We start from the raw sequence: 72,089 nt of genomic DNA, 5'->3' as shown, positions 1-72,089 counted from the left end.
TTACCCTTTCTTAAATATGCTATCACAGAGAGGCTACCAACATCACCGCTTGGCTTGGCCTTGGGCAGTGGTGGGTCAATTTTGGAGCTGGCTGGAACTGGCTCTGCCTGATGTAGGGGCAGCTTCTGGTGTCTTCTCACAGAGGCCACCCCTACAGACATCCCCTCCCCCCACACCCCCACTGTCAAAACCTCCCCATATAAACCCAATGTACAAATATTTTTCTACGCTACATTTAAATACCTTTCATTTACAAATATCTATGCATTTTTAATCTGTGCTGTTCATTTTTTCTTCTTTCTAGTAAGAGTTGAATATATCACTGTGGTGTTTTTCAGGACAGGAATGTAGATGTTAAGATCTGGTCCGTGTAAGAAAAAAAAACTGGTTATTGTTATTCCATAACAGCTGTTACAGATTTTTTAAAGTTACTTTTCTTTTTAGAAGAGTAGTTATCCTTAGTAAAATCATTTAGAACATGATTCTCATAAGTAATTGTAATGACATAGTGACCTTTTTCCAAAATAGGTACAGTCTTTGCTGTGGTCGATGACAACTTGAAAAATTGGTGTTTTAAGAAGCACAATTGCTTTCACTTGAATGGCATGTTGATAGTTTCAAACCTTTCTAATTATGAGCATGTCCTTTTTATACTGGAGACAGTTGAAGTTTAGCTGTAATTCATCAGTTAAGACAATGTTGGTACTTCTAACACAAAGGTATTTTGGGTAGGTGCTGCAAAATACATTGTTTAATGTGTGTATGTATGTGTGTTGATATATAGTTTTACTTGTAAAAAGCACTCTGAATTGCTCATACTGACATTGTTTTACTTGAGTTGTTTTTTTCCTTAGTTTACAATGGTATCAGCATCCTACTGAAGAAGATCTAAGACTTTTTGCAGGGAAACGTAGAAGCAAGAGCAAAAAGGATAGGTAAAAACTTGTTTTAAGTGGTCTTTTGGTTTTGTTTTTTAATTCATATAAGTAAGTACTTTACTGGCAAACCTCTGAATTTGTGTGAGTCTTAAACTTCTTGCATATAATTGGCCTGCTTGCTTTGATTACCACAGCTCTATACTGAACTGTGTTCTTTTGGCTTAACAGAGTGCTTAACATGCCCAATTTGTACAGAACTGGGTAATTCCCAGTCTTCAAAAGTCATCTGTGACATTGCTAGTTTGATGGCAAAAAAATTTTTAATGGATCTATTCAAAGACTGAGAATAGGAAATCTTATATACAACTGAAGCTCTTCAGCTTGAAGCAAGATGAGAAAGATTTGAGTATATTAGCTGAACGGAGGATTACTGTGAGCTGCCATTCTTATGCAGCTGTGAAAAGGGTAAATGGGTTCCTAGGATATATTGGGCGAGGTATTTTGTCATGGGCAATTAGAGAAGCCCTCCTGTTGAGTCATGAGGTTCAGAAAGGACCCCCTCACTTTCTAAACTACTCCTTAGAGAGGACCCTGCATGCAGGTGGATCCAATTCTAGACTGCAGACTTAGTCAACAGTTTATGTCTAAAGGATTGTATAGGTGTAATTGAGTCCTTACACAACTTTGTCCTGCAGGATTAAGGATGGTAAACCAAATATATTTATATAAGTATTATAAATAATTTATTCAAATTGATGGTGATAATGATCAGACTAAAAGATCTTAATCAGAAGTATTTACTATGCAGTATAGGTAGCTATAACTACTAGTGTAGTGCACTATTTATTGAAGCAATAATGAAACAATTATATTAAAGCTAGCAAAATAATGATGAAGTAGAGATTGATGTTACTTACCCATACCAACAACCATGGGCAAATCTCTTGCTCAGCCTAGAGGAGTAACTTTGAGGGGTGTCCCCACTCAAGGGAGGAATCCCCACACATACTCCAAGAAGGGATATGTTAGAAGGCCCTACTGTTAAAAGGTGGGACTGGGCTTTTATAGTTCAGGAAACATTGTTCTTCCTCAGAATATTTAACTTTGGGATTGATGAGTCAGGCTGGTCTCAGCATTCTTTGACACCGAAAGTAGCATGACCTCCCCCTTTTCCATCCAACACTTTTGCAAATAGGATATTGTTTGAGCTGTTTTACCCCCACATAGGCAGAGCATCCTGCTACATATTTCCAGTAGAGAGAGGGAAATGTTAATCCTGTTGCACAAGACCACCGATGTAGAACTTCATCTTGATTACTGTGTACAGTTCGGATTGCTCGTGTTCAAGAAAAATGAATTGACTCAAACGGGTGAAGAGAATGACTGCTAGGATGATCCAGGAAGCAGAAAGACTGTCCTACAAGAAGAGGCTAAAAAAAGAGCTTGCCTTGTTTAACCTAGCACAAAGAGTCCAAGAAGGATAGGATAGCTGTCTATCAACTTAAGCTGGAAACAGATTTCTTATCTTCAGCCATGAAGCTCTGGAACAGCCTCACCAGAAGTGTTATTGGGGCAAGAACAAAGACTGATCTTGAGGTGGTGGAGCTGGCTATGTTTATGCAAGATTTCTGAACTGAAAATGTTTAAAACAAATACCCAGTGACTTGCTTTTTGGTGAAATAGGTGGTTTCCTTTGGTCTTTTCTTTTTTATTATTATTCCAATATAAACTGCTCTCTTAAAATTGTAACTTTTGTGGTAATTCATAAACTGCACATATAACCTGTTCATCATAAAATCAAAGCTTTTTTTTTTCAATCTCTTACTTAAGCTATATGGGTAGCAACCTTATTTCCCAAACGATGGGCTAAAAAATTAAGCCTTTTCTTTAATATATAATTCTTCAATATTACATGTTTGTCACAATATTCTTTGATAGTCAGAAAATAATTTTATCCAAGTTTTCTGTAACAAATTGAAGCAAAATTGTTAATACTATTGCAATTCACAACTGTGCATTTAACCAGTGATAATTATTCATATTTAAATAACTTCAGTTACATAACTATAAGTTACATGTTTCACCAATATGAGCCTTCAACAGGAAAACACAGTTGCATTACCAAATAACATTTGCAGTTTACACTGAATGCCTTTCCTCAACCTTGGCAATCTTCTGCCACCCAAAGCATGCATATTCTCACTTTCACCAGGGCAATCATATCCTCTCTGCTGTGTGAAAGTATGGCATGATAATGCGTACTTACATATGAGCTTAAATTTTGTAATCTTGGAAAAATTTACTGTGAATCTTGGTAGAAAACAGTATCACAGATCACCTATTTGCATTGTCCTTTTCCACTCTTTAAACTTTTTCATGTAATGTTTCAAATGTGGTGCTATGTTTTTATGTCTACACAGTCAAATTCTGTTAATGTCATTTCATTACTATGATTGGGGTATTTGTCATAGTCTATAAATATCTAACCAAGAAAATATAGTTTTAATATATATGTAGTGGTTTGTAATAAGGTAAATTTTATTGACAGATGGATATGAAACTTCAAAGGGAATCAAGATGGTAATGTGGAGACTTAAATGCCGCTTTCTTTACTTTGCTAATATAACAATAACATGTATAATAACCTTAAGTTCCACTCAGTGGATATACCTCTCTTGTTCTCTGAAGAAGCTGCTTGTCAGGGCAGGCCCAAGACAAGAGACAGAGACATAAGATTCAAAGGGTCTTGCAGGCAGTAGCTTGGAGAAGCCAAGCTCTGCCTGCTAATCAATTTTATTAGCTCTCCTGATACCACAACAATGGCAGCTGAAGACTTAATATTTACAGATCGTCTCATTTGAACAGACATCTTTGTAACCCTGACACTATCTCCTGCCTTCACCCAGGGTGTGCCCCCACATCCTCCAGTGGACCAAACTTAGCAGGATAACAGGTGCCCAGGAACCTCTGGGTCATGACCCACCCAATCAATCAAATACTGCAAGGTACCCCAGAATATCCTGGAATCCAAAATAGCCCAGACACAATATTCTCTCTGGCCCTGGACCATAACTGGAGATGGTGGTAGAGATTGATGAGGTCTGATGACCACTGTGCCCTGCTGTCAGTGCATCATGACAGCGCTGAAGGACCTTACATGTGCAGTGGGTCGACAGGGATATACATTCCCTCATCACAATACAGACAACCATCCTTCTCCTGCGAATTCTGTGAAGTATCCCCTGCCCAAAACTAATGGCCAAAGGATCACCAGCCAAGTTCTGATGCACAGAACTAAGGTATTGGCTGGCATAGCAGCAAAAACATTTTGCAGAGAGAGAAGTGACAGGGTAGCAGATCTACCTCAGCATCTCCCGCTGAGGCTTCCTGACAGACCAGGGCATCTGCCCTGCCATTCTTTTTACCCAGCCTGAAGGTGACAATAAATGGAAACTGAGACCGAAAATTTGCCCAATAATTCAGCTGGGAGAGAAGCACTTCAGATTCCTAAAATATTCCAAATTTCAGTGGTCAGTCAGAACCAAAGGGGGTTCAGCAGGTCCCACAAGAAGGTGCCTCCATTCAGCACATGCCTCCACGAGGGCCAACCACTCTTCATCCCAGTCACTGTAATTCCTCTCTGTGGCAGTCGACTGGCAGGAGAAATAGGCATAAGGATGAAGCTGTCCATTCAGTGAATGACACTGAGAAAGTACTGCCCTGATGGCATGGACAGAAGCATCTGGCTCCATCACAAAGGGGTGACTGGTATCCAGGTGGGCCAAAACTGGGACCATCGTAAATGCCTGCTTCAAGTCATCAAAGGCCCCCTGAACCTTGAGTGTCCACTGAAAAGGGACACCCTTATGAGTCAATGCTCTGAGCAGAGCAACCTTTTGAGCAAAATTCCAAGTACAATGCCGATTAAAAATTAGCAAAGCCTAAAAATCACTGCACACCACACACCACCAGGGGAGACTGCCAACAAAGAAGTGTATCAGTCTTTTTCATGACTATGCTCATGCCCTCGGGGGCAATTGACTAACCGAGGAAGTCCATATGCTGTTGGAGGAAGGCATATTTCAGCTTCGCATAAAGGCAATGAAGCCAAAGCTGGGAGAGATCCTCTTGAAAGTGAACAACATGTTCCTCCCACATCCTCAAGTAAACTGTCATGAGTATGTACAATGACATAATTGTCCAACAAGTCACAGAAAACATTGGTGACAAAGCCCTGAAAGGTATCAGGGGCATTAGAGAGGCCAAAAGGTATCACACAATACTCAGAATGGCCATATGTGCAAACAAAGGCCCTTTTCCATTCGTTGCCCTGATGAACACAAAAAAGATTATAAGCCACTTTAGTAAACCAGCATGCCCCCTGTAAATGCTCCAACAACTCGGGAATGAGGGATGGGGGGATTGGCAATATTGATCCCTGATGCTCCACACGTGGCCTCAAGCTGCTTCTTTACAAAATTTATAGTGGCACCAAGGGAGGGAAGTGGAGTATTGAATAAAACTTCAGGTTAAACTGTCCTTAGTATGTCTTCAAGGTGTCAGGACAATTAATCCACTATGTCAGAGGTTTATGTCCAAAAAGGAGACAGAGGAGTCCTGTAACTTTATTTGAATAAAGGGAGAGACCATGGGGCACTCCCCTGGGGTCTCTCAAGTTGTTGGAGGACTGATTCAAAGGAATCTACTCCACAGTAAGGTACTGTAAAGTAAAGCACACCTTTATTGGCCTGGCCAGGGGAAGCATGCAGGGGTTTGCACCTCCATATGCATGCTCGCCATGTTCATCTTACAGAGGTTATTTATACATTTATGAATTCGGCATCCACCTTTTTTGTTCATTTATCTAAAAGTTACAGTCTTAAGAGGTTGGGGTCTTACATAACTTGTGGTTTCTTTATCTTAGGGTTACAAACATGCCAAGCTATTCTTATCTAATGCATTCATCACACACCTATTTTGCTAATACACACTTAATTTTACTATTACACACTTTGTTGCTATATTAGTTATACTTCATTTATAATTGTGTATTGATTATGTTCTTATTCTCTTATTACATTTTTCTACCCTTTGCGACAGTTCTTCTATTTGTCATTAAAACAGCAGTTAGCATGCATCTTCCTTCTTATCACTTAGCCCATAGGGGATAAGCCCTTGTTTTGCAGAAAAACAGTTAGCCAAACCCATTAGCTCACATTCCTTTCCCTTATCATCTTAGTCCACTGGGGTTTGTTTTTTTCAAGAGCAGTTAATGTTAGGCATAGCATCTCCTGTTCACTTATCATCGTAGCCCCTTCCAGGCCTAGGCTTCTTGTCTTGCAAAAGCAGTTGTGGTCGAGCATAGCAGCCAACACCTAACTTTTATTAATCTATACTTTATACTAAGGTGCTTATGTTAAAGGAGTCCTGTGTTTCAGGATGCAGCTGCCTTTTTATCCTAATTTCCTGGCTGCACTTCCCTCTCTCTTTCCACATTGGCTGAGGTACTTGAGAGGTATAGACTTCCCGAATCGCCTAATACAGATCCCCTTCTAATGTGCATCCCCCCCCCCTTCTTTTTATGTCTTTGTTCTTTTTCTCTAAGTCCAGGAATTTAGCACGGCCTTGGGTGAGCAACAGTCTGTGTCAATTAGTGGAATTCCTATGGAATTTATGGTTCTTCCCATTGCTTCTTTCACCTCTCAGTATCTGGATTTATCTACCAGCAGGCTCACAGTTTATAAAGACACCTCCCTCTCATTCCTTTCAAAGGCCACCATCTCTGGCTGTGACAGAGGACAGATATGGCCCGAAGGGAGAGGAGCATCTGGGAACATCTCGATGGAACAATCGTACACCCGATGGAGAGATGGGGTGGGTGGGGGTATGTGTTGAGGTGTCTGGTCGCTTTTGCTCAAAAAACATCCAAAAAGCCCCTACATTCTAGCGGCATCACCCCCAGCAGGCCAGCAGGTGACTCGGGCCAGTTGGCGCTGCTGACACAGGACATCCGGCTGGCACTAGGGCCTGCTTGGAGCCCTGGCCAGCAACCGCAGCCAGTGCGGGGACAAATCCCTGTACCCTGCTGGCTGCAGCAGAAGGGGATAGATAGCAGCACTCCCTGCACTTCACCTACAGGAAGGTCAATTCGTCTCTGTGCCCAACCGACCACCGGATTGTGCTGGACAAACCAAGGCTTGCCCAGGATGATTGGATAAAAGGGCATAGAGGGGACAGAAAAAGAAACAAACTCCGTGGGACAGCGGCCAGCAGGTTTTTCGTCAGTAGCAAATTTAGGGCAAGGGACATACCGGCACTCTATTGGCGTACGAGCCTTTTTTACAGACTCTGCAGAAATCATATTCTTACAAGAGCCGGAATCCACCAGGGCCTGGGCAGCGACTGCTCTGCAATCTGGGAGCCGAAGTGAGACAGACACTGGCACTGTGAGGAGCGGGGCACCTGGGCTAGCTTCATCTACGGCGGCGGCAACCTCCCTTCCCGCGCTGGCCGGAGCTGTTTCTCGACCCCACAATACTGGGCGTTGAAAAGGTCAATTCAGAAAACGGTGGAAAATCCCAACCATTCCCAGAGGTAGTCAAATTAACCTCTGCAGAGTCCTCAGCAGGGGGAGAGGGGGCCTGGGCAAACCCTGCCACGATTTGCAATGGGATCCACCTCGCCACGAGCAGCAGGGTGTAGGCGGGCAAGGCGGACTCGGGGAGGAGGCACTGTGGTCTGAGCTCCTGTCTTGGCCACACAGGCCCCCAGCACCACCAGCATGGCTTCTGCCCACCCCCCTCCCCCCCCCGCCAAGCAGGGAGGGTGCCGGGAGGGCGCCCGGTAGGGAGCGGGACCCGAAACCGGAGCGGAACCAGGCGAGCGCAAAAGCTGCTCCGCTTCAGAAGCTTGTGTGAGAAACGAAGCCCACTCCTCTTTTTGGGGTTTTATAAATTTAATAAGGGACAATAGGGGACAAAGGTCATTTAAGGCAAACAGACAGTGCTGGGTGCTTAGCTCATAGCCAGAGGCAAGCACACTTACACAAACTTCCCAGTTATATGATTTAATATCATGCATATTAATAAATTACAATGTATATGAATTTTTTTTTTTCTGAGAACTAATTTACAATTTTTTTAGAAGGGATTAACATAGTCCCTCCCCCAACCGGCCTTTTAGAGCATGCGTATTATGATTGTGGGGGTATTCGGGGGTCTCCTCGGATGAAGGCTCGCGTCTTCCTCATATCTTGAACTTTTCAACTTTGTCTTTGGAGCATGCACAGTTATGGTGTTCCTAGGTCTTTCTAGTTCCAACTGGTTTAAATTCTTTACTTTGTGATTTATTGGCTTCACTTTTGCCCACTTCTCATTAGTACATCCTGCTGCTTCCATTATCTAGCTATACTTGTCTATTTTTGAAATTATCCACCTGGCGTTTCCATTTATTTAAGTGTTAAGTGATTGGTTAACCATATACTAGCTATTACATTGTATAGAAGGTTATGGTTCAGATTATATAGGTATCTTATAACTCAAGCTATATTAGCATCTTGTAACTTTGACCCCAGTTATAATGTTAACTAGTTAATATCTGCATAGCGAAGTTATTCTTAACATGTTTGCACATAATATTTCCTAACATATTCTAATACATAATATTTCTTACATTTCACTACCTGCAAAAGCCAATGCTATAATAGCTGTTTATCACACTTGTTTAGTGGCAACCTGCAAAATCATCTGGTGCCAGCCTTCGGGCTACCTCTGTAGGAACATCGCCTGCCAGGCCATGAATATAGAGGGGTAACAAAAGGTGATCCCCCTTAATTCAACTCCGATGACATGCGCAGGAGATCCGCGGTGTACTCTGCCACACTCTGCCTCCTCTGGCGCAGACTGAGCAGGGGGTTAAAAAACCCAAACAGAACAAAAGAAAGCTGTCCTTTGTGTGATCACCAGGAAAAGCATTATCCCAATTAAAAAACATAATCTAACTTACTATTCTATATTATAAGACAAACTTTTATTTGTATGGTATTTCAAAGACTATTTAGTAGAACTAGAAAAGGCTAACAATGATGACCAGAAGTAAAGCTTCCACTTAAGGAGGAGTAGGCTAAGATTTACTAGTCCAGGAACTGATTGAGGGGCGGTTTTGCTAGAGGTATGTATCCGTGTCTTGGTTTGAAAGACAGGTGTCTGCTAAGGAAGGCAGAAGCCTCCCTTGGAATGGCAGATGCAACCCCCTTCCCTCCGAATTATTATAATTTTGAAACCAAGGGGCTTTTAGGCAAAGATGTGGGAAATAGGAATAACAGTTCTTTACTGTTATATATCTATATGTGTATAACCAGTCAAACAAACAACAATAACTATGGCAGTAACAGCAAACAATCACAAACCCAGTCCCAGCCTTCTCGGCTGTCAGGCCCTTTCCCCTCGGGTGCAGTTCCGCTCGCAGCCGGCAGGGGTGCTGGCGGCTCCCAGTGAGCAGGGCAGGTGCGCTGGTTCCCCAGCGGCTGCAGGGGGCGCTCCGGAGCGAGCTCGGGGAGCACGCAGCACCGGTGGCCTGGGATCCCGGGAAGGGATGGAACAAAGAAGCTTCACAAACCCCTGGGCAGGCGATCCTGGTGTCTGGCCGGATCCTCGGGAACAGCAGGCTGGAATGGCAGGCTGGAACGGCAGGGACAAGCACAAATCCCGGGTGGCAGACGCAATGTATCCAAACGGGGAACCCCCCAGAGGTCTGGGCAGGCAGGGTGAGCAGGGCTACAATGTAGCGAAGGCTCAAAGCAACGGCGAGGCAGGGTGGCCACGGCCCGGCTCCAAGCGGGGCAGGGAAGGCGGGCTTTGGGATCCCGGGGCTTCTTCAGCAGAAGGAAAAGCAGAGAGTAGGTTTAAGCATTTTTTTAATTGGGGACACAAATTGTGAAACTTGCTGCTACAAGATACTTTGAAGGCCAACGGATTTCAGATTGGTTTAGAAAGGTATTCAACAAATTCATGTCACTTATTAAAAATGATGGTTTCAGGGGTTGCAATCCCTGGCTCAGGTTATTCTCAAGTTGCTAAATGCTGGAAGCCAGGCAGGATTTAGCAGTGTGAGGATCAACCTTTGCTTGCCTTATTCTTTCCCTTTGTATAAGCAAGTAGCCACCTAGCCTGATAGGAGTAAATGGATCTTTGTGTGATTCTTTATGAAGCTTCTGTATATTGCTGTCATGCTGTGAAGGAGTGGTTAAAATCTGGAACAGAGCTTTGAACCCTGCCTCTGTATCACAGTGTACTTTGTTGCTTTGCCCAAAGAGAGCATGCAGGGTTATTACTTTTAAAATTGTAATTTAAATTCTAACTAATTAATACAGTGATACATTTTTGGGCTTATTTTCATAAGCAGGATGTGAATTGAAACAAGTTTCCTTTTAGATTAGAAAACTACCTTAAATTTGTCCTTGCCTGATGGCTAGTAGGACAGATCTTTCAAGGATCTAGGTTAGTCCAGCTCAGGTGACACACTTGCTAAGCACCCTATTGTGACCAAAGGACCCAATTCTATTTTGAAAATTTTATCTTTATTTTTTCCTAACCACTTTGATTATCTTCTGAGATCAATTATTTCTTGTTATTTCCAGTGAATGGTCAATAAATCAACACTCTCAAGTATGTCTTACTCATTTACTTACTTTCAATCCAAAGACTTTAACACTGCTCTCTTTTAGTCTACTGGCCTAGACCTCAACTGAAAATTCTCAAATTAGCTTTGATTTTCTCCAGTGTATTTCTATAACAGGGTGGATATGTTCTGCATTGTACCTGTAGTTGTATCAATAAACTGTTAAGGCTGGGGAGCCAATTGGAACACTTGTCACAAAAATTCCTTAACTGGCCCATGCCAACTGAGGAGAGAGGCTAGGATGCAAAGTATAGAATTATAAGAGTAAATATTTATTCATGCACATGAAGTGTCCCGGCCAAATTGGGGCACCCCGAATGTGGTTTTACACGGGGTTCTTAGACCCTTCAAGCATTCAGGTAGAACACGATTTGACTAATCACTAACACCCACACTACTGATTACTAATCATAGGAAAGCTTTGCAAAGCAACTATATTTCTGCACTGTTCTTGCTGCTTGTCTATTGATCCAGATATCCCTGGAGTCAGTCTTGCTATAGTTACTTATCTATGATGCCAGACAACTCTGGGAGGGTTTCAAAGACACGTCAGAGGGGCTAGGATGCACTGGTGTTATCTCGGTTGTCCAGGGGTATCCTTTATCCTTCATGAGACAGCTCTGAGCTTCCAAGAAGCAAAGTCCTTATTTCCAGGGCTGAGCTGTCCTTCAGTTTGTTTTACTTGAGCATGAACAATACCAAAGTCTCCAGTAAAATTCCACTACCTTATTACAGCACAGTGTATAATGTGATCTAATATATATATATAAACAAAGTTAATGTACTTTCATACTATAAAAACTGATTGATATAATAGTTAGGAAAGGGAATTTTCATAACACACCCTATATCTTCCTTCCTGTCTGAACAGCGAAGCTTGCTTTCAGAGGAAACTAGTATGTTGGAGTAGATGGTGCCCACCAGATCCTGTCCTAATACATACTCAGGACATAACATATAGATGACATTTAGACCTATATGTGTAATCACAGTAGTATTTAAGAGGCTTGCAAGGTAAATATAATAATTATTGACATACCTGTTTTTTTCTCAAGATATGTGCTTACTTGAACTTGAATTAATGCTTTTACCTAGGTAGATGAAAATGTCTGTACATGGGGGGAAAATGGTCTGCATACTACTTAAATTTGAAATGTTATTATATAATGAACAAGTTAGTTTTGTTGTATCTGTGTGTGTTTTATTGTTTGTTTGGGATTTTTTTTAACAGAAAATATAACGGTCATATTGAAAACAAGCCCCTAACCATTCCAAAAGACATTGATCTTCATCTGGAAACAAAGTCTGTGACTGAAAGGGACACTATAGGTAAGAGTAGATACAAACAACAGCATATTATATCAAATATATCCTGATGTTTTTGCAATAAATACTGGAATATTTTTTCAATAGATAATGAAAGAATAACAGTACAACTGATTATAAAGAAAGTGAGAAAGAAAAATTTAGGCCTAAATCTCTTTTGTTGTTGCATGGGTGACATCTTAATAGCAGTATTAGAAAAATAAGTAGATGAAATCCAGCATAAAGCACATCTACTTCTGCAATAGGCATCCCTAGCAATATGAGACAACACCAAAAGGATCACATCACTCACTGTCTTTGAAACAGATGTAAAAATAGCTTTGTACAAGAAAATGGTAACTGGCAGATGTTGAAACATACTTTCTGCTCTTCTAAAATAGGAAATGCACTGTAGCACTGAAACCTAGTTCTTTCACTCACACCTCTGAAATTTTGAAGTAAAATATTTAGAAACCAAAAGTAACACTGCAGGAATGCACAGCATTTGTTTGAAAGTTAAGAGGCTTTTTTAAGAAATAGTAATTTTTGACTCCTTAAACACAACCAATTTTTCTGTTCGTGGTGGGCTGACCTTGGCTGGTTGCCAGGTACCCACCAAAGCTACTCTATCCCTCCCCTCCTCAGCTGGATGGGGGAGAGAAAGTATAACAAAAGGCTCATGGGTCAAGATAAGAACAGGGAAAGATTACTCACCAATTGCCATCATGGGCAAAACAGACTTGACTTGGAGAAATTAATCGTATTTGTTACCAATCAAATCAGAGTAGGATAATGACAAATAAAACTAAATCTTAAAAACACCTTCCCCCTATGCCTCCCTTCCTCCTGGGCTTAAATTTATTCCTGATACTTTCCCTCCTCCTTCCCAGTGGCACAGGGGGACAGGGAATGGGGGTTGCAGTCAGTTCATTACATGTTGTTTCGGCTGCTGCTTCCTCCTCAGGGGCAGGACTCCTCACACTCTTCTCCTGCTCCAGCGTGGGGTCCCTTCCATAGGAGAAAGTCCTCCATGAATTTCTTCAGTGTGGGTCCCTTCCATAGGGTGCAGTCATTCAGAAACAGACTGCTCCAGCATAGGTACCCTGCAGGGTCACAAGTGCAATGCTCCAATGGGGATTCCTCTTTCCACGGGTCTACAGGTCCTGCCACAAATCTGCTTCAGCATGGACTACCCATGGGGTCACAGCCTCCTCTCAGGAATCCACCTGCTCCAGCATGGGTCTCCTCCATGGACTCAGCTCTGGTGCCTGGAGCACCTCCTGCCCCTCCTTCTCCACCGACCTTGGTGTCTGCAGAGTTGTTCCTCTCACATATTCTCACTCTTCTCTGGCTGCAATGGTTTCTGTGCAATAGCTTTTTCCCTTCTTTAATATATTATCGCAGAGGTGTTACTGCCATTGCTGATTGGCTTGGCCTTGGTCGGTGTTGGGTCCATCTTAGAGCTGGCTGACATTGGCTCTATTTGTGTGGTGGTGCATCCCGCCTGTAGCCCACTCACTACCAAAACCTGGCCACACAAACCCAATAGAACATGTGATACATATTCTCCTCCTAGCCACATTTTATAGGCATTCATTGTGTGCATAAATATAGAGAGAGAGACAGAAAGCAAGCAAGCAAACATAATGCTGAGCAGGAGATGTTGCAGCTTAAATTATCCAGGACAGTGATGAAAAGACCTGTAACGGAAATGCACAGCTTTTTAAAACTGGCATGTAAGCAAAGCATTTGCAATTCTTAATTAGTGTTATTTGCTTCAAGCAATATTTATGGGTCTCCCCAAGAATAAAACTAGCATCAGTTTATAGATACTGAAACAGTGTAGGGTTTATTTATCCTAAAAAGGTTATATATGTAAATATATGTTAACTCTAACCAAATAGGTATTTCAAAATAAATCTTAGACTTTCATTGAAATACCTGAGTTCAACCAATTTCACATTTTTGACAACAGATACCTTGTAGTCAAAAGACAGATGCTCAGTAATATTCTGTGATTTTTTAACTTCGTTGATGTAGGATGATGTTTGAGAAGGTGTGGTGGGCTGACCTTGGCTAGCCCCAGGTGCCCACCAAGCCACTCTGTCACTCCCCTCCTCAGCTTGTCACCAAAACCCAGGAAATAAACTCTCCAACCCGTCTGTTAGGTTAGAAAGTCAACATTATTTTCTTCAGCGCTGAGGTACATGGGGATTGCTCCACCTATCATGTACATCAGTTATCAAAATTTTTAACTATTTATACATTTTAGCAAACAAAGGAATTAGTGTCCATTGGATACAAGTTACATAGTTCTCTTATTAATTAGTACTCTCTCTTCTATTAGTTAATGATTTCTCACTTCTGATGCTCATTAGTACATATTTTCAGTCTTTTCCTTATCTTTTTCCCAGATAGGGAGATTTTCAGTACAATTGCTGAATTGTCTTTGTTAGTTTCTTCTTTATCTCTAGTTTCTGCAAAATGTCCTTGTAGTCTATAAAGTCTGCATTCCTGGTGTCCAGTTCTCAGCAATATCGCTCTCTCCCAGGCTTTGTTAACTTCCTCCCCCAGGTCTGAGAGCACTGAAGCATGTCAAACTCTAATTTGTTTTTCTAACACATGGACATCACCCAGAGCTTGCCCGTCAGCCACTATGTGTTTCACGGATTAAATCTCCCCTCTTGTTGATTTGGTCCCAACATTTTCCCCTACTGCTGCATAGACTTCTTTTTAAAGAAACACAACTTGTTCAGTAACAAGCTGAACAGGGGAGAGAAAAAAACTAATGAAAGGCTTATGGGTCGAGATAAGGACAGGGAGACATCACTCAGCAATTACCATCATGGGCAAAATAGACTCGACTTGAGGAAATTAATTGTATTTATTGCCAATCAAAACAGAGTAGGATAATGAGAAATAAACCCAAATTTTAAAACACCTTCCCCCCCCTCCTTCCCTTCTTCCTGGGCTCAATTTTGTCTGTCTTGGAGCTGGCTGGCACTGGTTCTGTCAAACATGTGGGAAGCATCTAGCAGCTTCTCAGGGAAGCCACCCCTGTAGCTCCCCCCATACCAAATCCTTGTCACACAAACCCAATGCAGAGGAGCAGACTGCACTTCATTGTCAAGAATTGTTCTTTGCAGTTCCTAGAATCTATGGGAGAAAGAAAAACTCTCTTTTTAAATCACCCAACCTGCATGGAACATAGCATGTTCCCCAGAATGTTTAGGATGGTGTTTACACAATGAGTTACTGGTATACAAGAGATGTTATCAAAATCTTGAAGAATAAACCATCAATGTTTTAAGTTTGGTTTTTTTTAAGAAAAAGAGGAAGCAATTCTATGTAGTACATTACATGATTGTCAATGAGCTTTTAGTCTTAAACAGAGAATCAAACTTCTTATCTAGAATTGTAGCTAGACTTCAGTGGATAACTATTTTTTTAATCTTGATTTTGAGATCTAAATTAGCCATTATTTTTTAAGTTCTCAGGTTAATGCATAAAAGCTGAGATGATAAAATACTAAAACCCTGTAACCTTATAAATTGCTGAGTGATAATCCAGTATCAGGTAACAGAGGTGAAGAGTGAAGTTCAGGTTAAAACAAGAGGTTGCTGAGTGAAAAAACAAGTGTCTCTTAACCTGGATAATCTGGATCTAGACTGATCTAGACCTCAATTATTTGAAAATAATCTTTAATTGTCATCCCTTTTTGTATATGTTGGCAATTGCCTTAAAAATATAATTGTAATTTTAAAGATTTGCAAACTTGTATTTTTCAGCATTGCATTATTTTCCTGAATATCAGTGGCTGGTGGATTTCACTGTTGCAGCTACAGTTGTGTATGTGGTGACTGAAGCTTATTGCAGTATCATGAAGCCCTCACAAGAAATGAATATCAGTGTAGTATGGTGTCTGCTTGTCTTGGCCTTTGCAGTGTATCCTTTACTGTTTTTTAAAATCATTCTATCTGTTCCGAATAGTTTATATCATTCTTAAATTCATATAAATCTCTGTATTGTTGGTTTTCAGAATCAATAAATATGTATTTATCATTGCCTTTGCTTAAGTCTTTACTAGGAAGACCAGCCTTTGGGAATCCCAGGCAGAAGAGACCAGAAGGAAAGCCTGGAGCAAAGAAGCTGTACCCTTGGTGGAAGAGGATCAGGTCAATGAATACTTGAACAAACTGGACATACGTAAGTCCATGGGCCCTGATGGGATGCACCCACGACTGCTGAGGGAGCTGGCAGTTGTCATTGTTAGGTCACTCGATTATCTTTGATCAAACATGGTGGTTGGGAGAACTGGCCTAAGACTGAAAGAAAGCAAATGTCACTCCTATCTTTGAGAAGGGCAAGAAGGAGGACCCAGGGAACAATAGGCTGCTAAGCCTCACCTCAATCTCTGTGAAAGTGATGGAAACCATTTCTAGGCACATGAAGGACAAGAAAATCACCAGGACTAGTCAGCATGGCTTCACCAAGGGCACTGGATATTGTCTACCTGGACTTCAGGGAGGCTTTTGACCCTGTCTCCCATAAGATCCTCATAGAGCAGCTATTGATGTGTGAGCAGGAGGAGCAAAAAGTGAGGTGGACTGAAAACTGGTTGAATGGCCGGGCCCAGAGGATGGTGATCAATAGCAGAGCAAAGTCTAGTTGGAAGTCAGTGACTAGCAGTGTACCCCAGGAGTCAATGCTGGATCCAGTCCTGTTCATCTTCATTAATGGTCTGGATGATGGGGCAGAGTGTACCCCCAGCCAGTTTGCTGATGACACCTGTACTGGGTCTGGCTGAGATGAGTTCATTTTACTCATCCCCAAACTGGGAGGAGTGGCTGATACACCAAGCAGTCATGCTGCTATCCAGAGGGACCTGAACAAGCTGCAGAATTGGACTGACAGGAACCTCATGAAGTCCAGCAAGGGGAAGTGACAAGTCCTGCACCTGAGGGGGGGATAATCCCATGCACCAGTACACATGCTGGGGGCCACACAGTTGCAAAGCAGCTTAGCAGAAAAGGACCTGGGGGCCCTGGTAAGCACTAAGTTGAACATGAGCCAGCAATGTGCCCTTGCTGCAAAGACAGAGAATGGCATCCTGGGCTGCATTAGACAAAGTATTGACAACATGTCAAGGGAGGTGATCCTTCTACATTATTTTTTCAGTGCTGGTGAGGCCACACCTGGAATCTTGTGTCCAGTTCTGGGCCCCCCAGTGCAAGAGAGGCCTGGCCATACTGGAGAAAGTCCAGAGAAGGGCCACAGGGATGATGAAGGGTCTGGAGCATCTCTCATGTGGAAGCACTGAGACAGCTGTGACTGTTTGAGCAAGACAGGAGAAGGGTCAGGGAGAGGGGGGGAATCTCATCAGTGTATATAAATATCTGAAGGGAACGTTGTCCACAAAAATTGGATTCGTTACCCCGTGTGCGACAAGCCAATAATTACATACTCGAGAGAGACATTGATTATTTATTTCAGCGTTGTGCAAGCCTGGGTGTCTGGTGGAATTCCACAAATCAAGCACACCAACTATCAAAGCTTTTTACTATTTATATATTTTAGCAAACAAAGGAATTAGTGTTCATTGGCTACAAGTTACATAGTTCTCTTATTAATTAGTATTCTCTCTTCTATTGGTTAATGATTCTTTTGCTTCTCATGCTAAATAGTCTGCATGCTCAGTCTTTTTCTTCTTTTGGGTCAGTGGGTTTCTTGGGTCAGTGGTCCGTGAGTCAGTGGTCATGGTCTCCCCCTGCTGGAATTGCCTTTTATCCAGTTGGAGCTGATTTCAGCACGGTTGCTGAGTTGGCTTTATTAGTTTCTTCCTTGTCTTGGGAGTTCTGCCAGATGTCCCATAAACTCTGAATTCTTTGTGTCCATTATCAGTAGGCATCCTTCTTCCCAAGCTTTGTTAAACATCCCCCTAGGTATGAGATCATTGAAGCATGTCCAGCCCTAAACTTGAACAAGGCAATTCTACTAACAAGTAATTTGTTTTTCTAGCACCTGAACATCACTTAGAGCTTGTTAGCTGCTCTCTGTTTCATGAATTAAATCTCCCTTTTTGTTGATTAGGCTTGAAAGTATACAAAGCTCAAACATCAAAGAACATCCTTTATTAAGAAAATTTTGCATATTCCACATTTTGCAACAGAAGGGTACAAAGAAAAGGGAGCCAGATTCTTTTCTGTGGTGCCCAGTGACAGGACAAGAAGCAACGGGAACAAAGTGAAACACAAGAGGTTCTGTCTGAACATCAGGAAGCACTGTTGTACTGTGAGGGTGATTGAGGGAGATGAAGCAGAGCCTGTCCTTTCTAGAGCCTCTACATGATGACAGTGATGCTGTCTATTTGCTCTATCAAGGCTTGAGTCTTCTCCCATATCTCACCCAGTAATGAGCCCAGTTCCCCTGAATACTGTGACTCAAGCTGTTGTATCTGCTCCATGCACCACTGAAGAACTTCCACAGCATCTAGTGCAGATGCACCTGCACTGGCTTGGGGACCAAACATCTTCACCCAGTATTCCCAGTGGGGAAGATCTCTCCAAGCTGGACATCAGGGCAGGCCCAAGACCAGAGACAACACCATAGGATTTTAAAGTTCTAGTAGAAAATAGTCAGAGAGGCTAAGCTCTGCCTGCTTGCCAGTTCTATTAGCTCTCCTGATAACACACCAAGGACAGCCATAGACATAATATTTACAAAACACTGTGTCCTTTGTTTGAATAGCCATGTAACCCTGACATCTTACTTTTTCCTTGAAGTGAATTAGCAATGGCAAGATGTTCTGACATGCTTTCTTTTCTCCTGCATATAATTGATATATGTATACACAGATGTAGATTTTCACACTATCATAGAATGACTTGGGTTGGAAGGGACATTAAAGATCATCTAATTCCAACACGTGTGTCCCTCCCCTCCCCCCCCCCCCCACCACCATGGGCAGGGGTGCCACCCACTAGATCAGGTTGCTCAAGGCTCCATTCAACCTGGCCTTGAAATCTTCAAGGGATGTGACATCCACAACCTCTCTGGGAAACCTGTTCCAGTAGCTCACCACCCTCTGAGTAAAGAATTTCTTCCTAACATCTAATCTAAATCTCTCTTCTTTTAGTTTAAAACCATTACCCCTTGTCCTATCACTATCTGCCCATGTAAAAAAGTTGCTCTCCCTCTTTTTTATAAGCTCCCTTCAAGTACTGAAAGGCTGCAATGAGGTCTCCCCAGAGCCTTGTCCAGACTGAACAGCCCCAACTCTCTCAGCCTGTTTTCCTAGCAGAGGTGCTTCAGCCCTCAGATCATCTTTGTGGCCCTCCTCTCAACCCGCTCTAACAGGTCCAGGTCTTTCTTGTGCTGAGGACCCCAGAGCTGGATGCAGTACTCTAGATGGGGTACCATGAGGGCAGAGTAGAGGAGCAGAATCCCCTCCCTCAACCTGTTGGCCACTCCTCTTTTCATGCAGCCCAGGATGCAGCTGGCCTTCTGGGCTGCAAGTGCACGCTGCTGGCTCATGTTCAGCTTTTTGTCCACCAGAGCCCTCAAGTCCTTCTCTGAAGGGCTTCTCTCAATGACTTCTTCTCCCAGTCTGTGCTCATGTCTGGGATTGCCCCAACCCAGGTGCAGCACCTTGCACTTGGACTTGTTGAAGCTGATTAGGTTCTCATGGCCTACTTCTCAAGCTTGTCTAGGTCTCCCTGGATGGCATCCTATCTTTCTGTTGTGTCAGCTGCACCACTCAGTTTCATGTCATCTACAAACTTGCTGAAGGTGCACTCGATCCCACTGTCTATGTCATTGATAAAGATATTAAAGAGCTCCAGTCCAAGGACAGAGCCCTGAGGGGCACCACTCGTCACTGGCCTCCACCTGGACATAGAGCCACTGTCTATAACTCTGGCTGTCGATCCAGCCAATTCCACAATGTTCATGCAAGTTTTGTAAGGTAAACAGAGAATCTGGGTATGAAAGTTTACTTAGTCCCTGCAGAATCCAAAGGAATGGATTTTGATTAATTTTAACAAGGGAAGAAACTTTGAAGGTTTTGCAATTTGGTGACAAGTTTATCATGGTGTTTGAAGCAAAATATAGTTCCAAAACTACTGTGAAATACTGGTTTTGAACTCACTTATAAAAACCAAGAGTAAGCACATTTAATAATTGATTAGAGCTGCATAAAGCTGTTCCCTACATAGTTGACCTCTGGTGCATATGCCTGCCAAGTGTTAAGAAAATTTCACAACTGGCCTGTGCAGGCTGAGGAGAGAGGCTAGGATGCAAAGTATAAGATTACAAGAGCAATTCTTGATTCATGCACATGAGGTGTCCCATTCAAATTGGTTCACCCCAAATGCAGTTTTACACATAGTTCTTAAACCTTTCAAGCATTCAGGCACAACATGATTTGACCAATCCCTACTTAACACACACATGCTGCTGTTTTGCAGAGCAACTATAATTCTATGGCATCATCACCCATCTGCTTCTTGATCTAGATGTCCTAGTCTTGCTACAGTTAGTTATCTATAATGCCAACTAATGGGAGGGTTTCACAGGAGTGTTTGTTAGAGGGGCTAGGATGCTGGCATTATCTTAGTAGTCCAGGGGTATCCTTTATTCTTCAAGGTGGGGCCTGTCCTCCTCCTTGCAATGAACCGGGGCCCTTTAGTCATGCTGACTTAACCATGACTATGCAGTATACAATGTAAACTATATATATCTATCTTAAGAAAGTTTATACAATTTTGTACTATAAAGACTAATTGGTGCAATAGTTAGGGAATGAGATTTTTGTTCCTAACACAAGCTATTTTGCAGTGCTGCTCATTGCTGTTTTGCCTACTTTGCAGCTATCTCACCTTGTTCATCTGTGCTAACCTAGTTTATCTGATCACTTTGTTTGGCAGAGAAGGAAAGACAATGTAAAAGAAAAGTTGCTGCTTTCAGTTCTAGTGAAGTACTTGTGGTTTTTTTCCTTGCAGCCATCTTTGTTGTTTCAACTCTTTTAAGCATAAGATTGCTCATACGCCATACTGTGTTCCTGACGTATAATGAGTTTCACAGAATCACAGAATCAATTAGGTTGGAAATGGCCTCTGAGATCATCAAGTCCAACCTATGACCTAACACCACCACGTCAACTAGACCATGGCACTAAGTGCCACATCTAGTCTTTCCTTAAACACCTCCAGGTGTTACCAAAAATTCAGCAAAATAAAAAAGCTCCTTAACACCAGCATAGCATTAAGAAGCAGGCATTCTTTATTTGGCCGGATGCAGGGGGGGATAGCTCCTCCCAAAGTTGTGCATACTGGGTACAGGAAAGTTTCTGTTTATATACTGTATTTTGCATACATATTCATTGATTGTCCTGGACTAAACATACATGTGATAATCATTTCCCCGAATTCATGAACATATTTCCCCTCCCCTTTACGCATGTGTTCTTCTATCCTGGGGGTCTCTCTGGTGATCCCTGGTGGTTGTAGACCCCAATGTTCCAGGTGGCCTGGATGAGTTGGCAGAACACTGAGGCTGGTGAACTTCCAGTCCTCCTTCTTACACAATGGCCATTGCGCAGTTTCCATAGTCCAGTAGTTTTGGAGAACAAGCATTGTGTTAGCTCACCAGGCATAGGCCATTTATCATCTCGTAACACAGGGATGGTGACTCCACCACCTCCCTGGGCAGCCCATTCTAATGTCTAATCACCCTTTCTGTGAAGAAATTCCTCCTGATGTCCAACCTAAACCTCCCCTGGTGCAGCTTGAGACTATGTCCTCTCCTCTTGTCACTGGTTTCCTGGGAGAAAAGGCCGACCCCCACCTGGCTGCAACCTCCTTTCAGGAAATTGTAGAGAATGATAAGGTCTCCCCCGAGTCTCCTCTTCTCCAGGCTAAACAACCCCAGCTCCCTCAGCCACTCCTCATAGGACATGCGCTCCAGACCCTTTGCCATTTTTGTTGCCCTTCAGCTTGATGTCTCTCTTCAGGCCTGTCCTCGTGGAGGTTTCTCATGAGAGGAATGTGAAATTGAACTTTTTCTCTTGGGGAGAACTTTAGCAAGACCCCCCATGCAAATGCCCTGACCTAGGTGCAGCACCTTGCACTTGGTCTTTTTAAACCTCATGAGATTCCCATGGGCCCACTTCTCGAGTTTGTCCAGGTCCCTCTGGATGATGTCCCATCCTTCAGGTGTGTTAACAGCACCACTCAGCTTGAAGTCATCTACAAATTTTTCTGAGAGTGCACTCTATCCCTTTGTCTATGTCATTAATAAAGATATTAAATAGCACTGGTCCCAATATGGACTCCCGAGGGACATCACTTGTCACTGATATCTATTGGGACTCTGAGCCATTGACCACTACCCTTTGGATGCGACTGTCCAACCAATTCCTTATCCACTGAACAGTCCACTCATTGCATCCATCTCTCTCTGATTTAGAGAGAAGGATGTTGTGGCGGACCATGTCAAAGACTTTACAGAAGTCCAGATGACATCTGTAGCTCTTCCCTTGTCCACGGATTTAGTCACTCCAATCATAGAAGGCCACTGGGTTTGTCAGGCAGGACTTGCCCTTGGCGAAGCTGTACTGGTTGTCTCGAATGACCTCCCTGTCCTCCATGTGTCTTAGCAGAGCTTCTAGGAGAATCTGTTCCATGATCTTCCCAGGCACAGAGGTGAGACTAACAGGTAAGTTGTAATGCTAGGTTTAAGTCAGCAAGCAGCAGCTTTCCTTGAGAGCTCAGCGGAGCTGCTTAGGGCAGTGCGACCATAGTTGCCCTCCCATAGTCCATTTCAGACTGCTCTGTGGTTTTGCTCCGGCAGCTATCAGCATTACAACCAGTGATGGCGAAGGAGGCAAGAAGGGTCTCCCCATGAGGGTTTAAGAGGATCTTTTAATAGTTACATCTTGTCCCAGCAATCCCCAGAGGCAGAGAGACCTTGTGATCTGGGCGCAGGGGGGTTTTCTCAGGGGCTCAGGGGTGGTACATGGGCGGGGTTGGGGTACAGGAACCAATAAGGAGAGCCCAAGGGAGTGGCCAGGGCTAGGGGCAGGGGAACGTGGGGAGGGAACAATGTAAAAGGCATTTAATAAATGAATCAGTGGGAAATACACCACCACAGTCAGTAGTTCCCAGGGTCCTCCTTTCTACGCTTTTTAAAAATGGGTACAATGTTTCCCTTTTCCCAGTCACCTGGGACTTCCCCTGACTGGCATGACTTTTCAAATATCATGGAGACTGGCTTGGCAACTACATCAGCCAATTCCCTCAGGACTCTGGGATGCATCTCATTGGGTCCCATAGACTTATATATGTTCAGGTTCCTCAGGTGGTCATGAATCTGATCTTTACTTACAGTGGGAAACACTTTGCTCCCCCAATCCGTCTTGCAGTCCATCCACTCGAGATGTGTGAAGAGAGGTTGCCAGTGAAGACTGAGGCAAAAAAATTGTTGAGTACCACAGCCTTCTCCTCATCTATTGCTACCAGCTTTCCAGCATTGCTTATCAAGGTATTCCTTCTTTGACCTTCCTTTTCTGGCTGACATACCTGTAGAAGCCCTTCCTGTTATTCTTTGCGTCTCTTGCCAAATTCAGTTCCAGCTTTGCCTTGGCCTTTCTCACCCCATCCCTACACAATCGTACTTCTTCTCTATACTCAGGTCACCTGTCTTTGTTTCCACTGCCTGTGCATTTGATTCTTTAGTTTGACAAGCAAGCTCTGACTCAGCCATGCCTGTCTCATCTTCCTTGCCCAGTTTCTTGCTCCTGGGGATCGCTAGCTCTTGCGCACTATAGAAGACTTCCTTTAAGATCTGCCAGCTCAGTTCCACTCCCTTGTCTCCAAGGGCAGTTTCCCAGGGGATCCTATTGACTAGCTCCTTGAAGAGCTGGAAGTTTGCTTTCCTAAAGTTCAGGGACCTTACTTTACTCCTTACCTGACCCATGTCCCTCTGCATGGCAAACTCCACCAGTGCATGATCACTGCAGCGCAGGCTGCCTCCAATCTTGATGAGCCCGATAGAGTTTGCTTACATTGGTGACCATCAGATCCAGTATCTCATCCCCTCTGGTAGGGCTGTCTATTACCTGGCTCAAGAAGTTATCCTACATGCATTCCAGGAGTCTCCTGGATTGCCTACAGCTCTCCATGCTACTTTTCCAGCAGATATTGCTGTGGTTGAAGTCCCCCAGTGGGACAAGAGCCTGCAAGCACAATGCCTCCTGTAGCTGGAGCAAGAAGGCTTCATCAATAGGCTCCCCTTGGTCAGGCAGCCTGTAGTAAACACCAACCACAGGGTTCCCTTTGTTGCCTCGGTCTCTGATTCTTACCCACAGGCTTTCAACCTGCTCATGGCTGCTCTTCAGAGACAACTCTACACACTCAATCCATCTCTTGATGTAGAGGACAACCCCTCCACCTCTCCCTCCCTTGTCTCTTCCGAACAGCCTGTAGCCATCCATAGTTGCACTCCAGTCATGGGATTCATCCCACAAAGTTTCAGTAATGGCAACAAGGTCATAACTTTCTAGCAGCTCAGTGGCTTCCAATTCCTCCTGTTTGTTGTCCATGCTGGGTGCACTGCTGTAAAGGAACCTCAGCTGGGCTGTCGGCTGTGTCGCCTTCCTAGAGGAACACCCCTTAATTCCTTTGAGATGTTTTCCTGGTGTTTTCCTGTAGATATAAGTGAAAAAACAGCTTACTAACAACAGCAACAAGCAAAAAAAACCCAGTAAATAATCATTAGATACAAAATTGCTAAATCTCACAAACCCCACAGGAACAAAGAGACACCCAAAATGGCCGGGTACAGCTCCCTTCCAAGATGGTGGCCCCCACTGCTGACTGCATGTAGGGAAACAAAAGGAAAATGGTGTCAGGACAATCCCATTATTGATAGAAGTGCTTCTTGGGGCATCCCATTCCCTGCTGTTTGTATGTATACCCTGTGTTTTCTGCTCTCCCACACCAAATCCAGCACAAAGTTACTTTATCTGATGTTTGAATATTTCTAAGTGTCAGAGAAAATATTTTGGTGTTTTTAAAGCAAAAAATTTATTTCGTCTTTTCTGACACTTTTATATATATATATAGGTTCTTACAAATTCTCTGCTCTTATGCGAAGAGTTAAGTTTTTGTTGCTTCCACTAATCATGATGCCCTGAAATTTAAGAAAAGGAAATCTAATTGAAAGGGTACAGATTTTTTAAAACTACCTGGAAACTTTTGTAAGTTTACTTGGGAAAGCTCAGCAGACATTTGAGAGAGAAGCTTTTGCATTAAATGCTTATTGTGTGGGCTTTTTTGCTTCTAAGATAAAGGGCAACAAATCTGTCCTCTCTTGACTTCTTCTAAAATGTCTTGCCTTTCATCAAGGAGGGAATAGAAAAATCAATGTCTGTGTTTTCCTTCAGAAAAAAAGAGAATTATGTGAGGAGGAGCACCTTTTCTACCTTTTCAACATTCTTTTCCCCAAAAGAACAAAAAACTATTAATGTTATATACACAGTATACATATATATGCACTATATATGAGTATTTGTGTGTATGGATGTATGCATGTGTACAAACATGCATTCACATATAGTTAAGCCAAGACTGAGGAAATATTTTAACCAAGATTATTTCAGCAGCAAACATGCAGTGACTTGAAACGTGCTATATTTCTGCCTTTGAACTCTGGATTTTTGTAGTGAAGAATCTTGAATACATCCACTTGGGGTTGTGCATTCTGACAGAACATATATAACTCCACTTCTGCATTTGCCGTTGTGTAGTTTGAGGGAATATTTTTCATCTATCTTGATATTTTACATTGAAGATACAGTTGTCTTATTTTTTGTTTGATATAACTTCTGTAAATTCTTAAAAGTGTGCAAAATTTACATTTAAACTTTGGTTTAATTATTCTCAGGTTGATAGTGAATACTATCGCATTTGGCTATCAGTAAACCAAAATGAAAACAAAATTGTATTCCAGAATAGTGTATTCCTAGCTACCCATTATGTGATTGTGTGCCTGTGCTTATTCAGTTCCTACAATACTGTAAAGCATAATTAACCTGAAATTGGCCAAATACTTATTACTTTTTAAAGCATTTGCATGTCTTAAAACAGTCTTAGTGTAAATGACCAAAATACAGGTTTATAATTAATAAATATAGTTATTTTGCAAACTTGATTTTCCTTGACATTTTTCTTGTATAGTAAGATACTGTTTTCATTGACCACCCATTATTTCATAGTAAAGGATGGAGGTGAAAGATCAGTCTGTGTCACCTTTGGCTTCTTCTTTTTTATGAAAGCAATGGCAATCCTGATTGTGACAGAAAGCTATCTAGAGTTTGGACTCGAATCAGGTAACTCCTTTCTTCAGGGTTTGCAATAGCTCTAGTGATTATATTACCTCAAAAGTTAATTTTAAGCAGCTTAGGTGGTCTTGAGAATATCTGTATTTAAATAAACTCTATATGTAATGCACTTGTAGGAAATATTGCTTTGGAATGTCAGTTCTGAAGGATATCCTGTATATTTTCCTTGCTTTGTTTTAAATGATGTCATCTTTACCTGGGTTGTTTGCTTTGCTAACTATATTTACTTCCCAGTTTTATTTTTAACCCATTTTTGCCTTTGTTGTGGGATGACACTGGCTGGATGCCAAGCAGCCACCAAAGCCGTTCAGTCACTCCCCTCTGCAGCTGGACAGAGAAGAGAAAATTTAACAAGGGGTTCATGGGTTGAGATAAGGACCAGGAGGGATCTCTCATCAAATACCATCACAGACAAAACAGGCTTGAATTAGAGATATGAAGTGAATTTATTGCTAACAAAATCAGAGCAGGATAATGAGAAGTAAAATAAAACCCTTAAAAACACCTTCCCCACCACCCCTCCCTCCTTCCATCTCTACCTCCTGCACCAGTGGAGCAAGGAGGCAGGGAATGGGGGTTATGGTCAGTTCATCACCCAAGGCTTCTCCTGCTGCTCAGGGAGAGGTGTTGTTCCCCTGCTGTACCATGGGGTCCCTCCCACAGGAGACAGTTCTCCATGAACTTCTCCAACGTGAGTCCATCTCATGAGCAACAGTTCTCTGCAAACTGCTGCAACGTGAGTCCATCCCACAGGCAACAGTACCCCTCAGACTGCTACAGCGTGAGTTACTCTTCCACAGGGTGCAGTCCTTCAAGGACAGGCTGCTCCAGCATGGGAGCAGGGCCCCTCTCTCCACAGGTCTCCTATGTGCTCACAGCCTCCTCCAGGCATCCACCTGCTCTGGAACGGGGCTCCTCCACAGGTTGCAGGTGGATGTCTGCATCCCTGTGGCCCTCCATGGGCTGCAGGGGGATATTCTGCTTCACCATGGTGTTCACCACAGGCTGCAGAGGAATCTCAGCTCCAGCGCCTGGAGCACCTCCTTCCCCTCCTTCTCGACTGACCTTGGTGTCTGCATAGTTGTTCTTCTCACATGTTCTCACTCCGCTCTTCTCTGGCTGAAATTAAAACTGTGCAACAACCTTTTTTTTGGTTTATATTTCTTCTTCAATATGTTATCACAGAGGCATTACCACCATTTCTGATTGGCCCAGCCTTGGCCAGCAGCACGTCCATCTTTGGAGCCACCAGAGATTGGCTCTGCTGGACATGGAAGAAGCTTCTAGCAGCTTCTCACAGGAGCCACCCCTGTAGCCCCCCCCCCCCCCCCCCCCCCGCCAAAAACCAGGCCATGCAAAACCAATATACCTTGCATAGTAAAGTCAAGCTCCTCTACTGAAAAAGTTACTTACCTTCTTAAAAATGAATGTTCTACTCAGATTTATGAAATGTACAAATATCAGAAATGTTTTCAAAGACTTAATAATTGAGTTTTATTGCATTGTCACATACTAGTTAGCACATGAAAGAGCTATGCTAGACATAATTTGTTGTTAATAATAATAATGATGCTTGTCAAAAAAATTTTACAGTATGTCCTGTTACCTAGAATTTAAAAAAAAGAGATTTTATATTTGTACTTTGATATTATACATATGATTTATGTCTCTGCAGGATTCTCAAATTTTTCAGAAAGTGCTATGCAGTTTCTTGAAAAGCAGGGTTTGGAATCCCAGTAAGTTTCTGGAAATACACTGGTCTTCATTATGTTGCATTTATAACTGAACCATATGGATTTTCTTAGCAAGCATTTGTCTTGCATGCTTTGCTCTTCTACGCAGTTATAAACTCTGTATTAATGTGAAGAGGTGGATTAATGAAAATGATCCATAAATATTTACCAAGTAACTTAAGTTGCATTTGTGTATTTCCTTTTTATTCCAAAATTATTCCAGTCCATAAAACACAGTTAAAAACTATAAAAGTATTTCTCATGGTACTTCTTAAACAGTCCCTTCAGATTTGAAAAGATTGCTTAAAACAGGAGAAAAGTATATTTTGCAGTTCCTGTGGTATGCAGGAGGATGAGAGTACAAAAGCTACAATAAAAATGGAATTAGGAGTAAATTTTAACTTTTTACTTTCAGTCATGTTTTCAGGCTATAATAGTATTTTCCTCTGGGCGAGCACATCTGCTTGCTACAGTGCATCCAAATTTTGTATAGAGTGACACAGCTTATGATGTTGCTTATATATACAATCACTGTCATAGACAGCCTCTGTGTATTTTAAACGGAATTCTGTTACAGTCCTTGCCTTAAAGCCATGATCTAAAATGCTTGTATGTAGTATGTCATCACTGTGGGAATATAAATTCAAATTTCTTGTTTGGAAATTCTCAAGTATCGTATAAGAATTATAGTATTTTCTTTGTTTGTGAGGAACAGAAGTTTAAAATATATACTTAGATTAATATGTCATTTATAGATATGGATATTTAATGAGAAAGAAACCCTTCATCTGAATCATATGTGTTTCTTAACCTTTCTTTTCTCTGCTTTTCATAAACTATTCTGAATTTACTAATTTCTGTATTAATTTTTCTGTTTGTGTCCATTTCCTTTTAGACATTCACAGTGCTTTGGCTGTTTACAGCAGTGGTTGAGTTGATGATGGTGTCTCTTGGTAGTTTGAATGGCATAACTTAAAAATAAAAATTTTCCTTTGACCAGTTGAAATGTATCTGTTCTTCTATTAAAAGTATGATTGAATTCATTCCACTATCTATTTTTATTGCATAAATTGTAAATCACAATATAAAATTAGCCTTTTTGATGTTTATTTTTGCTCTGATAAAAAATTTAACATCTTGTAGGAAAGAGCTTAGGTTTTGGTTTTCTTATACTGAAGAGCTTTTTATTCTTTTTAGTAAATAAATAGGTGGCTTGCTTGGTTTTTATTTCAATTTGATTAACTGTTAGATACTGTTGATTTGAATGCAGTTTCTGATATCCCCCCCCCCCCATGTTTATTTCCTTTCTTTTCTTTTAGGGGTCCTGTGTCTAAACAAACCTTCAAATTGTTCCTGGCTGTTCTGTGTTCACTTATTGGTGCTTTTTTGACATTCCCTGGCTTGCGACTGGCTCAAATGCATCTTGATGCTCTGAATTTAGCAACAGAAAAAATAACACAGTAAGAAAATATATATACATAGGTATACGCTACTCAGTCTTAAATCTCAGTTTAAGGTCTGAAAATGAAAAAATCAAACAATTAAGAAGGTAGTGGCTGACTAAGAATTCTGTTGCTGCCTGCTTTTCATATCTCCAGAAGATTTGTGACATGCCTCTTTGCGCTCAACCTGACCTCTGCCAATCTATTACATTCTTTGTCTCAAAAGTGGAATATGAGTTAAAGCAGCATTCTTTTTCTTTCCTTGTGTGAGAGATCCACCATGAATGTTTCTACTTCCTGTTTCCTTTCCCCCCAATCTCTTTGGAAATTAAAATGACTGCCTGGAAAAGGAGGTGCAGACACAGATTTTTGTTTTTCTTCTAGATGGGCCTTTGTTAATAAAATTAGGTTAAATGCAAAGAAAAAAACAGAAAGTGAATAGCTTCAGAAAGGCAGTCAAGTTAAAACACATTAAAAGGGAACCTCAGTAATCTAAAACTCAGTAAAAACTTCTGTTAATAAATATCAAATTTAGACTAAGATATAGGAAATGCATTCAATTATTAAAGTGCTAAAATGAAAAGTAAATTTAAATTGTCCTTTAAAGTATCTCAGTATTTCTTACATTATGATCACCCAGAATATATAATAAGTCTCAGACGTTAGTACAAGTTTAAAGGAACATTTTCATTTTCAGCTGTTGTTGAATTTAGAAGTAAAATGTTTTCTTATATTTAACTATTTCTCTTCAGCATTCTCTGGTTGAGGAAACAACTCTAAATGTCTTTCATAGATCATAACCTCTGAATATTTAATGCAGAATAAGGACACAAATTCTGCAGTATAGGCCATTGTGATCATTTAGGTGGGCCACTTTCATAAGAGAACCATTAGATTTTCTCATATGTAAATTATTTCTCCTCAAACTGAAGTGTATTTTTTTCCAAAAAATGCCCTGTTTAAAAAATTAAACTATGTTTAAAATGGATCCTTTACTCTTGGTAAATTGTTAACTAATTACTTTGTATTAGATTTGGGCTCTCATTCTAGATGAATACATCCAATTACAGCTGCAAGCTACTGACTGTTGTATCTGCTGTTAAGCTTCAGTCTGTGTAGACTATCGAGTAACCTCTTAAACTCCTGAGTTTTTAATTTTTATGGTTTTCAACATTTTAAAATTTCTTGTGCCTCTTCTGTAACTATCCTCTAATTTTCCAACATCTATCTTGATCTGGGCACAGGAGAGCTCAGGCAGAAATATAAAATAAAAAGAGTTTTTAAAAATATGTGAATAGCAAAAGGCAGTGCCGAAATAACATTGGCCCATTACAGGATGAGGATGGTCACCTCAAACGGGGACATGGACAAGGCTGAGATGTTGTGCTAGTTTGAAAACAAACCAGTGGGAGGCACCAAGTCAGAATAACAATTTAATGGAAATTAAAGAAAAGGAAAAGAAAGTAAAAGAAAACACTGACAGAGTCAAGATACAACCTGAGTTCCTGTTAGGCAGGGTGGTGGTAGCAGTCTGGTAGAATGGTGGCTGCAGTCCTCTGAAGTGGTGATCCTGTGGTAGAAGGGGTCTGCTCTTCCTCAGAAAGTCCAGTGGTGGCTGTGTAGCTCCTGTCCTCTGGAAATCCAGTGGAAAGAGTGTCTCTGGTGTTCAGAGTCCCAGATTATATCCAGGATGGGATGCTTGGTTCCTCCCTCTGGGTGGAGCATCTCACAATAGGGTAATGAGTCATGAGGCCAAGTGTTGATTAGGCTCATTAACAGAAGATAGTCAGGAGGGAGTTATCTCTGAGTCATGCAGCAGGACAATGATGGGCCATTAACAGCAAGATAGTCTGGGGGAAGGAGGCAAGGAAACACTGCCCCACCTGATTTCAACAGCTCATGAGGATGGTAATAGAATACACCTCAACCCAGGACAGATGTTTAATGCTTTCTTCGCTTCAGTCTTCAACACTGATGATGGGCTCTGGGACCCCCAGAGCACTGAGCTGGAGGACCCTGACTGTGAGAATGATCAACTCCCAGTTGACTCTGAACATGTGTGGGATCTGCTGCTCTGTTTTCCTTAAGAAAAAGAGAGAAAAAAATAACAAAGAGAGAGGAAAATAAAACCCAAGAAAGGCAATCCTCAGGGAGATGGCTGATCTCATCACAAAGCCTCTCTTGATCATTTTTGAGAGGTCTTGGAAATCCAGAGAGGTCTCAGCTGACTGGAAGCTGGCGAACATTGTCCCTATTTTCAAGAAGGGCAAGAAAGAGCCCCCCAGAAACTACATGCCTATCAGTCTCACTTCAGTGCCTGGTAAAATAATGGAAAAGATTATTCTGAGAAGTCTTAAAAAACACATGGAGGACAATGCAGTCATCAGTCATAACCACCACGACTTCATGAGGGGAAAGTCCTGCTTGTCGAACCTGATTTCCTTCTATGACAGGGTAACCCACCTAAGTTGATCTAGGAAAGCCATTAGATGTAATCTTTTTGGACTTCAGGAAAACTTTTGATGCTGTCTCCCACAGGATCCTTCTGGACAAAATGTCCAGCACACAGCTGAATAACTGTATTGCACGATGAGTCAGCAACTGGCTCATGGGTCAGCACAAAGAGTTATAGCAAGTGGGATTATATCAGGATGGCACCAGTCACTAGTGGGGTTCTGCAGGGCTCCATCTTAGGCCCAGTTCTTTTCAACATATTCATTAACTACTTGGACACAGGACTTGAAGGAATACTAAGTAAGTTTGCTGATGACACTAATTTGGGAGGAGCTGTTGACTCCCTTGAGGGCAGAGCCTTGCAGAGAGACCTCGACAAATTAGAGGGATGGACAATCACCAACTGTATGAAGTTTAACAAGGGCAAGTGCCAGAATCTGCACCTGAGATGGGGCAACCCTGGATGTGTGTATAGACTGTGGAACAAGAGACTGGAGAGCAGCTGCAGAAAGGGACCTGGGGTCCTGGTTGATGGCAAGTTGAATATGAGTCAGTAGTGCCCTGGCAGCCAGGAGGGCCAACTGTGTCCTGTCCTGGGGTGCATCAAGCATAGCATCACCAGCTGGTCAAGGGAGTTGATTGTCCCACTCTGCTCTGCACTGGTGTGGCCTCACCTCGAGTCCTGTGTGCAGTTTTGGTCACTGCAATATAAGAAAGACGTTAAGATTAAGGAGCATCTGAAGGAGGGCCATGAGGATGGTGAAGGGTCTGCAGGGGAAGCAGTATGAGGAGTGGCTGAGGTTCACTTGGTTTATTCACCCTGGAGGGACTGAGGGGAGATCTCATTGCGGTCTTCAACATCCTCATGAGGGGAAGTGGAGGGACAGGTGCTGATGTCTTCACTCTCATGACCAGTGATGGGACTCAAGGGAATGGCATGAAGCTGAGTCAGGGGAGGTTTAGGTTGGATATTAGAAAAATTTTCTTCACCCAGAGGGTGGTTGAGCACTGGAACAGGCTTCCCAGGGGAGTGGTCACAGCATCAAGCCTGCCAGAGTTCAAGAAGCATTTGGACAATGCTCTCAGGCACGTGGTTAGATTCTTGGGGGTGTCCTGTGAAGGGACAGAAGTTGGACTTGAGGGTCCTGATGGGTCCCTTCCAACTCTGCATATTCTATGATTCTATAATTACCGAATGGGAGACTTATAGGGACCAGTGACTTAAAAAAATAATTTTAGATTAGGCAAATGATGAATTGCCACCTCAGTAACATGGTCAAAATTACTAACATGAATCTTGCATATATAAATAGGGAATAAAATTTTGGGTAAAATAGAATTAAGATATTCTGGTGTCAATTTTAATTTTGACTGCCTGGTTTTCCTTTAGCAGAATCCTTTTCCATATATATTTTGGAATCCTCTTAATCAATTAATACAGTTTTCCTACACATTCACTCCATTTCCAGAGCCTGCTTCAAGAGTCTTTCAGCCTTTCTACCTTTACTCAAATAAACATAAAGTGGTTCTTGCCACTCTTTGGCACATTCCAGTCCACTAAGGCAATAGGCTGTCTGTCATGGGTCTTAAATGTCATGTCTGTCTTAAATAAGTAGAAGCTTATTTCACAAGTTACTGAAATGCTTTGGACTGCTCCTTAAGCTTCCTAAGTAAAAATCTTCATTAAACTGGATGATCTGACCTGTGAAAAGTGTTTCTTCTAATCTGTTTAGATAATTGAAAATAATCTGAGTACATTTTTAATAAAGAAAAAAATCACTAGTATAGCAACATATTTTCCATAAATATCCATCTAAGATACTCTCTAGACTAAAACAGTAGTAGCTACTGCAGTTTGGTATTATGCCATTGTATGGAAATTTTCAACAACTATGTTTTACTATAGTGTGGTAAAATGCATGTAGTTCCTTTGGTTAGTTTGTTTGAATATCTAAAAAACTTGCTTTTTTTTAAACCACAACCAGTGTGATTTCACAGTATGTAATATTACTGTTTTGTTGAGACTTAAGCCATACTTTAAAAAAGGGAAGTAATCCTCTTATTTACCTTTTCTCCCCTATTGTAAAACTTGTATTACTTTTCTGTACCACCAATTTCAACAGTACAGTAACTGTATTTAATAACTCACTTCCTTTTTTTTTCCTCTTCCAGAACATTGCTGCATATAAACTTCTTGTCTCCTTTACTTATGGTTCTACTGTGGGTAAAACCAATCACTAAGGACTACATTATGAACCCACCTTTGGGCAAAGATAGAATACCTTTGTAAGATTCTCTTTAAAAATTCTTTCTGGGGTATTGAGGCTGAAACCTTAAGTCAAAGTAGTGCCCTGTAAAAGTCATAGCAACAAGGAAAACTTAAAATTGTGGCTGTGACTAGCATCTATCTTGAAAGGTATTGTAGAAGTTCCAACTGAGCTGTAAAGGGCTTCTGTTGTTTAGGAAGAATGAGAATTAGTTGCAGAGTATTGAATCCAATGAAGAATGGTAAGGCAGTGGTTTCCAAAGAGCTGCTATCTTCTGGCATCTCTGCATCAGAGTTCTGCATTGTTCTTCCTAGGGACAGAATACCATGTCATTGCCAGCTTCTAATACCTTACATCTTACTTATTGGTCTAAGAGAGAAGTGATTTCACTGAAGATGATTGAGATACATTGGTATGAGAACTGACCTAAGGTCCTTAGTAATATGAAACTTGTCTTAAAATCTGTGTGTAGGTGAAGTGCATATGAAATTCACTAGCTAAAATATTTTAAAGAATAAAAATGGAAAGAATTTTCAGGAATAATTGTATCTGAAATCAGTATTGTGTAAGTAGCATAGGTAATTGTCATTGTCACTTTAGTAACATAATTCAAAATAGTATTCAAATTGAGCTGAAACTGATATGATTTACTGTCACTTTTATTGCTTTCTAGATCTAAAAGATGCTTCTAAGATAACTGTGATCACTGAACTATTTCATAAAACATTGTAAATATATAATTTTTGTTTCCATTTTACTCTTCAGTTAATGAGAGTTGTGCTATAGCAATGTATCTAAGGCAGTTGGAGATGTTATCTACAACTATATATCAAAAAACTTGTAATTATCTGTAAGAGCCTGCTTTTTAGTGTCCTCTTTTTGTTACTCAAAAATTCAAGCATTTAAGTGTTGTTTGCAAACAAATGGGTAGTAATTTGGATCTAATGCTGTAATAGGGCCCACCAAGCTGCTCTATCACTCCTCCTCTTCAACTAGACAGGGCAGAAAAATATGATGAAAGACTTGTGGGTTGAGATAAGGACAAGGAGATCACTCAGCAATTACCATCATGGGCAAAACAGACTCGACTCAGGGAAATTAATTTAATTTATTGCCAATTAAACAAAGGGTAGGATAATGAGAAATAAGAACAAATCTAAAAACACCTTCCCTCTGCTCTTCCCTTCTTCCCAGGCTCAACTTCACTCCCAAATTCTCTACCTCCTTCCCCAGGAAAGACAGAGGGACATGGAATGAGGGATTCCAGTCAGTTCATAACACTTCCTCTCTGCCACTTCTTCCTCCTCACACTCTTCCCCAGCTTCACCATGGGATACCACACACAGAGACAATCCTTTGCAACCTTCTCCTTTTCCTTACAAATGATGCAAACAAATAACTCTGTAGGGGTAGGTGACCTTTAGAAAAAAACATTGCCCTTTTATCCACAGAATGTCTGAAGATACATTTGACACCATGCGGTTGTGGATTATAATCCTGTTGTGTGCTTTACGGTTGGTTTTGATGCGCAGTCACTTACAGGCCTATCTGAATTTAGCCCAGAAATGTGTGGATCAGATGAAAAAGGAAGCTGGCAGAATAAGTACAAATGATTTACAAAAAATGGTAAGTATAACTGCACTAAGGTTGCATATGTTTGGGTGCTCTGTGCAAATGCTTTTCATAGAAAAACATAAATGTCTGGTTGTTGGAGAATGGATTTATTGGGATCAATAAAGGAGCTGTGCAAGCTATTAAGCTGAAGGGTTTTTGGGCCTGAGTGCATGAGACACTTTCTGTGGGAAAGTCTCTGTGAAAAGCAAAACAGTTCCAGCCTGAGAAATTTCAGGGAGTAACGTACTTGCAGGTGTGATATCTAGGAGTATAAGGGAGGCAAGGGCAAGATTCCTTTGAACATAACAAGATTGTGGAAGACTGCCAATGTAGTCTGATTGTGTAGAAATAGAAAAATGTCCTGATAAGTAAGCCCCTTAGAAGCTAACAAACTGGTATACTATTTAAGTGCCTCGAGACTGCTAATAAATCAGAGTTTAGTTTTCAACCATATTGGCTGATGTCAGTTCTTCTCCCCCCGCCGGGGATCCGAGCTCCCCGTCCTGCCGTGGCTTCCGACCTCTGGCTTCTTACATCTGGTTTGTTGTCTTCCTTGGCACCAGAACTGAAATTTGAATGAAGCTTCCTAAACTATATCCTTTATAAAAATAATACCATTACAACAAAATTCTGCAACGCAAAATATGCAAAGATACATCATCCATATTATTCAGATGATTTGTTTCTCCTTTGTTCTAAGAGATCCCACCATAAAGAATTTTTTACAAATATCTTGGCAAGTCTTATGTTTGTCTTGATGAGGGTTTCTGTTCAGCATGAATTGAGTTTGAATTTGTCAGAAGGATGATCCAGGAAACTACAGGCCTGTCAGGCTAAGCTTGATTCTGGGCAAGGTTATGGAAGAAATCCTCCTGAGTTCCATTGCATGGCACATGCCAGACAACCAGGGGATTAAGCCCAGACAACATGGACTTACGAAAGGAAGGTCCTGCATGACCAACTTGATCTCCTTCTAGGACAAAGTGACCGGCTTAGTAGGTGAGGGAAAGACTATGGATGTTGTCTATCTAGACTTCAGTAAAGCATTTGACACCATATCCCACAGCATCCTCCTAGAAAAACTGTCTGCTCTCAGCTTGGATGGGTGGACCTTTTGATGGGTAAAAAACTGGCTGGATGGCTAGGCCCAGAGTTGTGGTGAATGGAGCTAAATTCAGTTGGGACCAATCGCTAGCGATGTTCCCCAGGGCTCAGTTTTGGGGCCAGTCCTATTTAACATCTTTCTTGATCACCTGGATGTGGGGATTGAGCGCAGAAAATTTGCAGATGACACCAAGTTATGTGGGAGTGTTGATCTGCTCGAGGGTAGGACAGGCTCAATCAATGGGCTAAGGACAAATGCATGAGGTTCAATAAGGCTAAGTGCCAGGTCCTGCACTTGGGTCACAGCAAACCCATGTAGCACTACAGGCTGGGGGAGAAGTGGTTTCAGGGCTGTTGGGCAGAAAGGGACTTGGGGGTGCTGGTTGCCAGCTAGCTCACTATGAGCCAGCGTGTGCCCAGGTGGCCAAGAAATTCAATGGCATCTTGGCCTCTATCAAGAATAGTGTAGCCAGCAGGACGAGGGAAGTGATTGTCCCCATGTACTCGTCACTGGTGAGGCCACACCTCGAGTACTGTGCTCAGTTTTGGGCCCCTCACTTCATAAAGGATATTGAGGTGCTGGAATGTGTCCAGAGAAGGGCAACAAGGCTCGTGAAGGGTCTAGAAAACGTCTTATGAGGAACAGCAGCTGAGGGAGCTGGGTTTGTTTAGGAGAGGCTCAGGGAGGACCTCATAGCTCTCTACAACTACCTGAAAGGAGGTTGTAGTGAGGTGGGGGCTGGTGGCTTCTCCTGTGCCTGCAGTGAGAGAACAAGAGGTAATGGCCTTAAACTGAGACAAGGGAGAGTCAGATTAGATATTAGAAAAAAAAAAATTCACTGTTAGGGTGGTCAGGCATTGAAATAGGTTGCCCAAGGAGGTCATGGAGTCACCATCCCTGGAGGTATTCAAGAGGCATCTGGATCTGGCACTGGGTGATGTGGTTTAGTGGTTTAAGGGTTACAGTGGCAGTGCTGGGTGGACAGGTGGACTTGATGGTCTTGAAGGTCTCTTCCAACCTTGATAATTCTATGATTCTATGAGACTTAGAAGTGTATAGGATAAATGGTGTTTTCTTAGCTACAGTGTCATACATGAAATCCCTATTTGTGCTTGGTCTTTGCATATTAAGTGCTTTAATTAATTTGAGCTTAATATTTTTAAATTGAATGTTAAAATTAACCCATCAGCCCAGGTACACAGATCAAGTTTTTATGGTCTTCCTGTGTTTACTGTATACTTTTACAAGTGTTTTAAGATGTGTTGGATGTATTTTTTTATGTTTTACTTGTACCTTGGTTTCAAGGCAGATTTTAAAAACCCCAGTTGCAACAAACAGCCCAGCCCCATAGCCATACCCCCGTAAGCTCCATGACTCTTATCTCAACTAATACCACCCCTCTGACAAGGAGGAGCCATTGGTTGACAGAGGTAATCCGTCAAAGGGAAAACACCAATCACCTTATACTGTGGGCAGACTGTGGGCGGAGCAAAAGCTATAAAGGTGCAAGAGAAAGACACGCCCACTCTCATTTCCCCTTCCCCTCCAGCTTGCTAAGTTCAGTGCTGGAGAAACCTACTCCTTTTCAGGGGCCTTTAGAAATATATATATATTTCTTTTTGACCAGCCTAGCACTGCAAGTTTTTTTTTCTCTACCTGAGGTTCAGAGCTGCCTAAGCCTGAAGCTCCTGAATCCCTGCGCTCCTGGGGCATACCTCCTGAGCCACTAGGATCCCAAATTTTTATATTTTGTTAATTTTTGCAATTTTTCAATTTTTCTGTTTTAATAAATTGTTTTAATTTCTACAAAGAGTTGTCTCATTCCTCACATACAGCATGGAAAAGCAAGTAAAATTTAGATAGAAGGGCAAAATGTTGTTACCTAATCCCAACTGTAATTGTTAAATTTGGGCAAAATTTAAGATAGAATAGTTATATGTTGGGATAAAATAAGACATGTTTAGTTCTGTGAGACCACTCTCAAATGCATTAGCCTAGATATGAAACCATCTGTGCATCTTGGTACTGTGGCAAGTGATAAAAAGGAAAGATTTACTTGAGGGCCTTTTTTTAAAGCAAAGCAATAGAGCCAGCAAACAGAGGAAATCGATAGAAAATTGTAAGCTTGATATGGAGTCATTATGTGTTTCCTGCAAAATAAACTTATTTCTAGTGTTGCATGATAGCGGTGCCTGATAATCTTTCTGAGTCAGGGTGTATTCCAGAAGGAATATTGCAATATGCCGTAGGACAAAGCTTCCTCTCGGTTTTTAGAGCATCACTACTATAATCTTGTCTTTGTTATTTCATATATGTAGTAACATACCAAGTGACTGGCACTGGACTTCAAAAAAAGTTAGGAAGTACAACTATCAGCAGTTGTTTATGAGAGAACTGTTCTAGTTGTGAATGCATAGTTTTAGTTTTGGGAGTTTTCATCTCACTGATTAAATGTATGTGGTGTTTCCTAAATCCATTTATCCAGTACTTTGAAAAACTTTAAGAAGCTCAGGGCCACTAAATATAATCCTATCTGGTTTTACTAGCCATGCCTGCTTTCTTTTCTTCTGGTACTTTTGCCAGTAAAGTCTTTCCTATCTGTTTTCCTACAGTGATCATTGCTTTTTTTTTTATTTGCTTTTTTCATCATACACCATCAATTATCTTAAAATATTTTGTCTCATTCTTTTTCTTCTGTCAATGTTTTACTGCTTATTTTTGCATTTTAGTTTTCTGATTCTTGATCATCTCAAAGCCCTTTGAGGCTTCAAAGCTATCTTTAAAAAAAGTCAGGTGTGCCTTCATCTTTTTTTGCCACCCTGCATTGTGTTATTTTCTAAAACCCAGTGAACTTTTACTGCTTGTTTGCTATTCATTTGGGATATAGTTTAGTGGTGAACAGAGTGGTGCTGGGTGAACAGTTGGATTCAATGACCTTAGAGGTCTTTTCCAACCTTAATGATTCTATGATTCTATTGATTCAATTACTTTTTTATCTTCTTCATTTGATCTAGCCTTTTAGGTCAACAGCTTATGTAAAATATGTAATGTAGCAATCTTGAGAAAGCTGGAACGGATTGGGAATGGGGAAGGGATAAATCTGAGTGGTTCTAAATGAACCATAATGTGTACCTGAAATGAAGATCATTTAAATGCTTTGTTACTGATGAACTGCGAATGAAAATTCCTCGTCATTGTTTTTAAAGTACTGGTTTTATCCGTTTTGAGATCTTGCAAATATCTCACTTTGAAAAGGGACTACGATATTAACCAAAGTTTCATTTACCTTTGATCAGGCTTTGGACTGTTTCTACAGTCACAGTACTGCATTTTTGAAATGGGATTTAGTTTGTAAATCACTTAGCATAATCATATATTTAGCTTTGAGATGGCTCACAAAATTCTAGTGTATTCAAATATGAATATTTGAATTATAGCATTCAGTTTGGATAAGCAAAATTGCTCTTGTTTGTATTAATAGAACCACTACTTTTAATTATTTTCTTTCAGCAATTCCTTTTGGGATTGTAAGTGTCCTGAAACTAGAATTCATTATAGGAACCTTCATTAGGTCTTTTGAAGACAATATATCACATACTAAAATATGCTATAAAACTTGTAAAATAGGGGGGAGTTTTGCATAAGAACTGGTTTTTTTTTTTATTAATTGCTTTTTTTTCCTGAACAGATGCATAAACGTTTGCTTTGATCACCCAGAACTCATGGATTACTCTTTTCTATTTTCCCAGGTGGCTCGGGTATTCTATTATCTTTGTGTAATTGCACTGCAGTATATTGCACCCCTGGTAATGGTCCTTCACTCAACTCTGCTTTTGAAAACACTAGGTAGGCAAAATTTGATGAACAAAACTGTTCTATTCAATATCGGACATTTATATTTTCAGTCTCCTGAAGAAAATTAGAATCTAGTCCAACCCTCCTGCTCAAGCAGAGTCAGCTACATCGGGTTGCCCAGGACTGTGTCCAGTTGGGTTTTGAGTATCTCAGAGGAGGGAGAATCTACAACCTCTCTGGGCAACCTGTTCTAGTGTTTGACCACCCTCACAGTAAAAAAAGTGTTTTCTTGTGTTCTCATGGAATATTCTGTGCTTTAATTTGTGCCCATTGCCTCTTATCCATCAATGGGCAGTACTGAGAAGAGCCTGGCTCCCTCTTCTTCATTGCCTCCCATCAGGTATTTATATGGAGTAATAAGATCCCCCCTTGGGCCTTCTCTCCTCCAGACTCAATAGTCCCAGCTCTCTCAACCTCTCCTCATATGAAAGATGCTCCAGTACCTTCATTATCTTTTTGGCCCTGAGATGGACTGTCTGCAAGTATGTCCATGTACTGGGAAAACCAGAACTGGACACAGAATTCCAGGTGTGACATCACCAGAGCTGAATACACAGGAAGGCTCACCTTGACCTGTTGGCAAACAGCTGATAAACAGCATATAAGCTGTGCTCTTCTCTTGCTGCTTTTGACATCTTTCAACAATGAGCTGTATAAAGCATTGTTTATTTAACTTTATGGATATCTGGTAATTTTTTTTCAATACTTCAAACTTTAGTGAACTTTTTGGACAGAAATTGTAAGGTGTGGGGTTTATTTCATTATTGGGAGATCTGATGTCACTGTTTTTTTCTTTCTTTTGAGGGATGTCTTTCACAGTTTACCATGCAATACCAGCATTCATTTTGCCGAATGTGAACAGAAAGAAATAGGCATTATTAGTCTGTGATTCATTCCATTGTAAAATAGGCATCTACATCTGGTGAGATGAGTCACACTCAGCACTGATAGGGTCCCAAGGCAACTGATTCATATGTAAAAATTAGGATGTCAAAAGGTAAGGTGAATCCTACCCTGATATCTTACTAGTATTATCAGAAAGCTATGTGGATGGACACAATTAGCATTTATTAATTTATAAGTAAAATTATGCAATTTTTTTTTGTTGTTTGACAAATATATATAAGCTGATTATTAAGTTGCTAGAAATAACAGAACTTAAAATCTAATTCTACAAGTATCTTATATGTTACTCTGTTTTTTAACAGGTAATTATTCTTGGGGCATCTACCCAGAATCTAATTCTGACACTGCAGTAGAAAACAATCTGCTTCCCAGTTCAGTTTCTTCTGAGTCTCCATCTGTTGATGGAAAGACAAAAATAACTGTAGTGCAAATAGCAGTGGCTTTGGGAAGCCTAAAAAATATTTTCACTCCTCTCCTATTCCGAGGACTCTTGTCTTTCCTCACCTGGTGGATTGCTGCTTGTCTTTTTTCCATAAGCCTCTTTGGGCTTTTCTATTATCAGTACCTGACTGTTGCATAAACTGATCAACCGATGAAGCAAGTATGAGATCAAATTCTAGATAGAAACCCAAGTACCCAAGAGGAGATGAAGAAAAAACTGTATATTAAGAAAAAACATATCAGCATTTATTCTTAAACACTTATTCTGTGTTCTCAGGGTGATTATTCTTTATAATGTTTAAAATTACAACTGGATTTGTTACTTTTTGTTACTGAAATGGTAGGTAACTAATTGAATTATGGTACTGGGATTGACTGACATTATTGTGTGGTGGGTATTAGTGGACATGTTGAAAAGATAACACTTCAGAGTATATATTTTCCATAAACAGCAAGCCTCCCTCAAAATTCTGTATTTTAAGAATCAAGAGTCAGTGAATGAACTGTCAGTAGGGTACCATTTATGTAAATGGTGGCTGCCTAGTAAGCAAAATCTTGAAACAGCCATACAGTGAAACACTAGGGGGTTTTAAAAAAGCTGTTGGATAGCTCTTGATCACCTTTCTCCAAGAAAAATGGAATAATCCAACAGGACAAGGGAGATACTGTATATTACAGTGACAAAAGTTGTACAAAAATTTAAATTTAACACAGGAATAAATATGTGAACCTGGCAGGTATTGCTGCCTAAATATATGCATTAATGCTTGTGCAGTAAGAAGGTGTCCTGGGGTGACTGTATGATACTGTATTCCCTATCGTCTGCCCTGTGCCAGACATGAATCCTGTGCTTTTCTGTACCTTTAAGAGAGAGGGGGGAGAGCCGGTGGAATTCCTTCGGCTCTGCGTTCAAAACACAGATAGGCTCGCTGGCTTCTGCTGCCCGGCTGCTCCACTTCTGCAGCAGGGAAGAGAGTTACATTCCTTTTGCTTTTTAGCTAGTTTCATGTTTGTTAGCTAAAGTACGGAGCCCTGGGACTTTGGCGTCTTCTTCTTCTCTTCTGGAACTGTTCAGAACACCAGAACATCAGAACTTCACTGGGAGGCCTTTCCACCAAGGCCCAGAGGGGCCCACGCCAAACCCCAGCTCCGGAGAGGAGAAAGCCACACCCACAAAGGACTCGGAAATCTACCCCGTTCTCACCACAGTGAGAGGTTTCATTATTTAGCATTATTCTTTTTTTTTTCCTGATCCTGTGTGCACTTTACTTGTTAAATAAATAGGTTTTTTTAACTTTCCTCCAAGGAAATTTCTTTCTGAACCTGTTGGGGAGGGGTGGCTGTAACCTGCCTTCTATCAGAGGACGTTCATTGAGGATGTTCCTCCAAATTTGTCTCAAATCGGGACAGAAGGGTGTAATAAATATTATTTCAGTCCTTGCAGTAATTTTGAAGTAATGGCCATGGGGGGCATCTGGGTCTTTTGAATTTCTTCTTGTCAGGTAATGGATAAATTCCATTGAAATAGCAAAATAATTGAAGTAGATTACTGACACCAGTCAATTATTTAAAAATAAAATTGTTTAATCCCGCTGATTGATGTATCTGCTTAATGTTCATTTAAATATATATTATATATAAAATATATATTATATATAAAATATATATATTAAATCTATTGAATATTGAATCTTTATTTTAAATTGCTAAATGTATGTTACATAGCAGTGGGACAGGGATATATGTGTATCTAGTAATTTCAAGATCCCTTTTAATTTTTTTTATAGTTCACTTCAAAGGGCTATTTGGTTTTGGTGCCTCTATAAAGCTACTTACCTATATTAAAAAACCTGTTAATCTTGATGTTTCTGCTCTTTCACATCATCATCTTTTGTCAGTCTAATCTGTGTTAACTTGGTTTTATAGTAATAACTAATAACTTTTGACTTCAGAAATAGATTTTCCGTATAATAAAGAAAATTTAGTAAGGAGGAGTAAAGCATTAACTTTACAAATTTTGTTTATTTGGAAGGATAGATCTTAAACAATAATGACATTTTTTCACAATTCATATAATCAGAAAACAGGAATGGCAATTTATATGCAGTAGCTTTTTAAAAAAGATAATATCACGCTGTTTAATATTAGTCGGGGGTTTGTTACTGTTTTTTTTACTCATGAATTTCTGTAAAGCCTTGGCATATAATAAGCATTTATAAATGGAAAAGCTTAACAAATATTTAATCCATCGCAAACTACCATATCGGAAAACAAACTGTCAGTGAATGTAGAAAATGAAAGATTTAAGATGGTGATAAACTGTCTTGTTATACTGAATGTTTTTAAGCTATTTATTAATTTATTAAATTGCACTTACTGATACAAGGAAAATATGTATATACACCATCTTTTACCTTCTGCATGCATTCGGGATATCTGAGAACAACTAGCATGATTTTTGCAGTTTCATTGCAGTATAGTATTTTAGTGCTACAGGTACTGTAAGCTCTGTTTTTCACACTATCTTTTTGTAACTGATGGTGACAAATGTTCAACTGTGTGAATTGGCCTAAAGAATATTTGACTTTATAGATTCATATCTTGAAACATTCCTAGGAAATGTCATTCAGGCCAATAGAATGTCAAAATATGATGGGTCCAGAAATATTGGATCGACTTTCTGTTAGTTTGAAATATATGATTATTAATGGAATTAATAAAGCCAGCCTTTAAGTTACAGACAGTTACATTATAGTTAGATATCCATGGTTAATATTTTGTACAGGAAAATGATAAAACATAGTGCAGTTTCTTGTGAACTTGGCCCAGTAAGCTCATTAGATTAGATGTAACCTATTATTGCAATCTGAAGGATAGAAAGGAATGTTAGATACTAGAGAAAGCTTTAAAATACTGCTAAGTGACAGAGTTTCTGTTGCCATAGATATTTATTCAGACAGTTCATAACTGAAAGTGTCCTGGGTTGAGGTGTATTCTATTACCATCCTCATGAGCCGTTGAAATCAGGTGGGGCAGTGTTTTCCTTGCCTCCTCCCCCCAGACTATCTTTCTGTTAATGGCCCATCATTGTCCTGCTGCATGACTCAGAGATAACTCCCTCCAGACTATCTTCTGTTAATGAGCCTAATCAACACTTGGCCTCATGACTCATTACCCTATTGTGAGATGCTCCACCCAGAGGGAGGAACCAAGCATCCCATCGTGGATATAATCTGGGACTCTGAGCACCAAAGATACTGGCTCCACTGGATTTCCAGAGGACAGGAGCTACACAGCCACCACTGGACTTTCTGAGGAAGAGCAGACCCCTTCTACTACAGGATCAGCACTTCAGAGGACTGCAGCCACCATTCCACCAGACTGCTACCACTATCCTGCCTAATAGGGACTCAGGTTGTATCTTGACTCTGTCAGTGTTTTCTTTTACTTTCTTTTCCTTTTCTTTAATTTCCATTAAATTGTTATTCTGACTTGGTGCCTCTCACTGGTTTGTTTTCAAACTAGTACAGAAAGTGAGCTATGGTTATATAAAATATAATTCAGCAAAGGTAATTGATTGTGTGTGTGTGTTGGGGTCTCTTCCCCCCGCCATGTAGCCCTGGGAGAGGGGCCCTGAGGGGGAAGACACAGGGTTTCCCTGCCCCTGGTCAGCCTCGTTCCCCATTGGTTGTTTTGTGTTTCCCTGCACGGGCAAGGACCCTCAGCCCAGACTGTGAGAGTTCCTCGGCAGTGCCCCAGCCATGCGGCTGGGGAAATAAACCTCTCTGAAACATCTACCAAGAATCTGTTCAAATATATTTCTTTTCCACTGAACTCCTGGTTTGATATATGCATGTTGCAGAATCCCCACTGTGACAAATGGTGGTGAATTGAGAGCAGAACGATCCCCGATCCCTAAGGACAGCAACTGATTTGTGAGTAAACTCTGGATTTCTCTTCTTGTTTTTGTTCTGCTGTTCCATCTCTAACTTATGAAGGAACGGTGGAAAGACTCTTGGCTCTCCGAGCCACATATGGACATTTATCTTAAACTTGAAAAGATTCTTGAACAGCAATTTGTAAATTTTAGCTTGATTCAAGCTCAAAATAAACTGAAACACTTCCTGGCAGGGTTGTTTAAGAACTTTTTCTATGTTTCTTGGGATTTAATTCTTACCAAGGACTTTTGGAACACCGCTTGGACACAGTTAATATTTGAGTCAAAATATATGCCAATGGAAGAATATTTTCGTGAATATGATTTAATTACCGAGACTGTTGAGCAATGTCAGCTCTGTCCTGGCGAAGGGAAGCCTCGCTCAGGGACCGTGCAGCCTCGGCCACGTGGACCGAGCGCTCTGCGAGCAGCAGCGAGGCAGTTCCCACGCGTGGGTGGACCCACAGTGTCGGCGGTAGAGCGAGGCGCGGCTGGAGCGCGGGATCCGGTGGTGCCTGCCCGGCCCCGCGCAGCGTGTGGTGGAGCGAGCCCCGTGAACGCCCGGACGAGAGGGGCAGTGCGTGGGCAACAGCTAGCAGCGGTGGAGGTGGAGCGGAGCCGTGCCCAGCTGGAACGCGCGCTGGAGCAGGGCGTGGGGGAGTCATCGCTCTGGGGCCCAGCCAAGATGCAGCTCCTGGCAGCAGCAGCAAAACTGCGACCAGAGGAGGCGACGCACGGAGAACTGAGCGGCGAGGCCCTGCCCAGCCCGCGCGGCCCCGAACGCGATCCCGGGAAGAGCGCTCAGGCACGAGCAGCCCCGACAATTGCAACACGGGAGCAGCCGAAAGAGAGAGCAAAGGTGCAGCGAGACAGAAAACAGCAGCCACTTGGAAAAAGGAAAAGATCATAGTAGCTAAGATCTTAGGGATAGTGAAATGGTATAATGTTAAGGAAAATTATGGTTTTATAACAAGATGTGACAACCAGCAAGACATATTGTTGCATAGAACTGCTATTAAAAAGAATAACCCTGAAAAACGCATCCCAAGCTTGGGAGATGGAGAGGTGGTAAAATTCAAAATTATACAAGGTAGAAAACGGTTACAAGCATTGCAGGTCACTGGGCCTGATGGTGTTCCTGTAAAAGGCAGTATATATGCAAAAAATCATAGTCATGTTAGACAATATCTCCATTATAAGCCCCCCCTACAGTCTCCCTTTCCTAATCCCACCTTTCCCTTTTACCCTATGTCCTATTACCCCCAGTGTATTCCCAATCTGTTTTTCCATCCATGGTTTCCCTCAAAAAACCATACCTTTGCCAATTGTTTCCCCAAAAATCCCTTTCCAATGCCGAGTGGGGGATGAAAAGGGGGAGGGAAGAAATTAAACCCTCTCCTGCCTCAGTTTCCCCACAAAGCATGCTCAGAGAGTTCTGTCTCCCTTCTGTCAGCCCTAAGATGTTCCACAGAATCTGTTTGGACATTTAAAGACTCAGGAGGGTGGCTTGTTTTGTTTTGAAACTGTCCTTGTTATGTTTATCCAGTTGTTTTCAATGTTAAGTTTTACATCTCTTTTTGTTAAAAATAAACGGGTGAGATGTTGGGGTCTCCTCCCCCTGCCATGTAGCCCTGGGAGAGGGGCCCTGAGGGGAGGCACGGGGTTTCCCTGCCCCTGGTCAGCCTCGTTCCCCATTGGTTGGTTTTGTGTTTCCCTGTGTGGGCAAGGACCCTCGGGTCCCGTGACTAGGGGGGTTCCTTGGCAGATCCCGGCCAATCAGACACTGCTAAAGAGTTTGAGTTACATTTGGTTTTGCCCGCGCTTAGAACAAAGGAGCACAGAGCACATGGGCAGGAGCAAGTGTCTTTGGGAGGGGGAGGGGAAGCTCAGAACAGGCAGCAACAAAAACCCACCAAGAACAACCATGCTACTGACAAAGCGACTCATAACATAGAAAAACAAAAAAATAGTGTCCAATGTCCCCAGGGAGAGAGAGCTGCTTCTTCTTCTGCACTTGCCAGTAAATGGCTACTGTTCCAAAGCTCCCACGGCTGGAGCTCAGGGGCCAAGCCGCCCAGATAGGAGGGAGTCCACCAGCTGGAAATGCAGACCCCAATACCACCAAATGTCTCTATGGAAGCATGGAACAGGGAACAACTGAAGAAGGTCAGCAGGAACACAACAACATGATGGTAGATGCAGTAGGACGCAAGGCAGTTGGCAGGCTGCCTCCGCAAGCCTTCAGGTCACAGCCATGTTCCTGGCAGTCCTAGTCCTGATCCTGACTTGGCCACAAGGGCTGGATGGTGATTGGGTCATTTTCCCTCTTGCTGAGCCTTATTTTCTCAGAGGCAATTGATGTTTGCCAGGTCAGGCAGGTATTCATGCTAGACTTGTTGGCAATAAACCACATGCGTACCTTCTCCCCTAGGTTAGATCAGCTCAGCCTTGCCATTGCACACCCAATTGTGGATCCTTACATAAAACCTTTTAGAAATTGGTTCCACACACGCAAATCTTCAGACCAATATCTCTCTGCTGGGGATCAAAATTGATGATCTGCCTGCAAAAACTTTAGTGCAAATATTGTATCATCTAGATATTCCTGAGAGGTCATATTCCCCGTTTTTTGTTTTTATGATAACGTGTGTTTGTCACTATGAATGTGAAGGCAACATAAAAGCAAGGAAATACATGTAATGAAACAATAAACCTATACCCAGCAAAAAAGCAAATTAAGACATGCAATCAGTATCACACGACAAAAGGATAGTGATTTAGAACAATACACTTTCAATTGCCTAAACACTGGACCATCACCCAGAGTCTGCAATAGCTGGTGAACCCTGTTTCACAATGAGGACCTGGAGGACCTTCCCGGACAAGGCCTCCAGGTGTACCTCGAAAGGGGGTCCAGCTTCTATACATCCAAATCAGCAAGTCAAAGTGACTTGATTACATTTTTAGTGCAGAAACACCTGGGTCTGTTGGCATGCTTCCCGACCAGGTAGGGCCAGGGCTTGGCCAGAGCCAAGGCCTTAACTGGAAGGGCTCCCCTAACGTATCCTAGAAACAAGCCTGTATTAACAACACTTGGAAAAGTTTCTTAAAATGACATGTCTTGCAGATAGCTACATAACAGTATGTGAAAGTCTGTAAAACACCGGGCTTTATCATTCATCCTTAGCTAAATAGTCAATGGTACCATAAAAAAACTGCAAACAATCAAAGAAAGGCATATGCATAACATCAAATAACATCTTATGGATAATGCCTTTTATAAAAAGTGAATTAATGCTATGATATTAAGAATATATTCAGAATCAATAATACATCTACAGTAACTTATTTTAAAAAATCGAGAGTATATTTCTTCATTCTCTGTGCTGGATAGAAAGTTCTCCTGATGTGTTCTGATATTGAAGCAGTCCAGTGGAAAAGGGAGAAAATCTGAAATTCCAAGGAAAGAAAAAAAATTCAACTCTCAGTCTCTCTCCGGAGAAAAAGAAGCTGAACAACTGGCCAAAAATTGACCTGGGAGCAGCAAGCCGGGTGCTTCCTCGCTCCCCTGCCACAGCTGGGGAAAAAAAATTGCTATCTCTGTGTGACCTTGAGCAAGCTGCAAACTGCTTTGAAGTTTTGCTCAGTTTTTCCTTCCCCCTCTCAGGCTCAGTTTAGAGGCATAGAAAGACACAGAAATTAATTTCTGGGCATAGGGCAGCGATATGGGGTACACATCATAAAGTCACCCCAAGACATTCCACCCCTTATCCCATATTGTTGGCTCAATGCCCAAACTAATATATTCTAATTCTATACACACACATTAATACATATATATATATCTATATATACACAGCTATATACGAACAGTGACAGTGACAATCAGCAAGCAGGGGTATACAAGCATTTCACACTACAGGTGGTTTTCACACAACAATCAGATCTCCGGGCAGTACACAATGTGTTGTTCCATCTTTCTGCATTACCCACCATGTGCAACCAGGTCCCTGAGCAAAGAAAACCCCATGGATGTGGTTTCTCCGTCCTAACTCCAGTCCTAGCTTCCGTAGCCTGTTTTGGGAATTTATTAGTAATTGCACCCAGATTGTTAGAAGAGGAGGAGACAGGGTTTCCCTTCCCTTTAAATTTGATAGGTTATCTTTTGAGAATGTTCAGTATCCCCTGGATGTTAAAGAGACCACCTTCCTGGTATTTTATCTGGTAATCTTCCTCTATGTGGTTGGCAGCTTGTCTAGAATGAGAGATCAGATTTCCAGGGTGACTGATGAGACACCTGACCCAAAGGTGGAAAATCCTGAGTGGTGTGGGGAATGGGATGACATGTCCGATTCCCATGAAGCAACCTCTAAGATGCAGGCCTGTGGGAGACAGAGGAGTAGAAACTCCTGCAATTACAGGAGGCTTTGATTTACAACCCTGGAAGAGACGAGGTCTGGCTTAATTGGCAGAGATTTATAGACTTTAAGCAAAAGGATTACAAACTTGTATTCCTACAGTTATAAGTAAAATTGTACACTGGGTGTTTTGCTGGAGGGTTTTAAAATATAAGTGTGATTTTATATAGTTTAAGTTAAGAATGTAGATGGTACAAGAGAGACATCTGTGTGTACATGACATGAGAAGTTATTGGTCAAGATATTGCTGCAGTGCCACAGGTGATAGGTCATAAATCTAAAACAAAGTGTCGTTTTGTCTGTTGGATTAGAAAGCTATAAATTACGATGTAACCCTAAATCTTGTGACTAGTCACCATTACTCAGAGGTGTTGCAAAATCTCACGCCTTGACTGATGCGTTTGTTATTTCAAACAATAAATTCGTGTAATTGCATAGTCCCATCCCTGAAGGTTATTTTCCTCCGACACGTGAACGCGTGGGAAATTTGACACAGGCCCAGGGAAAGAAGGATAACCAGGCATAGAGGGGCCCTGCCTCTAGCCAGGTAGAGGTCAGGGAAAACCGTGCTTTTTGGACGGTGTGGATTCCTGGCCTGGTACATCAGAACCACAAAAATATGATGCCTTGGTTGACACTGGTGCGCAGTGTACAATAATTCCATCGCAGCATGTGGGGGTAGAATCTGTTTCTATTTCTGGTGTAACAGGTGGATCACAAAATTTGACCTTGGTGGAAGCTGAGGTGAGCCTGACTGGGAAGGAGTGGAAGAAACATCTCATTGTGACTGGCCCAGAAGCTCCGTGCATTTTGGGCATAGACTTCCTCCAAAACGGGTATTTCAGAGACCCAAAGGGACTCAAGTGGGCTTCTGGAATAGCTGCTGTGAAGACAGAGGGCATGAAGCAATTGAATACCTTGCCTGGACTATCAGAGAACCCATCTGCAGTAGGCCTTCTGAAGGTGGAAGAACAAAGAGTACCAATTGCTACCTCGACAGTGCATCGCCGACAGTACCGGACAACTCGAGATGCTGTGATTCCCATCCACAAGATGATCCGTGAGCTGGAGAGTCAAGTGGTGATCATCAAGACCCCCTCACCCTTCAATAGTCCCATTTGGCCTGTGCGCAAATCGGAAGGAGAATGGAGATTGACTGTGGACTATCGTGACTTGAATGAAGTGACTCCACCATTGAGCGCTGCTGTGCCGGACATGTTGGAGCTCCAGTACGAGCGGGAGTCCAAAGCAGTGAAGTGGTATGCCACTACTGACATTGCTAATGCATTTTTCTCCATTCCTCTAGCAGCAGAGTGCAGGCCTCAGTTTGCCTTCCCCTGGAGGGGTGTGTAGCACCCCGACTACCAGTGCTGGGGTGGATGTTCAAAGCAAAGGTTCCCCCTACCCACCATGCCACCAAAGCTACATGGAGCAAATGGATTGCTCTCATCACACAGTGCTCCTGTATCGGAAAACTGAATTGCCCTGGGATTTGGAAATAATCACAAATTGGCCTGAAGGTGAAAAATTTTGGTCTCACTGATGAAGAAGAACAAGTGACACGTGCTGAAGAAGCTCCACCATACAACCAACTGCCATCAGAAGACACACGCTACGCTCTTTTCACCGACGGTTCTTGTTGCATCGTAGGGATGAAACGAAAGTGGAAAGCAGCCGTATGGAGTCCCACACGACGGGTTGCCGAAGCTACTGAAGGAGAAGGTGGATCAAGCCAACTCGCTGAACTCAAAGCTGTTCAACTAGCCCCGGACATTGCTGAAAGAGAGAAGTGGTCAAAGCTCTACCTCTACACTGATTAATGGATGGTAGCCAATGCTCTGTGGGGATGGCTGGAAAAGTGGGAAAAAGCTAATTGGCAGCATAGAGGAAAACCAATCTGGGCTGCTGAAGAGTGGAAAGACATTGCTGCCCGATTAAGAAAGCAAGTTGTGAAAGTCTGCCATGTAGATGCTCATGTCCCCAAGAGTAGGGCTAATGAGGAACACCAAAACAACAAGCAGGTAGATCAGGCTGCAAAGATAGAGGTGTCCCAGATAGACTTGGATTGGAAACATGAAGGAGAGTTGTTCCTAGCTCAATGGGCCCATGATGCCTCTGGTCATCAAGGTAGAGGGGCCACCTATAGGTGGGCATGAGATTGAGGGGTGGATCTAACCACGGACAGTATCTCCCAGGTGATCCATGATTGTGAGGCATGCGCTGCGATCAAGTAGGCCAAGCAGGTGAAGCCCCTGTGGTATGGTGGGCGGTGGTCCGAATACAAGTATGGGGAGGCCTGGCAGATTGGTTACATCACACTGCCTCAAACACGCCAAGGCAAGAGCTATGTGCTCACAATGGTAGAAGCCACCACAGAATGGTTGGAGACCTACCCTATGCCTCACGCTACTGCCCGGAACACCATCCTGGGCCTTGAAAAGCAAGTCCTTTGGAGGCATGGTACCCCTGAGAGAATTGAATCTGACAATGGGACTCATTTTAAGAACAGCCTTATTAACACCTGGGCTAGAGAACATGGCATTGAGTGGGTGTACCATATCCCTTACCATGCACCAGCTGCAGGCAAAGTGGAACGGTGCAATGGATTGTTGAAAACCACTTTGAAGGCACTAGGTGGGGGAACTTTCAAAAATTGGGAGCAGCATCTAGCAGAGGCCACCTGGTTAGTTAACACCCGAGGTTCCACCAATAGAGCTGGTCCAGCCCAATCTGAATCCCTGCATACAGTAGATGGAGATAAGGTCCCAGTAGTGCATGTCAGAGGTCTCTTAGGAAAGACTGTGTGGATAAATTCTGCCTCGAGTAGAGACAAACCCATCCATGGGGTTGTCTTTGTTCATGGACCTGGTTGCACATGGTGGGTAATGCAGAAAGATGGAACAACACATTGTGTACTGCCCGGAGATCTGATTGTTGTGTGAAAACCACCTGTAGTGTGAAATGCTTGTATACCCCTGCTTGCTGATTGTCACTGTCACTGTTCGTATATAGCTGTGTGTATATATATATATATATGTATTAATGTGTGTGTATAGAATTAGAATATATTAGTTTGGGCATTGAGCCAACAATATGGGATAAGGGGTGGAATGTCTTGGGGTGACTTTATGATGTGTACCCCATATCGCTGCCCTATGCCCAGAAATTAATTTCTGTGTCTTTCTATGCCTCTAAACTGAGCCTGAGAGGGGGAAGGAAAAACTGAGCAAAACTTCTTCAAAGCAGTTTGCAGCTTGTTCAAGGTCACGCGGAGATAGCAATTTTTTTTTCCCCAGCTGCGGCAGGGGAGCGAGGAAGCACCCGGCTTGCTGCTCCCAGGTCAATTTTTGGCCAGTTGTTCAGCTTCTTTTTCTCCGGAGAGAGACTGAGAGTTGAATTTTTTTTCTTTCCTTGGAATTTCAGATTTTCTCCCTTTTCCACTGGACTGCTTCAATATCAGAACACATCAGGGGAACTTTCTACCGTGCACAGAGGGCCTGGCCCTGGGCCAAGCCCCAGCTCCGAGGAGGACAAAGGGAGGACTCTAACACTTTCCCAGGTTTTTTCTCCACAGTGAGAGATTTTATTATTTAGCATTATTATCCTTTTCCCGTGTGTTTGTTAAATAAATAGTTTTTATCTCTTTCACTTTCCTTTGAGGAAAATTTATTTTCCCCGAACCTGGTGGGGGAGGGGTGGTTGTGCCTTCTCTCAGAGGATATATTTCTAAATTTGGCCAATCAGGCACATGGAGAGATTCAAGGCTAGCTGTGTGAATGTAGCGTCTTTCTGCATGCCGGTAGCATTAGGTAATTCCTTGCTTTGAGGCTGCTTAGCAAAGTCTGAATTCTACAGAAATGCTCATATATTGCATGATTGGTAAAGCTTGTCATATAAGATGTATACTGCCTTTTCAACAATTTTGATTTAGTGGTCTGATTGGACTGAATTAATACTGATTTTTTGCTGAGTTTTAATGATGTTGGCTGTTACCACGAAAGTTGGAAACTTGTATACCTAGAAAAATATTTGCACGTCCATACCCTCAGACCATCATTTATTATTATGTGGATAATATTTTAGTCTGTGGACAGGAAGATTCATATTTGTAAGCGATTGTGGCCCCTTAGAAAATTCAGTAGATCCCTCCTTGGAAATATTTCGGTAGGATATTAACAGAAAAAAATGTTAAGCCACATATGGTGGTTTAGCAAAACTTGGTTTGTAGGGGCAGATGAAAAAAAAAAGAGAAAAAACCAGCTGCTCAAAACTTCTGTGACCATCACAGAGCCAATAGTTGATGGGCAGGTTACTAGGCCAATTGGACAGGCTGGAAATGCCTTTGTGATGACATATTTAAGGAAGGAGAAACCAGAGAACCTCCTTTTTTTCTTTTCTCCCCACCAAGGGGTGGTAGGGGGGTCCCTGGGCCCCCTTTCAGAAGAGGGCTGCCAGTTCCTCCCAGCGTGGCAGCCAAGACTGGGCCGTTGGGAGGACCCACCCCCGTGCCGCAAGCAGCTGTGAGCAGCCGTGCGGCCGGAAAATCCCCCCCAACTGAAGCCAGGACCGCGTGGCCGAGATTCTTCTGAAGCTGATGCGGCTCGCGTGGAACAGAGCGAAAACACCATGCAGCTGGCAGTGAGAGACATGGCGAGTATTTTCTGGATGCAGAGCTCAGACAAGATCAAGTTCACAGCTGCAACCTACAGACACTGACTTTCTTCCAAGTCAGAGAGAAAGGAAAAGTGAGGTCACGTGAGGAAGAAGAAACATGGCAGCACCAAGGTCGGTGGGGGAAGGGAGAGGGCGGAGGCGCTCCCAGTGACGGAGCTGATATTCTCCTGCAAGCCATGGTGAGGACTATAATACAGCAAATTGTTTTCCCTATAATTCATGAGGTACGTGGGGGGGGGGTGCAGAGATCCACACACAGCCCGTGAAGAGGAGTGCTCACGCTAGAGCGCACAGATGCTGAGAGGCTTTTAAAGATTGAAGAAGAGAACCTTTGCTTCCAGGCTAGAACACCTCATCCTTAAAAGACTAAACCCCATGAACTATTATGACCCACGCTGGCAGTTGTGGGAAGACTGTGAGATTCGTGGGAGGGATTTTCACTGCAGCAGATTTGGGTGGGCTGTTGCTTGTGAAAGTTGAGGCCACACTAGAGGAGTTCACAGAGGGCTCTCTCCCGTGGGAAGGATTCCACAGCACAGCAGAAGAAACTCTTTTCCTTAAACATAGACTCTTAAGAAATGAAATACTGACCAAACCCCATGTTTGCTTCCTTGCATGGTTAGTGGAAAGAGAGATGATTGGGGAAGAAAGGTGTTCTGAAAGTTTGCTTTGGTTTCTCATTACTCTTTTTACTTTTAATTCTGTTAGTAATAAATCTTCATACTGTTTAAGTTTGGACCTGTTTTGCCTTGAAGTTTTCCTTTTTCCTCAATAATCTTTATTTCACCTCATGAAAATGAAGTTTTAAGTTCCCCTCCTCTGCTCAGCTATAGCAGAGGCAAATAAGTGAATAGTCTTTTGTGGTGCTTGGTGCTTAACCATCATCAAACTGCCACACAACAGCAGTTAACTTTAAAGCCTGGTGTCAAAACATTGCATGATTTACAAGAGTTACTGGGAGCAATTATCTGGGTGAGGCCCATGGTAGGTTTAGCCACTCATCAATCATGCATTCCTTTCCTCACTTCCCCACTAATGTTATCTGCAGAAGCTATTCGAGTTTTAGATATAATTGGCTCATGATTCTCCACTGTAAAGGCAGGCAGAATTTTGCTAGCTTTACCTGTTCACTTGCTTTTTTACCCCACAGCTTTAATAAGGTAATTTTATTGTGAATCTTTCTCCATGAAGAAACATGTGACAGCATTTCACATAGGTACAGCTATTTAGTAATTCAAGTATAGCTATTCTTCCTTGCCACTTATAAATTGAACTTGGACTTGATATCAAAACAGTTTAAGTATATTGATGGACCCCAAGTGGAGAAATTGAAGTAAACAGTAGCACACTCCTTTAGAATCATCTGGAACCATGACTTTGTAGCTGTTTATATATACATGTCAGTCTTATACATCCACTGACCTAACAGAGTTACATGTGCAAAACTCATGGCAGTATTATATAGCTAGGTCCTTGATGTTTTATCCTTAAATATTTATATCCCATTACCTTTAATAGCCCAAGGTCAAAGCTATTGTACTGACAATCACAACTAGCCGTCTTACCATCTGCGAACTGATCAGGTTTTAAATGTAATTTGCCAAGACATACAATGTTGTCATTTCTTTTTAGTACAGTTGCAATTTGGAAAATCATGCAAAATTGTACCAGAAAAGTCCCGACTGCGAACAGATATTTGCAATAATGTCTGTAGTTACCATGAGCTATTCTCACAATTAAATTATGTAAAATCACAATGTATTTGCCACACCTTTATAATCTCTCCAGTAAATCCATGTTGCTGCTATTTCATTTACGAATCAGTTGTTTGCTTGCATATTGTTCATTGATGTTTAACTGTTGTATGAAAAAATTTTCGGTAGCCTTCTTGTAATGATAGAGTCAAGATGAGTTAAATTCTGTTGTATCTGAAACTTTTAAAGGAACACTCTCAACTCTGACTTTAGTTTTGTTAAATTTAAGTGATGTTAGGTTTAAGTTCTGTTAATTTGAAGTTCTGTTACATTTAAGTTCTGTTAAAGTTAGGTTCTGTTAAGTATAAGTTCTGTGAAGGTTAAGTTCTGTTAAGTTTGATTTCTGTCAAGTTTAAGTGTTAAGTTTAAGCAAAGTTAAGTTTAAGTGTTGTTCAGTTTAAGTTCTATTATTTTAAGTTCTGTTAATTTTAAGTTCTAAGATTAATTTCTGTTTTGTTTCAGTGATGTTACCTTTAAGTTCTGTTCAGTTTACTTTCTGTTACGTTTAAGTGATGTTAAGTTTGAGTGAAATTAAGTTCTGTTGGAATATGCTCGTTTAAATTACAAGATACAGTTCTTTTGTTATAAAGATTGAACCAACTGAAACAATTATGATGAAGAATTGGTAAGCAACTGTGTAAGAATATAAGATAATAAGTTGTGCAAAAAAAAAAGTGAAGATGTGGTTTATTAGATCCTTAATTCTATGGGTATAACTACAGTGCTCAATTAAGATACTTATTCATAACAATCTCTGCTGTTTTATCTTTCATAGGTAGCACAGAAGAATGAGTAACGATTCCAAGTTATGGATATTATTGATTGTAAGGTGTTTAGTGCTTCCTTTCTTGCTTTTACTTTGCTTTACTGTCATATATGGAGAAATAGAATCTCAGTTTTTTAGATCAGTTACTGTTTCTGTATTAATGATTCTGAATGTTGTTAATGTCATAGTGTGAATTCACTGACATTTTATAATGGGCATTATCCATACTATATTATTTGATGTTACACATATGCATTCCTATGGTTGTTTGCAGTTTGTTCATGGTACCATTGACTACTTAGCTAAAGATAAATGACAAAGCCAACTGCTTTACAAACTTTCACATACCGTTGTGTAGCTATCTGCAAGACACGTATCATTTTAAGAAACTCTCCCAACTGATATTAATAGAGGCTTGCTTGTAGGATATGTTAGGGAAACCCTTCCAGTCAAGGCCTTGGCTCTGGCCAAGCCCATGCCTGGCCTGATTGGGAACCATGCCAACAGGCCCAGGTGTTTCTGCACTAAAAATGTAATCAAGTCACTTTGACTTGCTGATTTGGGCTTAAAAAAGCTGGACCCCTTTTCGAGGTAAACTTGGAAACCTTGCCTGGGAAGGTTTGTCCAGGTCCTCATTGTGAAACAGGGCTTGCCAGCTATTGCAGACTCTGGGTGATGGTACAGTATTTAGGCAATTGATGGTGTATCATTCTAAATCACTATCCTTTTTCTTGTATGCTACTGACTGCATGTATTACCTTGCTTGTTTTTGTTCGGTGTCAGTTTATTGTTTTATTACATGTATTGTCTTGCTTTTATGTTGCCTTCATGTTCATAGTGAGAGACATGCATGTTATCAAAAAAACAAAGAAGGGGTAATATGGCTCCTCAGGATCATTTAGATAATGCAATATTTACACTCAAGTTTTTGCAGGTAGATCATCAATTTTGATCCTCGACAGAGCGATACCGCTCTGAAGATTTGTGTGTGCGGAGCCAATTTCTAAAAGGTTTTACATAAGGATCCACAAATCAGTGTGCAATGGCAAGACCTAGCTGATTTACTAACCTAGGAGAGAAGGTACGCATGTGTTTTATCACCAACAGGTCTAGAGTGGCTACCTGCTCGTCTGGACAAACAGCGATTGCCTCAGAGAAGACAAGGCCCAGTGAGAGGGAAAATGACCTAATCACCATCCAGGCCTCGTAGCCAAGGTAGGAGCAGGGGTAGGACTGCCAGGAACATGGCTGTGCCGGGAAGATTATGAAGGCAGCCTGCCAACAGAGGCCTTGCGTCCCACTGCACCCACTATCATGTTATTGTGTTCCTGCTGACCTTCTTCGGTTGTTCCCTGTTCCATGCTTCCAGAGAGACATTCAGTAATGTCAAAGTCAGCATTTCCAGCCAATGGACTCTCTCCTGCCTAAACAGCATGGCCCCCGAGCTTCAGCCATATGAGCTTTGGAACAGTAGCCATTTACTTCCAAGTAGAGAAGAAGCAGCTCTCTCCCTGCGGACATTGGACACCATCCTTTGTTTTCCTATGCAGTGGGTTTCTTTGTCAGTGGCATGGTTGTTTTTGATGGGTTTTTATTGATTGTGATCTGTATTCCATGTATCTTATCCTGTGTCCAGCAGATGATCAGTAATTGTCTTAATAGGATAATGGCTTTACAGGTGCAGACTGTTTTGGCATTGGGGTACATGAACTCTTCCCACAAAAAAACAAAGAAAGGGGGAGATATTGCAGATAGGAAAAACCTTACAAAATGAAGCCTTTGTTACCCTTGTAAAATCATGGTTCACTTCTCTTACTTCGGCTAAGTAGAAAAAGATTCTGGGTAATGACTCAGCTGGAATAGTGGTAGAAAACAAGTTATGTAACCATCACGTGTCCACATCGCGGTTTATGGTGGTTGGTTGAATTATGCTTGCTATTACTTCAAAGGTATGTAACCGATAAGGCCTAGTTGCTTAAAAAGGCCTGGTTTTTGCATTAAACGAGCTCCCTTCTGCACCTGCCTGGAAAGTCCATGTCATTTCTTATCGAAACAAGAAAAAGGTAAAACCTGACTGAGGGGTTACTAGTTTTTATTCAGAATACTTTAATGTTTGTCTTGTTTTTTCCTCACTACTTAATTTCTGAGAATTTTTTTAAGAAAAGATGCCTTTGACAAGGAATCTACATTTCTGTCCTCCTCCATTTCACCTTCCTTTTCTCACTCTAGTAATGGGACTCATTATCCTGGTGTTTTTTCCTATCCATAGCTTTTTCCCTAAGTTAAGAACTGATGTGTCTAGAATTGATCCAACTAAATTAGTTCAGGCTTGGGTGTCGGCGATTGAGACATGGGATGCAGCTTGATGCTAGCAAAAACCGATTTATTGTTTCTACAGCATGGCTTATATACTCTTTCTACTGCCTTAGTGAAAACCGCAATATCCATGTTTCCTAGCAACACTGATTAACCACCATCTTCCATGATTACCTTTAAACAAGACACAATGTAATACATAACATTCCTTCTACTTTCTTCAAGTTCTTGTTTGCTGTTCCCAGGGCTTGTGGCCCACTAAGGTTAAAATGTCCACATCGCTTACCAACTCTGCAGAACTTTCTGCTCAACTTCCCAACTGCCTCTTCATATCTCCCCCTTTCTGTTCTATTATTAAAATCCTTTTTATAGACTTGTCTAACAATTTTTGAACACATTGCAAAATACACGGCAAGCAAATCATTAAAAGCAGCAACATACCAAAACCATAAATTCCTATTTTGAACAAGCTTTTAAGCTAGCCAGCAAGCCCCCACCCTCCAAACAGTTGCTCAAACCAGTCTCCATTGATAACAACTTTCAATTTAGTGGCACTGCTTTGGAGGCCTTGATGGTCTAAAAAAGCTAAGCCGGGGATAAAGTGCCAGAGCGAGGGTGGTCAGGATCCGATGTAGGACAGATGTTTAAAGATTCTCAGAATGGTCTCACGTTCTTTGCTGGGATCCACCTCGGACCATTTTCTGTGGAAACACAAGCATAACCTCTTCCCCATGTGACAAGGGGGTATGGTCCCAGAACCTTACCTGATTCTGGATCTCTAATAAGCACTGGGGCCTTTGCTTGACTTCTAGTTGAGAATTATTGCTAAAGTGCCTTACAATTGGAGAGTTAGGATCTATTAATGAGCAATTTAAAAAATTAAAAACATACAATGCCTTCTGTAATTGCTCAGCTGGGGTGGCATTCCCCATTCCCCCTTTCTGTTGTAGCAAAAGACGCTTAAGTGAAGCATGGGCTCTTTCAATTATATATTGGCCCGTCGGAGAATGGGGAATCCCCGTGACATGTGTTACTCCCCATAGGGCAAGGAAATCTGCAACACTGGGAAGTATATGCTGGGCCATTGTCGGGTTTGACTTGCAAGGGAATGCCTAGTACTGCAAAAGCACTCTCAAAGTGGCAGCGAATGTCTTTTGCCACTTCTCCTGTATGACAGGATGCAAATAAAGCAACCGAAAAGGTGTATATGGAGGAGTGGATGTATTTGAGTCGACAAATTCTGAAAAAGGAATGACATCCGTTTGCCATAGTTGAAGGCTTTGGAGTCCTCTAGGGTTAACACCTCCCGCAATGGAGGGAAAGGAGTGCCTCTGGCAGTCAGGGCATACAGCAGCAATGCTGGAGGCTTGCGTACCGGTTTGGCCAAATTTAGAAATATATACTCTGAGAGAAGGCACAACCACCCCTCCCCCACCAGGTTTGGGAAAAAAAAATAAATTTCTCTCGAAGGAAAGTGAAGAAGATAAAACTATTTATTTAACAAACACACAGGAAAGGAAAATGAGGTGAAATGGTAAAATCTTTCGCTGTGGAGGAAAAACCTGGGATAGCGTTAGAGTCCTCCCTTTGGTCTCCTCGGAGCTGGGGCTTGGCCCAGGGCCAGGCCCTCTGTGTCCCATGAAAAGTCCTCCTGATGTGCTCTGAGGTTGAAAGCAGTCCAGTAGCAAAGGGAGAAAATCCGGAATTCCAGAGAAGGAAAAGCAAAGTCCAACTCCCAGTCTCTCTCCGGAGAACCAGAAACTGAAAACAACTGGCCAAAAACTGACTGGAAAGCAGCAAGCCGGGTGCTTCCTCGCTCCCCTGCTGCGGCTGGGAAAAAAGAAACCTCCTATCTTTATGTGACCTTGAACAAGCTGCAAACTGCTTTGAGAAAGTTTTGCTCAGTTTTTCCTTCTTCCTCTCAGGCTCAGTTTAGAGGCACAGAAAGGCACAAAAATTAATTTCTGGGCATAGGCAGCGATATGGGATACACATCATAAAGTAACCCCAAGACACTCAGCAGCAGCCTTACTTTGTAATGCATGTTCGTTCTCACACTACTTTGTCTGGTTTTATCACTGAAGGAAATCGCCAGGTGGACTTACGTACTTTACCTGTTCAAGTATTTCCTGACTGATTTGCCCAAGCAAAACTTAGCCATTCTTTTTTTTCATCAGAATGCTGCTGCCCTGGCACACGCTTTTGGTTTGACTAACTGCCAAGCTGTCTTGGGGTGACGTTATGATGTGTATCCCATATCGCTGCCTATGCCCAGAAATTAATTTTTGTGCCTTTCTATGCCTTTAAACTGAGCCTAAGAGGTGGGAGGAAAAACTGAGCAAAACTTCTTCAAAGCAGTTTGCAGCTTGTTCAAGGTCACACAGAAATAGAAACTTTTTTTTCAGCTGCAGCAGGGGAGGGAGAAAGCACCCGGCTTGCTGCTTTCCAGTCAGCTTTTGGCCAGTTGTTCAGCTTCTTTTTCTCCAGAGAGAGACTGAGAGTTGAATTTTTTTCCTTCCCTGGAATTTCGAATTTTCTCCCTTTTCTGCTGGACTGCTTCAATGTCAGAACACATCGGGAGGACTTTCCACCAAGCTCAGAGGGCCTGGCCTTGGGCCAAGCCCCAGCTCCGAGGAGACCAAAGGGAGGACTCTAACACTTTCCCAGGTTTTTTCTCCACAGTGAGAGATTTTATTATTTAGCATTATTATCCTTTTCCCGTGTGTTTGTTAAATAAATAGTTTTTATCTCTTTCACTTTCCTTTGAGGAAAATTTATTTTTTTCCGAACCTGGTGCGGGGAGGGGTGGTTGTGCCTTCTCTCAGAGGATATATTTCTAAATTTGGCCAATCCGGAACAAATTTAGTGGCGCCCAATTGCATGGCTAGAAGGAAAGTGAAAAGCCTGTGCTAATTACATTTTGCTTAGAATTTACTTATTCTGTGCTGGGGTAAAAGAGTCACCATACTGTTTGAGTTCATAACATTTCTCTGGCTTGATATATTCATGTATTTCTGGTCCGTTGGCTTGTTTGATGTACTATTGCCTTTCTGGTCCCTAGGCCCATTTGTCTATCCACAACTTGGTCCGATCTTATCCTTGATAAGGAATTTTTGTAGAGCAGGGGCACGAATTCGGATTTCTATCTTGCTGTGCTCGGTGATAATGATTTAGAAGAAGTTGACAGAGGTACAGGCAGCTGTCCGAAGTGTCGATGATATGTGGTTTCTCCGTCCTAACCCCAGTCCTAGCTTCAGTAGCCTGTTTTGGGAATTTATTAGTAATTGCACCCAGATTGTTAGAGGAGGAGGAGATGGGGTTTCCCTTCCCTTTAAATTTGATAGGTTTTCTTTTGAGAGTGTTCAGTTTCCCCTGGATGTTAAAGAGACCACCTTCCTGGTATTTTATCTCGTAATCTTCTTCCATGTGATTCTCAGCTTGTCTAGAATGAGAGCTCAGATTTCCAGTGTGACTGCCAAGACACCTGACCCAGATGTGGAAAATCCTGAATGGTGTAGGGAATGGGAGGATATGGGCCAAATCCTGAAGAAATTCTCTGACCCGATAGTTTGCAATTTCCCGTCTGAACAAATTCAGAAACCAGCTGAGGTGGGGAAATATCTGAAAGAGAAATACAATGAAAATTCTGAGAAAAAGATTTTTGCAATATGTTGGGCTTTGGCATATGCCTATCGCACACTGCAGCAGGTAAAGGTAGAGGGGCAGGAAGATAAATCAGCAAAGCCTGCAGATACCCCAGTCACTCAGGCTGCAGCAAAACCAGATAGCAAGCCCAAACCAGATGGAGAGTCTAAGCCATTGACAGTGGCTCCTGTCACGAGGAAAAAACACACAACCAAAACTGATGGCGCAGTGAAAGATGAGGATAATGCAGGGGAAGGAACCTCAAAAGATGCAGGGGAAGGAACCTCAAAACCACCAACTGACTCAGGCACAGAAACCATTACTGAGTCCATGTCCATAAAGGACGTTCACAGCCTAAGAAAGGGCTACACCCAAAGGTCTGATGAATCCATAATAAGTTGGATGGTCCGTATTTGGGATGTGGCAGGTGATGATGTGATGCTGGACGGTGCTGAAGCGAGGCATTTGGGATCCCTGTTACATAATCCAGTTATTGACCAAACAATGATAAGGGGGGCTGAGTCTGCCAGTCTCTGGAGATGGGTCTTGAATGGCACGAGGGATAGATATCTGTGCGGAGATGATCTCTATATGCAGCAAACACAGTGGAAGACCATAGAACAAGGGATCCAACGCCTGAGAGAACTAGGGGTGGTAGAGATTGTCTTCACAAATGACCCAGGATTGAGGAGTCCAGACCGGGTCAGACTTAATCCATTCATGTGGCGAAAACTCATACGACTTGGGCCACAAGAATATGCTTCTCCTTTAGCAATAATGAAACCAAACTACGGTGCAAATGAGACCGTGCAGGATATGGCAGTGAAGCTCTGTGCATATGCAGATTCCATGCATGGCCCAACACATGCAAGAAATGCAGCTGTGGAAACACGTATGCAGAAAACGGAAGATAAGATGGAGAAGAGTCTCCAGGAAATTAAAGAGGGCCTTGTCCAAATCTCGGCAGTACAGATCAGAGATTCTGATATCAAACGTGGACATTCCCCAGAGTGAAGGAACATCCCACCAAGTGAGCTGTGGAAATTTCTGTGTGACAGTGGGGAAGACACAAAGAGGTGGGGTGGACAACCCACGTCTGCTCTGGCAGCATGAGTGCGTGAATTGAAAGAGCACAAGACTCAGAAAGGAAGTTCTACCAAACAGGAAGTAGCTCCAGTTGCCTGTAGCCAAACTGCCGGAAATGATGGAAAAGACGATGACATGTCCGATTCCCTTGAAGGAACCTCTAAGGTGCAGGCTCAGGGAAAGAAGGATAAGCAGGCATAGAGGGGCCCTGCCTCTAGCCAGGTAGAGGCCAGGGAAAACCGTGTTTTTTGGACTATGTGGATTCGTTGGCCTGGTACATCAGAACCACAAAAATATGATGCCTTGTGTACTAGTTTGAAAACAAACTAGTGGGAGACACCAAGTCAGAAGAACAATTTAATAGGGAAATAAAAAGAGGGAAAAAAATAAAATATAAAGGCAGATAACACTGGGTTAAACCAACAGAGTCAGAATACAACCTGACACCCTGTTAATCAGGGTGGTGGTAGCAGTCCGGTAGAATGGTGGCTGAAGTCCTCCTGAAGCAGTGATCCTGTAGAAAGAAGATCTCCTCTTCCTCAGAAAATCCAGTGGTGACTATGTAGCTCCTGTCCTCTGGAAATCCAATGGAATGGTTGTCTCTGGTGTTCAGCATCTCAGATTATATCCAGGATGGAATGCTTGGTTCCTCCCTCTGGGTGGAGCATCTCACAGTGGGATAATGAGTCATGAGGCCAAGTGTTGATTAGGCTCATTAACAGAAGATGGTCCAGAGGGAGTTATCTCTGAGTCATGTGGCATGGCATTTATGGGCCATTAACAGAAAGATAGTCTGGGGGGAGGAGGCAAGGAAACACTGCCCCACCTGGTTTCAACAGCTCATGAGGATGGTAACAGAATACACTGCAACCCAGGACACCTTGGTTGGCACTGGTGCACAGTGTACAATAATCCCAACGCAACATGTGTGGGTAGAATCTGTTTCTATTGCTGGTGTGACAGGTGGATCACAAAATTTGACCTTGGTGGAAGCTGAGGTGAGCCTGACTGGAAATGAGTGGAAGAAACATCTCATTGTGACTGGCCCAGAAGCTCCGTGCATTTTGGGCATAGACTTCCTCCAAAACGGGTATTTCAGAGACCCAAAGGGACTCAAGTGGGCTTTTGGAATAGCTGCTGTGGAGACAGAGGGCATTAAGCAATTGAATACCTTGCCTGGACTATCAGAGAACCCATCTGCAGTAGGCCTTCTAAAGCTGGAAGAACAAAGAGTACCAACTGCTACCTCGACAGTGCATCGCCAACAGTACCAGACAACTCGAGATGCTGTGATTCCCATCCACAAGAAGATCTGTGAGCTGGAGAGTCAAGGGGTGATCATCAAGACCCACTCACCCTTCAATAGTCCTATTTGGCCTGTGCACAAATAGGAAGGAGAATGGAGATTGACAGTGGACTATCGTGCCTTAAATGAAGTGACCGGGTTGAAGGGCTCCCATGTCCTCCATAACAGCCTTAATTTTGCGAAGGTCATGGAGCAAGCGCTACTTGCCAGTTTGTTTTTGAATAACAAACACAGGTGAGTTCCAAGGACTGGTGGAGGGAACAATGTGGCCCTTTTGAAGCTTTTCTTGTACAAGGTCAGTAAGTGAGCACAATTTGGTTTGTGACAGGGACCATTGATCCACCCAAATACGATTCTCAGTTTTCCAGGTTAATTTCAGAGTGCCATGCACCACAATGGCCCCCATCAAAAATCAGACCCAGTTTTTAGATCCCATTGGGAAAGTAAATGGCATCCCCATAGCACCATGGGTACGGGTAAAACAAATGGTTTAATAGAACCTGTGTGGCCGTCTGGTCCCATTATTTGAATTAGATGGTGACTTTGATAACAGAAACTGCTTTCCCCAGTCCCAGTGAGGGCTTGGGGTACTTCTGTGAGGGCACAAGCAGGAGGCCGTTTGGCTTGAGAAATGACAGTCACATCAGCCCCGGTATCTAAAATACCGGTAAGCGTCACCTGGTGTCCCCATAGCGACAGGGTACATTTACAAGTAGGGCATCTGTCTGAAATGGCCTGTACCCATAAAATTTGCGGGGTTCCCGTGGAACCAAATCCTCCCACTCTTTCCTTGCGTTCCTCTACAGGGGGTTGCAATTTGTGTGGGAAAAGAATCAGATGCGCGATGCAGGTTCCTTTAGGAACTGTACAAGGTGGGAAAGGGGTCCAAGCCATGATTTTGATTTCTCCTACAAAGTCTGAGTCAATAACCCTGGGGAGAACAGAAAGTCCTGAAAGGGTGGTTGAGGATCTCCCTAACAGAAAAGCACTTCTCTGGGGCCCTGGGGGCCCAAAAATTCCTGTAGGGAGTAAATGAACAGAAGAGTCTAACAACGTTACTGTGACTGAGGTAGCCAGGTCCAGTCCGGCGCTGCCTGCAGTTGCTGGGCAAAGACTTGAGGCAGCCTGTGGGAGACAGGGGAGTAGAAACTCCTGCAATTAAAGGAGGCTTTGATTTACAACCCTGGAAGAGATTAGGTCTGGCTTAATTGATAGAGATTTGTGGACTTTAAGCAACAGGATTACAAACTTGTGTTCCTATCATTATAAGTAAAATTGTACACTGGGTGTTTTGGTGAAGGGTTTTAAAATATAATAGTGTGATTTTATATAGTTTAAGTTAAGAATTTAGATGGTATAAGAGAGACATCTGTGTGTACGTGACATGAGAAGTTATTGGTCAAAACATAAGCTGCATTGCAGTGAGAAGTGCCACAGGTGATAGGTCATTAATCTAAAACAAAGTGTCGTTTTAAGTATCTATTGGATTAGAAAGTTATAAATTACGATGTAACCCTAAATCTTGTGACTAGTCGCCATTACTCGGAGGTGTTGTAAAAGCTCACGCCTCGACTGATGGGTTTGTTATTTTAAACAATAAATTCGTGTAGTTGCACAGTCCCATCCCTGAAAAGTTATTTTCCTCCGACACGTGAAGCGCGAGAAACCGACAAGTGGTGCCCGGTGTGCGGCGAATTTACGGCACGGAGGTTGGAGTAGGATGAAGAGGATTCCCTCGGTCAACGTGAGTTATCCGTACCCTGAAAGGAAGGGTGATCCGGCGAGAGCTTAAGCTGAAAGGAAGCTTGACGGAGGGTCGCGGGTCGATTTCTCCCCAGCACGCCAGTAGGAAATCTGTCTTCAACGATTGAGTGAAGGCAGGGGCCGGGTAGGTAGACAGATGGGTGAAAATATTTCAAAAGAACAGAGGGATGTTTATAATAAGTTAGATGCCTTGCTGAAGTTGCATTCTGAGCCTCTTCCCAGCAAAGAAGTGAAAGATTTATTGCTTTGGGTTTTCCGTAATTGCCCTGATGTTGACTTTGAACTTCTTAATAAATCAGTTTGGGATGATATTGCGACTAGACTTTACGATCTCGCTTCAAAACGCCATAAGACGGCAGCTATGTTAATCCCTGCTTGCCGGGTGGTGATAGAATTGTTGAACAGCTCAGTGATTAATGGCGGCTCCGAAATTTTAACTGCGCCACGGGCTCCCTCTCAGTCGCCCCCTCCGGCCGCTTGTAATATAGCACCCAAAGGGGGGGGTGGTGAAGAGAAGAGGGGGGAGCCCTCGGAAGTGATGTATGGTGCCGAAGGGCGGGAGGCCCCGGAAATTACATCTCAGGAAATGACATCTTCGGAAGTTATGAAAGCAAAGATGGATGCCCCCATGACAACTCGGAGGGTTGCCGGTAGCACAGCAGATGTGCAAACTCAGGATGAGTGTTTACCATCGGTGAATGAATCTAATTTAAGCCTTCAAGATATGAATAGGCTCTCCTCTGCCGATAAGCAGAGAGAAATAAATCTAAGGGAAAAGCCTGTTTTAACAAATTGGGATGTTATACATCGGGAGGTATCTAAAGAGGATGATCTTGTCCCAGCTCGTAAATCATTGTTAGCATTGCCGGTGAGGTATGGGAGAGGAGGAGCAAACCCGAGATGGGAAGCCCTGGCACATGATGACATTAAGGATTTAAGGAGAGCTATAAAGGAGAGTGGTTTGGGATCTCCCTACTTTAAGCAGCTATTAAAAGCAACTTTAGATCATGTGGACTTAACACCTTTTGACTGTAAGAACATTGCCTCCATGCTTTTGACTGACTCGCAGTATTTGTTGTGGGATTTAAAGTGGCGTAGACTTCTTGGAAAACTGATAGAGAATTATGCAGGAGGTCCTAATGCAGCTCTGACACTTGCACAACTGGCAGGAGATCCACCTCATGACAGGCCAGAAGATCAAGCAGATCTGGCAAGGGCAGTCCTTGCTGACCTCAAAGAAGCAGCTAAAAGGGCACTTTTGCAAGTCGAGCCTGTGGGTTCTCCACAAGGTGCCTATACACAAATCAAGCAGGGTCCGACCAAGACCTTTTCTTCCTTCATTGATTGGCTGACCCAGGCTTTGGAGAGACAGTGTGAGGATGATGTTGCTCGTCCGATTTTATTACGAAATCTTGCTTATGTTAATGCTAATGAAGAGTGTCAGCGAACTATTAGAGCTTTACCAGGGGTACAACCAAGTATTTCATATATGCTTGAAGTATGTAGTAAAGTTGGTAATGCACAGCATACGGCTGTTATTCAAACTGATTCATTAGGAGAAAAACTGGAAAGAGCTATTACCAGTCAAGCTGAGATGATGGATAAGAGGCTTTCTGCTCAAGCTGAGATGTTGGATAAAAGACTTGTAACAGCACTTAATGCTCTTGCTGTAAGCAATTCTCGAGCAATGCCACGAGCTAATATAGATGAAAGAGTGTGCTTTCGATGTGGTGAGCCTGGACATTTAATGAAAAATTGTCCAGGGCTTGGAGAGATTTCAACAAAACCATTACGTTGTCCGAGATGTAGAAAGGGAAGACATTATGCTAACAGATGTCACTCTAGATATGATGTAGATGGGAATCTCTTGCCGGGAAACGAATTTTTGAGCGCGATGCCTCACCGCGTGACGAAACAAATAGCAGCAGTTCATTACCCAGAGCTTTAATCCTATGGAAACCGAAGTCGCACACAGTTAGCAGAATGGTCAAACATCTCCCGAGCAACTCAAACCTCTTGCCCCCTGGAGCATTCTGTACCTTGGCATCCTCCAAATTGATATGTTTTATGAATAGTTCCCACTACCTGATACCCACAGGAGTTACTGGGACATCTGAAGAAAAGCAGGACTTTTTAATTATGGGAAAAGATGCGTGTCGTATTATAGGTCTCGTGGTTTATCCAACAATTGTTTCAGCAAACTATCATGAAGAGCTTACAATTTTGGCTCAAGCATTACAACCTCCTTTAGTTGTTCCTGCAGGAACGCAATTAGCCACTGCTGTTGCAGTGCCTACTACAGCTGTACGCAGAGCGATAGAGATGGAAGGGCGGCCACCTATAACAGAAAATTCAAACTTAGGACCAGAGATTTTCTGGACAGAGCATATTGGATGTGACAGGCCTTTACTGACTTGCAGTTTAATGCATAACAATAAAACAATCATGGTTCAAGGCCTACTAGATACAGGAGCAGATGTCACTATTATTTCTTACTTGTTTTGGCCAAAAGACTGGAAGTTGGTAACTCCCCTGGATACCCTCACAGGAATAGGGGGTGCCACTTTATGCTTACAAAGTGAATCTGCGATTACAGTCAGAGGACCTGAAGGAAAAACAGCAATTGTTCGTCCTTTTATTGTGAAAAAGCCTATTACAGTCTGGGGAAGAGATTTGTTATCTCAGTGGGGAGTCAAGTTGGAAGTGGATTTTTAGTAGGGGCCATGCAGGCACTCATCACCCCTAAGCTTTCATGGAAAACCGATGAAGCCATCTGGGTTAATCAATGGCCCCTAGAAGAGGAAAAATTGAGTGCCCTTAAGAAATTAGTGCAGGAACAATTGCAAGGAGGACATATCATAGAAACAACTAGTCCTTGGAATTCACCAGTGTTTGTTATACACAAGAAGACCTCTAATACCTGGAGACTGCTTCAAGACCTTAGAAGGATCAACGAAGTAATAGAAGATATGGGACCCCTCCAACCTGGACTTCCTTCGCTCTCTATGATTCCCCGAGACTGGCCTTTAGTTATCATTGATTTAAAGGACTGTTTTTTCAATATTCCACTTCATCCAGAAGATGCCCCGCGTTTCGCATTCTCCGTTCCAAGTATTAATCGACAAGAACCATTGATGAGGTACCACTGGGTTGTGCTTCCTCAAGGGATGAAAAATTCACCTACTATATGTCAATGGTTTGTGGCAAAAGCCTTGTCTCCAGCTAGGCGAAAACACCCTAAAACAAAGATTCTACATTACATGGATGATCTGTTAATTTCAGCACCCACACAGAAGGAGATGGAGGAAGCTCGTGACAGTGTTGTAACAGAGATTAAAAGGGCTGGACTTGAGATTTCTACATCAAAAATACAAGAAACTCCCCCGTGGAAATATTTGGGATGGAAAATGACAGAACAGTCAATAAGGCCACAGAAAATACAGCTTCGAATTAAAGTTCATACTTTACAAGATTTGCAGCAGCTTTTGGGAGAGATAAATTGGATTAGAGTTACTTTAGGGATTACTAATGATGAACTTGCTCCAGTTTTTGATTTGTTAAAGGGAGATTGTGACATTACTTCCCCAAGAACCCTCACACCTGAAGCTCTAAAGGCACTTGACAGAGCAACAGAGGCTTTACAGAAAAGACAAGCACATCGTTGTGTAGATTCACAACCATTTTTCCTTGCAGTACTGGGGGAAAAAATGCAATTGTATGGTCTTATATTTCAATGGGATGCTTCTGCCAAAAATCCCTTATTGATAATAGAATGGGTTTTTTTGCCTTATAGATCTCCAAAAACAATCTTCACAACGATGGAAATGTTAGCTCAGATTGTAATCAGAGGCAGGTCAAGGTTGTTAACTATGGCGGGCAAGGAGTTTGCGATAATTTATTTGCCTCTGAAGAAGCAATATTTTGATTGGGCATTACTAAACTCAGAAGAACTTCAGATTGCATTATTGAATTATCCAGGTACTTGTTCTATTCATTTCCCTAGTCATAAACTATTTCAGGCAAAATTAAGCTTTAGAGAAAGACCACTGTTAAGTGAAGTGCCTTTGGATGCTGTGACAATTTTTAGTGATGGGTCAGGGAAGACCCATCGCTCGGTCGTTACGTGGCAAGACTCAGAAACTAAAACATGGAAACAGAATATTCAAATAGTAGAAGGTTCAACCCAGGTAGTAGAACTTGCCGCAGTAGTTAGGGCATTTCAGCTTTTCCCAGAGCCTTTTAATTTGATTACAGATTCTGCTTATGTTGCTAATATAGTTAAGAGAATAGAAGGATCAGTTCTGAAGGATGTTAGCAATGATGCTCTGTATCGTCATCTTAAATGTC

The 72,089-nt window shown here is 42.1% G+C and overlaps 1 protein-coding gene across 1 annotated transcript; it reads left to right on the top strand.

Annotated features, from left to right (window-relative positions):
- Positions 1-26,195: 26,195 nt before the first annotated feature.
- TMEM161B (transmembrane protein 161B) lies at positions 26,196-42,215 on the top strand. Its single transcript, XM_069000405.1, has 7 exons — positions 26,196-26,247; positions 27,935-27,995; positions 29,312-29,452; positions 34,061-34,174; positions 35,607-35,781; positions 40,624-40,720; positions 41,938-42,215. Exons 1-7 carry the CDS (start codon positions 26,196-26,198, stop codon positions 42,213-42,215), a joined length of 918 nt encoding a protein of 305 aa, XP_068856506.1.
- Positions 42,216-72,089: the final 29,874 nt, after the last annotated feature.

This window comes from Aphelocoma coerulescens (assembly GCF_041296385.1).
Source record: "Aphelocoma coerulescens isolate FSJ_1873_10779 chromosome W unlocalized genomic scaffold, UR_Acoe_1.0 ChrW_unloc_scaf_1, whole genome shotgun sequence".
Lineage (NCBI taxonomy): Eukaryota > Metazoa > Chordata > Aves > Passeriformes > Corvidae > Aphelocoma > Aphelocoma coerulescens.
Note: the sequence above shows the minus strand (reverse complement) of the source record. Positions and strands in the feature narration are given on the sequence as shown.

Bases quoted from the DNA above. Each gene is read 5' to 3' on its own strand.
- TMEM161B (XM_069000405.1), top strand. From the start codon at position 26,196: ATGGCAATCCTGATTGTGACAGAAAGCTATCTAGAGTTTGGACTCGAA. The intron at 26,248-27,934 runs GTAACTCCTTTC...ATGTCTCTGCAG, and splicing joins AGAGTTTGGACTCGAATCAG to GATTCTCAAATTTTTCAGAA. The intron at 34,175-35,606 runs GTAAGATTCTCT...TTTTATCCACAG, and splicing joins GGCAAAGATAGAATACCTTT to AATGTCTGAAGATACATTTG.